Source organism: Diospyros lotus, chromosome 13 (assembly GCF_014633365.1).
Source record: "Diospyros lotus cultivar Yz01 chromosome 13, ASM1463336v1, whole genome shotgun sequence".
NCBI lineage: Eukaryota > Viridiplantae > Streptophyta > Magnoliopsida > Ericales > Ebenaceae > Diospyros > Diospyros lotus.
In genome coordinates this window covers 33,453,420-33,509,407 of record NC_068350.1, presented here as the reverse complement: position 1 = coordinate 33,509,407, position 55,988 = coordinate 33,453,420, and the positions used below count along the sequence as shown (strand labels likewise).

The following is a 55,988-nucleotide window of genomic DNA, read 5'->3' as shown; positions in this document are numbered from 1 at the left end:
TTTTAAATTTTAAATTATCGTGAGTTAAATTTTTGATACTCAAAAATATTTAAAATTAATTAATTTATCTTATTAAATTACTTAAATATACATATACTTAAAATTAGTTATACAATCAACTAATTTAACAAGATATATTTTTTTAAAAAATAGTTGAATTTATTTAAAGATATATGTATCTTTTTAAAAATAATTTATTAAATAAATTCAACTAATTTATTTTTTAAAAAAATTAACTAATTTAATTTATTTAAAGATGGATGTATCTTTTTAAAATAATTAACTAATTTATTTATTAAATAAATTCAACTAATAAGATAAATGTATCTTTTTAAAAAAAAAATTATTTATTTATATTTTTTTATTTTTTATAATAAAAAAATTAATTAAAAAAAAACAAAACAAAAACAAAAACTTCCCCAAAAGCCAGCTTTTGGGAAACATTGGGTTCCCCGAAAGCTGGCTTTCGGGGGAACCTTTTAAAAGTCAAAAAAATATTTAAAAAAATTAGTTATTTTATTTTATTAAATTATTTAAAAATACATATACTTAAAATTAGTTATTCAATCAACTAATTTAATAAGATATATATATTTAAAAATTAATTAAATTTATTTAAAGATATATGTATTTTTTATTTTATTATATTATAATAAAAAAATAATTAAAATAAAATAAAAAAACTTCCCCGAAAGCTGGCTTTCGGGGAACCCAGCGTTCCCCGACCCCCAGCTTTCGGGGAACGCAGCGTTCCCCGAAAGCTAGCTTTCAGGGGACCCAACGTTCCCCGACCCGAAAGCTAGCTTTCAGGGGACCCAACGTTCCCCGACCCCAAGCTTTCGGGGAATGCTGGGTTCTCCGAAAGCTGGGGGTCGGGGAATATTGCGTTCCCCGACCCCTAGCTTTCGGGAAATACTGGGTTCCCCGAAAGCCGGAAGTCGGGGCACCCACGAAAGCTGGGGAATTTTTTTTTATTTTAATTACTTTTTTATTATAATAAAATAAAATAAAAAAATACAAATAAATAAATTCTTTTAAAAAAGATACATATATTTTATTAGTTAAATTTATTTAATAAATAAATTAGTTAATTCTTTTAGAAAGATACATCCATCTTTAAATAAATTAAATTAGTTAATTTTTTTAAAAATAAATTAGTTGAATTTATTTAATAAATTATTTCTAAAAAGATACATATATCTTTAAATAAATTCAACTATTTTTTAAAAATATATATTTTATTAAATTAGTTGACTGAATAACTAATTTTAAGTATATGTATTTTTAAATAATTTAATAAAATAAAATAACTAATTTTTTTAAATGTTTTTTTTGACTATTAAAAGGTTCTCGAAAGCCAGCTTTCAGGGAACCCAATGTTTCTCGAAAGCTGGCTTTTGGGGAAGTTTTTGTTTTTCTTTTAATTAATTTTTTTATTATAAAAAATAAAAAAATATAAATAAATAAATTCTTTTTAAAAAGATACATTTATCTTATTAGTTGAATTTATTTAATAAATAAATTAGTTAATTCTTTTAGAAAGATACATCCATCTTTAAATAAATTAAATTAGTTAATTTTTTTAAAAATAAATTAGTTGAATTTATTTAATAAATTATTTCTAAAAAGATACATATATCTTTAAATAAATTCAACTATTTTTTAAAAATATATATCTTATTAAATTAGTTGACTGAATAACTAATTTTAAGTATATGTATTTTTAAATAATTTAATAAAATAAAATAACTAATTTTTTTAAATGTTTTTTTTACTATTAAAAAGTTCTCCTGAAAGCCAGCTTTTGGGGAACCCAATGTTTCCCGAAAACTGGCTTTTGGGGAAGTTTTTGTTTTTTTTAATTAATTTTTTATTATAAAAAAATATAAATAAATAAATTCTTTTTAAAAAGATACATTTATCTTATTAGTTGAATTTATTTAATAAATAAATTAGTTAATTCTTTTAAAAACATACATCCATCTTTAAATAAATTAAATTAGTTAATTTTTTTAAAAAATAAATTAGTTGAATTTATTTGATAAATTATTTTTAAAAAGATACATATATCTTTAAATAAATTCAACTATTTTTTAAAAATATATATCTTATTAAATTAGTTAATTGAATAACTAATTTCAAGTATATGTATCTTTAAGTAATTTAATAAGATAAATTAATTAATTTTAAATATTTTTGAGTATCAAAAATTTAACTCACGATAATTTAAAATTTAAAATTAGTTAAAAAAATTATAATTAGTTAATTTATAATTTTTTAAAATACAGATATTAAAAAATAATTTATTTATTTATATTTTTTAATTTTATTTTATTATAATAAATTATCTCTGTGTGTGTTTGTATATATATATATATACATATTTGTGTATGCTGATTGGGAGAGAGAAATGGAGAGATGGGTGTGAGAGAGAGAAATTGATATAATGAGAGAGAAAGAGAAATGGAGTGACTATGAGTCTATGAGGAAGATGATATGGTGGAGTGATAGAATGGTAAAATAGGATTTATGAAAAATAAAGAAAATTTTTAATGGGAAAAGACTGTGAAGAGTAAAACCCTCGCTGTGAATAGAATTTCCCCATTCAATAAGCTCATCAGGCAACGTAGAATAATCGTTGACTTAAATTGCCTTATTACTTAACTGTTGTAAATTAACTATTTTTTGTGTTCATTTTTAAAATTTTTTCTTTCTATCTCTTTTTTCGTGTGTCAATGCTAAAATTGCGCATAATCATTGAAAATTAGTAAAAAAGAAATTCATTAATTATTGACATTAGAGAAGACAAAACCTACCAAAAAAAAATTGTAATAACCCCTCATGAGATTTTAAGAACCATTCCTCATGTTCAAAAATAGCAATAACTTCTCCTCATGTTAAATAAATGAATAAAATTATCATTTTACCCTTCATTCTTTTTCCTATCTTCTTTGATTTTATAAAACAAATAAAAAATAAAAAACAATGAACCCATCTGTGTTCATCATCCAAATTCAACTCAAACTCAAATTTAGATTCGAGATAAAAAAACAAACACAGATAGGGGTTCAAGATATTCATTATAACTCGAGATCTAAGATCAAAGATAAGAAAGATAAAGAGAAATATATGTGCTCTTATGTCGCCGATGTGATGTTATCGATGATTGAATGATCCTAGATTTATGTTTTCTAGTGAAAAAGGGAGAAAAAATGGGGCGAATCGAGGTTTTGGTGGGTTTTCACTGAAAATACCATTGAAATTAATAGGTTTCTGACGAAACCACACCCAAAATCAAATTGAACCCGGTTTGAACCCAGATCTAGGGAATAAACCCTTGATTTTGGTTTGATGAATCTAGGTTATGTTGAACCTATAATAGACATAAAGAGAGAATAGAGGAGAAACTTATTAACAAACCTTTATGTTACCTTTAAACAAAGGAAAGAACGACTTTGCTGATTGAGGTGATCCAAATATTCCATCATTCAGTCTTTCAAATTGTGATTTTGATTGAGATAAAGGAGATTGTTGGTGTAGAGTACTTTGCCTAGTGCCATTAATAATCCTTCACTTGTTATGATCATTGTTTGTCTCTACTAATATAATTTTGGAGATTACCATCTCTTATACTACCTTAGTTGACATAAGTCTTGTTGTGTTGTTTGCTATTACTACTTCTTCATTAGATGTTTACAAAGATTTTGACCTATCTCCTCAGCTCATCTAGCTATATGAGAAAAGCCAATAGATCTAAGCTTTGGGATGGTTAACGTGATGATGTTCTTTGTGGTGTGTTTTAAGATCGGATGAATAATCATCGTTCGTAAGTCATCAAATAGGTGGTTTACCATCTCACCAAATCAATAGAGAACCTTTGTTACCGCATATGGTGTTAAATTGATGACATAATGATTCGTCACCAATTGGATTCGCATGCTTTGAGCAAGACTTCAACCATGTGCACTATTGATTTGAATTGCAGAATGCTTGAATAGATAAAAAATAAAAATGACTGTCTTGGTGCTCGATTAGGATGATGTCACTATAATTTTTAAATTAGTAAATAATTCAATTGAGAGTAAAGAGTTATGAGAACTATATTGAATTATCATACCTTTGGCTCACCCATTAAGGTCTTTTTATACCTTTTGGAGTAAGGATGATGATAAAAATGAGGTAACCTCACCTACATCATAGAGGATTAGTTGATTCCCCCTTGTTTTGCAAGTTCAAGATTGAGTTGAATTGGAACTACTAGATGAGTGTGAATTATCTTGATGTGATTTATGGAGGTTAAGACACATGGCATCAAGAAGACTAAGAATATCCATCTCCATGGTAGGTTTGAATTTATTTGTCCCCTAAATCTTTAGTGTTACCCCAAGTTGAGGGCTTAGTGGATGAGGTTTGAGATCTTTTTTTACTTGAACTATGTTTTGTTAGATTTAGATCTGATCATGTGCATCAGAATAAAAATTAATTTTTTAGGTATCACATTTTTCAAATTTTACGATTTATAAAATGAAGAATAAAACGGAAGAATATATGTTGACGAAATCCGATTTCACCGTTAAATCACCTGTCGTAAAATCCTCCACGTATAGGATGCTAAGTTGGTCCACCCGAAACTACCTTTAATTCAAGATCGTCTCGAGAAAAGAAATAGAATTTTTTCTAACTAATTTCTTGTTATTGATTCGGGGTTTATGGTCATATTTATAAGAATCCATATGGAAACCCGAAGCATTATTGGACCAAGCTTAATGTGCTAGCAATATACCCAGTTTAATTATGAATAATCTTAATAATTTTATTTATAATAAAATTATTTAATTATTCTTATTTATCTAATAAATAAATATGCCAAAATTATTAATTTATCATTCTTCTTTTTAAAGTGATTTCTTATTGGGTGGGAGTTTCAGAGTTCACAATTAAATTGACAATGAGAATAATCTATTATTAATTCTCGCAAATCATGAGTTACATCTAGTAATATGTCTTGACTACCCAATTTAATGTGAAGCAGGTATAGTGAACCTTTTACCACAATTTTGTGAAATACGATACCTCTATCATCTTATATCTCGACAAAATACGAGATCATGAACAACAGGTCAAATCTCTTAATCTCGTTCTATGACCAAATTCAAAATCATTATTGACTAATATGACACAACTTATGGAATATACATTCCATCGTCATATTACCTCGACCAAGGATTTATCGTCAAGTGATTATCGAATCGAATAAGATATCCACCTCACAAATTTCGAGATGATAGATTTCATATCTAAAGCACACATACCTCATGCACCACTGAATTAGGCACATAGATACATATAATTGTTCTTGATTAAAATAACCATATAATATCGCTAATATTTTAAGCCAACAATGCACAGATATCTATGTCATCTCAAGTCTAAGGACTAATTACACATTCACAGTTAACATTGAATCATTGACTTATGAGAAAAAATCCATGTGATTCAATATTAACAGTCTCATTCATGAACTCGTTCTTGAAATGAGCACTCATTCATCTTCATTTCATATCTCATATAGAATTAGGGGCGGACCTAGGATTTTTTACTTGGGGGGGCTTCAATTTTTTTTTTCTAACTGTGAGCTTTATCAATAGAAAAAAAATAAAAAGATAAAAATGAGAATTTAATGAATTTTATATGCATATTTAACATGATTCATCTATTTATGGAAGAGCTAAGGGGTTATTGACAACCATCTATAGTATTTTAAGATTGACTAGGATTTGTATTTTTATGGATAAGACTTATCCTTTGGGTGATTCGTGAAGGGATTTTAGGACATGCCTGTTTACATTTTTGGTTTTGGGAATACTAAAGACTTTATGACTCTCCCAGAGCTCATTTTATGGCAATCTATCAAGACTCTTCGAGGACTCCCTCTGCTAAGGTCTTTCGGGGCCTTTTCGTGCAAGACCTTATCTTTATGCTTTATTTTCATCTTTTGAGTTTGTTCTTTGTGGGCCTTGTGATTGGGTTAGTATGTATTCATCGGGCATATCATTTTCCCCCAAGTTTTTTTCCTTTAAGATCTCTTAGGGTTTTCCTCAAGATTTATCTCTAGGTCTCCCATTGGGTTTATTTGACTAGGCCTTGGTTCACATACACATCAAGTACCAATCTCATAGTCTTGACTTTAGGAATTGAAACTTACACCCAAACTCCCCAATTCAACCCTAATTTCTCTTATTTCTTTGCTCAAAACCTTTGAACCTTAACCCATTATATTTATACTTGAAGTATTCATCTAAATCTCTCAAAATTTTCTATATTCAAAGCTTTATTGTTGGCAAGGAGAACACAGGTGTTGATGGTTATGGTTGACCTCAATTGCCAGCAATATGACCAATTGCATAATGGGTGTTGTTAACTTATTCTTAAGCTCTTGAAAGCTCCATTTGCATTTCTTCTTCTATTCATATTTTACTCTTTCTGCATTAATTGGGTTAATGGGGTAGTTATCTTTTATGATGCACGAAAACTTTTCGGGAGTGTCGTTTCATCATTTTTTAAACATTTCCATTTCTGAAACTCTAAAAAAGGTTTTCGGTCTATTTTTGCAATTTTAAAAATTTTTTGAAACCATTTCATAATATTAGAAAAGTATCGAAAACGCACTTCCAATTTGAAAACACATTTCCATCCACAAAGAGGTTAAAGAGGGAATTTTTAAGTCTCTTACACAATTTTTAATTTTTTCTAAAATTTATTTGATTGCATTATAGAATTTATATTTATTTTTAGATTTGAATAACTATTTTTTATAATTTTTATTTTTATACAAAAAGCCCATATATTTTTTTTATTTCTGAATGTCCCTCATGTTTCCATTTCTTACTCTCTTTTTTTTTAAAATGTCATTTTCCCATTTTTCATTTCGTATCGCATTATATCTGTTTTCCATTTCTATATAACTTATCTTAGAGAACTTTTTTAAAAATCTTCTACAACAACCTACTAATCCAAAGAAACTATGAACTTTGGTAACTATTTTTGGTTGTTTTTAGTTCCAAACTACCTCAATCCAAGAAAAAAGGAATATCTCCCCAATTAACAAGATTATTTGAGTCATATAAGGGATGAAGGAACATAAACTCACATTCTTCTGTCATTTTCATTTTTTATCTTACATAATGGCCAGGCCCGGCCCTGGACCAGGGCGGTCGGTGCGACTGCCCTAGGCCCATTATTCAAGGGTCCCAAATTGTTTTTAATAAATATTATATTATATTATTATAATTATTTATTAATTTAATATTTTTTTAAAGAAAAAATCCTCAACGCCCAGCAATGCTGGGCGGACTTCAAATCCGCTTCCTTCAGCGGACTTGAAGCCTGCTTAGACTAAAAATTTATTTTTATATTATAAAAGAAATTATTTTTACTTTAGATATTCAATATATAGAGAATTTTTTTTTTTTGGATTGGATGAAAAAGAACATATTGAATTGTTATAAGTATTCATTTTGTTTATATATTGTAGCATTTTATTGTAAATTTTAATATATTAAAATTTGAATCGATACAATTTATTTGATTTGAATGTAGGGGTGGCAATACGGGTTGGCGGGTCGTAATCGTATCGTGTTGAGACGCACGAATAATACGTATCAGACTAAACTAAACACAACTCATTTAATAATCGTGTCAAATTTCTTAAAGCCGAACACGATACGTTTATTAAACATGTAACATGACACGACCTATTTAACCCATTTAATTAAACATGTCGTGTCACTTGTTAACCTGTTTAACCCGTTTAATTTAAATGGGTCATGCTGTGTCACTTGTTAAACGTGTTATTTGGTGTATAATCGTGTTAACGTGTTCAGATCAACCTACTAACCCTTTTAATTAAACGTGTCATTTTGTATATAATCGTGTTAACATGTTCGAGTCAACCCGTTAACACATTTAATTAAATGGGTCATTACATGTATAAAGGGGTTAAACGGGTTGACCCATCTAAGATACGAAAATAATTGTGTCATAAATGGGTTGACCCATTTTTAACCCGAACCCGATTAACCCTAACCCTAACCCGCTTAACTCCGTGTCATGTCGTGTCGTGTAATCGGGTTGTGTGTAAAATTGTCAACTCTACTTGAATGTTAAATTTTTAGTTAATTTAAACATATTAGATCTTGATTAAAAAATAAGAATAAATTATCACTAAATTTAAATATATATATATATATATATGAGGGCCTAAATTTTACTTTTGCCCCGAGCCTTAAAAACTTGAGGACCGGCACTGATAATGGCGATAACGTTTAGTTGCAAAATGTGAGTTCGATAGCTAAACCTTGTCGTTATCATAATAGGGTTTATTGTACCTTGTCATTCTTTCTTTTGTTTGTTAGGTGCTTGAACTTGTGGGAGGTTGCTAAATAAATTGAGAAGTTAGTCCTTAAGAAAACCTTAAACCTTTCTTATTTCCATTTTTATATTATTCTAGCATTGAAAATGATTCAAAGGTTTTTGTGTTGTTGATATAGTCTTTAATTTTAATTTGTTTAGTTTCTTACATAACAGAAATGTTATTTATGATAGTTTCCTCAATTAGTTTTGGGTAAAGATAAAAGATCTTCAAAATCCATGGATCTTGATTTGGTAGAGTAGACAAGTTTCTTATTTAAAACCTGGATAGCCAACCATCACTAGGTTGGAAGATGAGAAAGAGAGTAAAAAAAAAAAAAAAAGAGAAACAAACCCTTACAATGTCCACGATTAGTCTGTGTATTACAACTTCGAAAAACATTCTTTTCAATATTGTACTCTATACTTTACCAATCGATAGGTAGACGGAACACCATGTTGACTCACAAAAGAAAAGGTAAGTATTTGATAATTTAGTTATTTTTATTGAGTGTCCATTCTTCATGTCTTATTTCATTTGTAATGCTTTATAAAAAAATATAACTACTGAGGAATGATAGGGGATGAGGAAGAAAGAAAAAAAGAATAAGGGCAGCTTTCATATTTTTAAAAAACTAATTGTGGGTAGCTAATAATGAAGGCAAGTTGGTATCAGTTTTCAAAAATTGAGGGAGAATTATGTTATTTTCAAAAACATAAATAAATGCATGCGTCTGTAATTTCATTAAATCTCAGGGAGTTAGTTGTAATTATGTCCATATATGTATATATATATATATTCTAGTAATTAGGCCAAAATATTTTTGGCAAAGCATTAGTTACCCCAAATCACTGGCTTCTTCGAACTTCGGCGATGACAAGAATCACTAGTGCCGAAGCTCGTCGCCACAAACCAGTCCCACGATGCCGATTAATTTGCATTTGACGAGGTTTTACTTGTGTGCTCGATCAACAGCGGCTAGAATCACCGGTGGCCGAAACGTTGCGAACACAACTCTTCAATGATCAGTCGCAATTAGCGTTGCTAGAGTGCCCGATCAGCCGTACAACGCATAACTCTCTATCCGCCATTTATTTTGATATTCGTATACTTTTTGCTTTGAATCGTTGAGGGCAATTTCATTTCATTTCATTTTTGTTTGTTACTACAGAGTTTTTCTTTTGCCCCCCATTTTGTTAGAATGAGTAATAAATCAAAAACAGGAGCCCCGACAAATTTTTAAGAAAGTTGTGTAGCTAGTTGCTAGAATATTCTCCACGGTTGTGATGTGAACCAATGAGAGGGGGGCCTATATAAGGCCAGATGTAGGAAGACGAGAGTTATCACGTTTAATGAGAACTATTTTCCTCTTGAATTCTCTCATTTCTCTCCAAAACTCTCTTCTATCTTTCTCTCAATTCTTTTAATTCTCTATAAATTCAAATCTCAACCAAGAGACTTGACATTTGGTATTAGAGCTAGTCATCCTTGGCTGTGATTCCAGCGTCCTTCCACAATTCCAGTTGCCACCAGAATTTCCTCCCAAATCAGTACTCAATCAGGGAATGGTGGAACAAGGAATTCTTCATAAACCCCAAAGATTAATAGAAACGGGAAATTCATTATATGAAGAGACATAAGATCAGGTAAGGGAATTCAATTCTCCTAGATCTAATCAAACCTATATGCCGAGATTGGAGATACCTCTATTTGAAGGATCCAAACCTAGCTAGATGGTGGATCCGTATGTGTGAGAGGTTCTGTTAGTTCTACATTATAACTAAAAATCAACGAATCGACCTTGCTATAGCCTATCTGAATGATATGGTTGATGCATGGTTCTAAGGGTGGTATAGATCAAGAGGGATGGATGCAAGGTGGATTGAATGTGCAGAAGAATTGTGTAAATGCTTTGGGGAGAGTAATATGGAAGACGTGATCGAAGAATTTAACAAACCAAAGCAGGAAGAATAGGTAACTGATTACCAAAAGAAGTTTGAGGAGTTAGGAGCATTAATTTGGAATGCTCAACCAACCCTTACCAATCGATACTTTGTATCTAGTTTCCTTAGTGGCCTTAAGAATGAATTAAGATCTATGGTGAAAACAATGATGTCTATTATAGTTAGGCAAGCATCAAAGAATGCTAGATTACAAGAGTTGATGCTAAAGGCTATTTTTAAGAAGAACAGAGTTATGCCAAGGCCAATTCCACCTAACAAGCACCCTATAAAAGGGAATTCCCAAGCCTTAATGGCTGGGGTGGCTTCAAGGGGACCTAAGGCTAACTCCACTCCTCTCAGATCTACTACTATGGAGCAAAAGAGATTGATGGGATTGTGCTACAAATGTGGGGAAAAGTATAGCCTCGAACACCAGTGCAGGAGATAGCTACTGAACATGGAAAGGGAGGAAAAAGACAGGGTTGCAGAATTGGTGAAAGGGGAAGAGGAGGAGAAGTAAGATGTGGCATACCATATCCTGTCATGAGCCTTGAGCAGCCACTATCCATGAACCACTTAGCCCTCGAGTTGTGAGCTTTTAGACAAATAGACTGCAAACAAAAGGAACTGAAATTGATACCCAAAAGACACTAGGTCCATTAGATTAGAGTTCTAGTCTCCTACCAATTTACCTTTCTTTACAACCCAAATCTTTTTAGTGACATTTTTCAATTCATTTCTTGGAACAAAAACCTTTTTTAATTTTGTATGGAATTCCCATCATAACAGGACAAAATAAATTCCTATATCCATTGTTATTACATTTGCTACATTTTAATCCTAATTTATGTTTAGTCTTTGTTGTGACTGATTTACCTAATCCTTTATTATTATTTTCCTTATAACCTAAACCTACTTTATCATAAAAACATTTTTGAGACTCTAATATTTTATCTAAGATGTTATTGCTTGTTGTAAATTTAGAGAGAACAAATTTGGAATCTTTTTGTTGATTTTCTAAACCTATGACCTATTTTTTAAGAGCAACATTTTTTTTTTCAAGGATTTTGTATTTTTCTTTTGACTTCTCTAGATCAATGAGCAATTTTTTCACATAACATCCTAAAAGTTGAATTATTTTCATATTCATCATCACTAGAATCAAAAGAGAGATTTGAGTCACTTACCTCTTAGTCTTTTTTTGCCATGAGGCAAAGGTTGGCAACTTTTTGGACTTAATCCTCAGATGAGGATGATAAGTCTTCATCACTCCAAGCTACTAACACTTTCTTTTTCTTCTTCTTCTTATTCTTCTTTTCTTCATTCTTGGCTTTTGCTCATTCTAGCTAAATGTGCCTACTCTTCCCTCATCCATAACACTTGATCTCTAGTTTTGATTCTCTCTTATCTATCTTTTCAGACCTGTGCCTACAAAAATGTCTAGAAGATTTCTTTTTGAATATTCTCAAGGACCTTTTAGCAAGTAAGACAACATCTTCTAAATCAGTAGATTTAGATTCATATTCTTCATTATTAGAGGCTTTTAAGGCTATTGTTGAGTTTCATGTTTTGGATGTTTTGATGATGATTGCTTTATGTCAAAACTTTAATGTCTTCATAAGTTTGTTTTGATAGCTTCAATATATGTGCAATTTTTTTATCCCCCATTTTGCTTAGGGGTATGTTATGTTTATCTTAATAAAATATATGTTGAAGTTGTCTTGAGAATATTTAAGGTCAATGAACCTTGATAGGTTTATCTTTTAGTATGATTTATCTATTAATATTCTCATATGTCCTAAGATTGTTTTAGCCATATATTTTATTGATATGTCTTTTAATATACTTCTCTTTGGGGTCATTCTAAAGATAATGCACGAGTGTTTTGTGTAAATCATGATATGCTAAGTGTTTTATGTGACAACATTACTCAAAGTTTAAGAGTAATGTGTTCTATATCTAATGTTTAAGCAAGTGATCGTACACTCAAGTGATGGTACTTGAGTTTTGATTCATAGGATTTATATTGTTTTATCCTTCATGTTGAGGTTATGCTAATAACCTTACTATGTTTTGTTTGTGGTTAATCTTGCTCTTGTTTATATGTTTGTTATGCCAATAGGTTGCTTTAGAATCTCAAGAGATATCCTAAGTATCTTAATGCATTAGTGTCATGGATAAATGTCATATATTCTCATGACACTTAGAGTAAACTTAAGATTGGGAAATATCTTAAGTTCTCAAAATATGTGTAAGCTTTTCTGAAATCAAAGAGAAATGTGCTTTAGTTTATGCTTAAGTATCAATCACCTAAACTCTTGAGTGATTGTATATATGCTTAGACAAGTGATCCTAAATTCTATTTCATAGAGCTAAAATTCCTAAAGTTCTCAAGTCCTTAGATTTAAGAAGGATCTCTTAAAGTACTTATTAAGTTGAATGTATGTTGTTTTATAAGCAAAATCATTCAAGTTGTTGAAACAATTTTAACGTTGTATGTTTTTCCAAGCAATGTTTCCTAGTGTTGCTCATATTTAGGTTCAATGCATTTGAGTAATAGAATTTTAAAGTTTCTATTTTTCAAGAATTACTCAAAATATACATTAGTAGTATTTGTGTATGATGACTTAGAGCTTATAGTATAGAAATCATATATGCCTTTGTTCAGCTTATATGTGTTCTTGTTTTGATTGAATAATTATGATGCTCAAGTTAAAATATCCATGTATTAAATGATGTACTTTGTTGTTGAGTATCATATTTTGTGCTCAATATATTTGCAATACTTTATATGTTTCATTCAAATAAATATAAGTTACTTGACTTATGAATATTTCATGTGAATATGTTTCATAAAGTTAGTATAATGCATTTTTATGTGACATGCTATGTAATAATGTATGAGCCTAGTAAGATGATTCTCATTTGAATCTAGAAAAGAGAAGTTTTTAGTTGAGTAACATATTTTGTTCTCAACTTGTTGTCAAAGTTATGTGCCTTAAAAATATCTCATTTATCTTTTAAGGTTTTCTATCTAATCAAGTGAATGTGATTGAAAAGTTAGTTTTAACCAACTTTCACAAACACCACTTGTGATTGCATTGTTTAAGGTTAAGGTTTAGATATTGATGAGAAAATTGAGTTTTATAGTTAAGATCAATGTTTAAGATATCTTAAATTTGTTTTGATGATATTCAAAACATTATATATGTTGATTGAATGATAGTCAAGTGAGTGAAAGAATAAATCGAGTATGTTTGAATATTATTTGAGTAAATACTCTTAGTAATTGAGTATTTATTGCAAGTTTTGACCATGTCAAATGTAATCGAGTGATCAAAATTATAGTCGAATGTTATATCTTTTTAATAGATAATCGAGTGAAATCTAATATTAGTCGAGTATTTTGATTCAACAGTCAAGTGATTATGCTTAAACAAAGATTATAGGGTTTTATTCTTTTTTAATCAAGTATTTCTTATGAGCAATTGAGTAAAAGTTGATGTATAATCGACTATCTTTGAGAAATAATCGAGTACCTTTTGCATCTCTTTGTTGGCTATGAATTGAACAAGTATAATCAAGTATCTGCTAAGTATACTCAAGTGCAGTCAAAACTTACTCGACTAATGAAATCTGATAGTCAACTAATGAGCTATTTACTCAAGTAAAAACCTATATTAGTCAATTATTTTTGTGTTGAAACTGAAAAATATAGTCGTTGAACTAGCCATTGCAAGTACTTTTAATGTACTGTTTTGATTTTTAAGCCTCCAAATAGGCTCTAAATTTTCCCTCAATCATTTATCGTTATTTAAATATTCTAATGATTATTTTGAGGAAAGATAAAGCTATTTCTTACATATATTACTCTCATTTCAGCAACTATAAAAAAAGAAGAAGATGAAGATTTCTAATACTTTCTATTATTGCTTGAGCCAAAGAGATTCTCCAGAATTTCATCTTCAACTAAAAAAAGAAAGAATGAGTGTTTATTCTCTTTACATTATTTCCATCTCTCTCTTTTCTTTAAGAGAAGCTAATATTGTTATTTGTTCTCTATCTTGTAATAATTTCTCAAATTGCCTGATTTATATTCATCATTATTTTATTGGGTTAGTACTTGAGCCTGTAAAAAGCAAAGTATAAGAGGTTCCAACTACTTCTTGTAAAAGCAGTTTAAAATTGGTTATTGCTAAGGCGGTAAAAAGCAGAGGTTACAGTTGCACCTGTGAAAATCTGAGATTATAGCTGAACTTGTAAAAGTTATAGTAGATTGTTGAAATCCTTGGTGAGGAACCAAGCGAGTGGAGTAGGCTGGTTGATTTGAACCACTATAAAATCCTTCTGTGCTGCATTGATTCATTTCTTTTTGTTTTAGCAAGTTTAAATTCTTCTTTAAGTAAGTGTTTTTTTTTAACAAAATTGTTATCAGTTTTAACACTCTTAACAACAAATTTCTAAAACTTTAAAGGAACAATCTTTTTGTGTTGAATTTATTTTATACATATCATTTTCTATCAAATTTATATTTAAAAGCATTAGCATTCATAGTTTGAAGAATGCAAAACTATTTCATTCAAAGTCTCCTTAAAATCAAGATTTTTTTTTTTAAACTCAATTCACCCCCTCATAGGTGTATCATTTCTTACAACTATTCATTTATTTTTATTATTTAAAATTCCTCTTGCTTTCTCATGCTAAGTTCATGAATCATTAGTGATCCTAGTAGTTCATCTAGGGACATTTTTTTCTAAATCTTGTACTTCTTGTATTGCAATAACTTTAGGATATTATTTATGAGGTAAGTATTGCAAAATTTTCTCAACAATATCTTCATTTGAAATTAGTTTTCCTAAGTTCTCTAGAGTAGATACTATATTATTTAACTTAGTATACATGTCTTTTATTGTTTCATCGGGTTGCATTAAAAATAGCTTATAATCTTGCTTTAGCATACGTATTTTGAACATCTTTATCTTAGAGGTATCTTCATGTGCTACCTCAAACTTGTCCCAAATTTCAGCATGTTCTTTGCTGCTCCATTCAGGTTGATCATCCTCATGTCATGATCATTTCAACCCTCTTCAGGTTTTGGAATGATGGTGTTTCCAATAGCTACTGTTGGCATTTGAAACCCTAAGACAACGATCCTCCATGCCTCCACATCTCTTGAAAGAATGAAAGTCTTCATTTAATTCTTCTAGTAGGCATAGTTGCTTCTATCAAAGAATGGTGGCCTGTTGCAAGATTGACTCTCATAGAATTAGCTGCTTGATGTGTTGGCCATTTGATCTTTCCTCTAGATTATTAAACCTGTAAATGAGACCTGCTCCAATACCACTTGTAAAACACAATTCGCTTAAGAGGGGGTTTGAATTAAACTTTCACCCTTTTTAAAAAAATTCAAGCAATTTAAAATCTAAGAGTAAACAAAAAATAAAAAATTGCAGCACACCAGAATTTTATAGTAGTTTAGCAACCTGCTTACTCTACCTTGGCTCTCAATTAAGGATTTAGTCAATCCAAACTTACTTTTGGATAGATTTTGCAATAGGCTCAACTACAAACATTTACAACATATAACTTTTACAACTAGATCAGCTACAACCAATGCCTTTTAAAAAGATTAGACTTAACCTTTACAATTTCACAATAAAATAATAGTAAAAGATATAATAGAAATTTTTAGGATATACAAGAAAGTTGAATGCTTCTATTGGGTGTATAGGAGATAAACATATAAGAATGGAACCACACTCTCTTTTTCTTTTTCTTTCAAAAGATCACAGGCAATGAGACAGTTGAAGGTTTTAGAGAATCGTGTGGATCAGTTTTTGTATTTCTATTTTTCTATAGACTTCATTCCATTATATAATCTTCCTGTCTTTTGTCTTTAATGTATCTTTTGAAATATCTTGAATAAGAGAATGTTCTTTGTGTCTAACTGTCATTTTTTTGTCTCTACAACATCTCACAATTCAGTTAGAATATCAATTTTCAAACACAAATTGTCTGAAAAGTATCCATCAACATTTAATGTTTTGAAAAGTGAAAATTGTGTATTGAATGCCATATAACGACTTTAAATTCAAAACTGTCAAATATTACTCGATTACAAATAACAATTTAATCGACTAAGTTGTATGTTTACTCGAGTATAAGAATTTTGTATTCGACTATTTTTCTGATTAAAAATTTACTTATACTCGATTAAAAATTTTGGGATAGAAAATTGTAAAGCTTTATTTAGTTGAGTATAAACAATTACTCAATTACATCAAAGTATTTGAGACTTAACAACTTTTTGGAGGATATATACTCATTTACAAATGAGATTTACTCAAGTATATTTAGATGATTACTCGATTACAAATTATAAGTACTCAATTAATTTTGCCCAACCAGAAACTTACATTATCTACTTGAGTACAAGAATATATTTAGTCAAGTATAAACTTAAACTTACTCAAATACAAATAAACCTTGCTTGATTAAAAAGATAGGTCTTATTTGCTTTGGCTTTTAGGCTTATTTTATTGTTTTCATTACTCAAGTATACAACATTTTTACTCAAATAAAAGATTGAATACAATGAATTACTCGGTTGCATAGAACTTTATACTTGATTGAAAGAATAAACTTTCTTACATGATATGTTTAATTGATGATTTACTCGAGTAACATGAGATTGTATTCAATTAAGAAAACTAATATACTCAATTGATTTATAGGCATTACTCGATTATTTTTACTGACATCTACTATCTCTAGTACATTGTTTTGATCATCAACAAATATTATATTATTTTCTCATCAATTCAAAAACTTAACAAATTATTCAACATATGGGTAATCACATTTATGATTGAGTAATGCATAGATGAAAGGGTTTTAAGCATATTGTAAGAGAAAGCTATAAAGAGATCAAGTTTAAAACAAAATGACCTTAATAAGACATCAAGATGAGGCTATGATAATATTTGAATAGTTGAAGTTGATGTCTCAGCATGGCAAGTGGATGTTCTATTTATGAATTTGTGTGTAAAGTAGAATTGATGACTCAAATTATATATTAAGTCTATTTGAACTATCACTTATACATTATTTATTTTATAGCAAGCATATGCTCTACAGGAAAAAAAGGTAAATACCAACACATGTTTCATACCATGTGTGGAATATTTCACTAAAATAGAGTAACAAAATATATAAATATCTTCTTTTATTTATATGAGACCCCCGAGGTCACAAGAATCTCGTAATAATACTCTTGAACCTTTAATTGTTTCTTAAATTTATAATTCAATGGTGATATCTTAGAATGCTACCTAAGATCATGTGCAATTCGATTAGATGAAGTATATCTAAAAAAATAATTAAATTATGATAGAAAGATTTTAGAAGAAAGGGAAGTCCATTTGAGTGTCACATTTCATTGTATTCATAGGTTAATCGATTATATTTTATGCGTTAAATTATAATTGTGAATACAAAGTATGTTAAACAAATGATTAAATGAATAGAGATCTAAATGTACTTAAATGTGACTTAATGGATTTAAAATATAGCATACAAATTCTATTTAAATGTTGGAGCTATTATACATACCTAACAATTATATAGCAATTAGCTCTCGAAAAAAATAAGTATGTTGGTCGTTCCACCCATCTACTTGTATAAACTTTGTAGAGAAACAAAAGTATATAATAATAGGTATAATAGGTATACGAGCACAATGATCAACTCATTATGTACAAATGAGAGATATAAAACATATAAACTTGAATCTAGGTCATGGATTTGGATCGAATATGCCCATGAAGAGCTCTTGGGTCAAAGAAAGTAACCGCCAAACGATTACTCCCTATTTCTCTATACGTGAAGAGAAGTGAAGAAGTAGTAGAGAAATTAGAGATGATATATACATATATATGTATATATATAAAGAAAAAAATGAAGAGAAGGTGACTATAAAAAAATAATTCTCTCTGCAAATTCTCTTTGAATATTTTATCTGTATACAGATTAAGTTAAAAAGTTTTTAACCTGTGAATTCAAAATGTTTTGTATATGATAATTTTGTTTGTGACTAGTTATTCAAACTGTTAAAAAAATCTAATTTACTTTCACTGAAAAACCCATAAATAAATATTATTTATTATTTTTCCTTTATTTATTTCAACAGGCGATGTATAAGGAGCTAGTGAGTTAAGAGGCCCGCAACAGACACTCATAAATTGGATGAAGCCAAGGCTGAATTGAGTGCGGTGAAAGTGGTCCAACAAAGATAGCCATTTGGTTGGGTTTGGGCCACATCAAAGTTGAACTAGAATCCAACACAGGCAGGTGTCAGGTTGAAGGATACGTGTCGTGGCTTCACCCTTTGGCTGTTGGGTTATCCCAATCAAGACAGCGACACCACTTGTCCATCGAATGGAAAAGCTACTTTTAGCATTGGTGGATGAATAATGTTATTTGTAGAAATAGAGTTTTTATAGATGGGTTTATAGGAGTTTGAATGATCATTTTGTCTATTTTCTTTTTCAATGATTATTTTGTCCATTTCTCTCCTCTCTCTCTCCTTCCCCCTCCAACAAGTGTCTCTCTCACCATTTTCGTCTCACTATCATCGCCTCGCTATTGCATCGGGTTTTATTCGTGGATGAAACCCGATAAAAATCTCATCTGGATGAAACTCGATGGTTCACCTATAAGCCCACATGAAGCAAGAACCCCCTGTCCAAAAATTGGAGCTTCATCTCCCATTGCTGCCGACAACAAGGGGAAGGATGCGACAAGAGGCAAGGAAGCGAGAGGCGAAGAACGGCAGCAAGAGGGTCGGTTGCTAGAGCAAAGGAATGAGAAAGAGAAAGAAGGGGGTGAATAAGAAATTGCCATTTATCACTCTATACACTCATCTATCAAACTCGCCCTCGTACAAATAACATAACGCTTGGTGGTTTGTCCAAAGACAGAATTGGTTGTATAATTGAAAAAAGAATTAGGAAGATGGCCCAATTACAACCATGTCCCAACGACATCAATGGGTGCAAAGGGCATATTCTAATCTCTACCCTTTTTAGTATAAATAAATACATAACTACGAGATAAAACAAAAATCATTAACGTACTAGATTGGTTATTGAAAAGGTTTTTTTTTTTGTCTTTTTTTTTTATAAACCGGGATAAATTCTCAAATGCAAAATTTATTTATAGAAAGTAGAGCGATGTAAGACACAAGGTCCACCATTGTGCATGCTAATAATAGAGCTAAGGTGACGAGCTCGTACTATTGACAATAACTATAATTCAAATATTAAACACATTAATAACAAAACAAAAAAATATATATATTATGATAATGCCTATAAATTATTTAGTGCTAAACACCCTTTTTAACTAAATCTTAGCTAGGCGTGAAAGTTACATTTTAATCATGTTTTCACTAGTACTGTGGGTGGAATTAAGCTTAAGAACTTACTTTGGGATGTTGAATGAATAAATGAATGGAGAGGGCTTTCTATATGCATGTATGTATGTATGAAAATGTTGTTTTAATAGTTAGTTATGATATTTCTACAATATTTATGTATTTTATTTTTTTTGTTATATTAATACAAATGTATAATATAATATATTAATACAAAAATATTATTAATAATTAAAATTATTATAACAAAGCTTTTTAAGTGTTAAAATATTTGAACATTTTGTAGACATACATACATATATATATATATATATAAGTCAGCGTCCTAGGAACCTTTACCTTAGAGTAGAGATGGCAAATGGGCGGGTCCAACTGGCTGACCTGGCCCGCCTCCCGCTTGGCCCACTCATTTAGTGGCCTGGGTCAAATTTGGCCCACAAGGGAGGCGGGCCGGGCCGAGTAATAGGAATTAGTGCCTGGCACGGCACTATGACCCTTAATAAATGGGCCAAGACAGGTCGGGTCAGGCCAACCCATGGGCCATTGATTTTTAATTTTTTAAACATTTTTTTCTCAAATGCAACAAATATTTTTAAAAATATGTTTATAAATAATTACAAACGATTGTCGATTTTATATTTTTCAATGTCCTTCTCTTTGAAGGGCGCCCAACTCCTTCATATGTTAAAAATACCTACAAAAAACCACCATCGAGGTTGCCCCCGAGAGCAGTCCAACGCTTAAGTTAGTATAATTTCAATAACAAACTTATATTAAAATGCAAATGAATAGTAGGTTATTAAATAACATTAAAAAAATAAACTGATATTTAAGTGTTGCCCAATCTCCTTGATTCCTTCAAACGGTACAAGTACTTGCAAAGAATTGTCCTTGAGATTGCTCCTGAGGGTACTCCGATGCTTAAGTTAATATGGTTTGAAGAAAAAAATAATAAAATCTAAAGTACGAGAAAATAATTGACAATTAAAATACATAAAAAAGCTCAAACCAATAATTGCGAGGCGTATTACCTTTAAGAGGAAATATCACTATGTTGTGGATGGCCCTACACTCATTATGTTTTGATTCACTAGATTTATCGTACAAATCTATCCTTTATTCGTCAAATTCAGCATCCAACCAATCCTTGAAGCATATACACATTTCTAATGTCGTATGTTGTAATCTCAGTCTCTTTGGGTTGAGCACCCTATTTCCTGCAAAAAAAACCCCGACTCCAATGGCATTGTGGACGCCGGGGGGGTTAGTAGATCTCGAGCCATGGCGACCAACACTGGATACATGTGTTGATTTTGACGCCACCATGATAAAATATCAAATGTATTAATTTGATCATTAGAAAATGAAGATCTCATATTTAAATAAAATTCAAATTCGTTAAACCCACTAGATATTTATGGACCGCCCTTTCGTTTTTTTGATTTGAGATATGTGGACCACCCTCATTTTAAGAATCCCTTAGACTTCCTTAGTGAAGAAGAATTTTCACTACTTGATTTATTATCAAAACGGGACTCATAAATTATACATTTCAAAAATTAAATTTCAAACTTTTGTTTTTATTTCTTCTGTGTCAACCCCCATAGTCGTTTCGTAAAACTCCAAAAAGTATTCAACACATTCCCACTTTTGTGTGAAATCTAATATAACTGCTATAAGATATAATAACAATATATTACTCCAATATTTTAAAAAAAAAATCATCGGGGCTATAAATTGTCCATATATATTTGAATCCCTATGTTCTGCAAAAACAACGAACAATAAGAAATATTTTACGAATAAAAATATGTGTGGTAAGATATTTACAACCAGAAAATATTTTTGTTACACTATAAAATGTTTCTAATATATATATATATATATATAATAACATCTACTTGTTCCTAATCACTATCCCTTAGTTGATATGCTTCTACCATTTCTCTATTATAAAATAATTCAAGTTGTTGTTTATATGGTTTAGTTTTTTGTAACAACAAATAAGTTGAATTCCACCTAATTTGAACATCAATTGAAAATCTTCTATATGGTAAGTCAAATCCATTAATAAGTTATTTCCACTCTCAGGAACGAGATTCACTACTTCGAATTAAAGTTAAAACACCCCTTATTTTAGCTAATGCCACATTATATATTTGTAAATCATTCTGTACACATAAGTTTAAAATATGGCATGCACATCTATTGTGAAATAATTGTCCATCTAAAATTAAGAAAAGTTTGCATTTTAGTCGTTCAATGGCAGAGCCATTGTTACTCGCATTATCAGATAAGATTGTCATTATTTTATCAATAATATTATAATTATAACTGGTCTCTTGAATTTTACTTGCAATTAAATTACTTCTATATTGCTCTACTAATTCTATAAATCCAATTATTCTTTTTTGAATTTTTCATTCTTCGTCAATCCAATGTATAATGACGCACATATAGTAGTTATTTATCATAACATCATACCAAATCTCTGACGTTGATGACATCCTTCCATTAAATGCATTAAATTTATTTCTCAATTGTTCTAAATATTCAAGATATAATCTCATCGCTTCATTTTTTAGTCTTTCCTGAAAAACCCCTAGCTGCAAGTTGTAATAAATTTTTACAATACCATTTAAACATTACATACTCCCCAAACAAAACAAAAAAAGTTCAACTTTAATTATTAGTTTTGCTAAGCTAGATTTATCTAATTCTTTATTATATCGAAAAATCAAACCCTTATCTTATTGCAATTGTGTCTGCGTTGCGTCCAGAACGCCATCATCATATTTCAAGGCATGTCTCATCAAGTGTCCAGTCTCACCCCTGGTTGGCATGAGTAGTCTTTTTTGTAAGATCTCGATAATTCGAGAATAATTAATAATTATTAATTTGATCGAGAACAGTTGATAATTATTAATTTAAATTGGGAGCGGTTGGTAGTTAATAATTATTGTATTTATGGTGACTATCGATTATTTGTGAGTTTAAAGAAAATATTAAATTATTTGAAATTTGGGAAAGAGGCAATTAATTATTAAAAATCTTGGGGGTATTTATGTAAATGAAGAAAGATTAAAATAAAAATGATTTGGGTGATAATTCTGAAAAATTCGAGGTCTAGGTGTAATTTTCGGAAATGCCGTGAGGTCTCTTTAAGATTAATGGGGTGTGTATATTATAATGAAGGAGTTGGTAAATGGGATGGCATGCGCGCGCGAGAGTCACCCCAAGTCGCGAGTTCGATTCGCTGGGGGCTCCGTGTGCTGGGGGAAGAAGGAAATTATTTTGGCAGCATGGGCGGGCCAAAACGGCGCTGTTTCGGGGCGTCAGTGCAAGCCATTTGTGCGGCCACGTGGCGCGTGCTAGTGCGCGCATGCCACTGCTCCCATGCGTCTTTTGATTTCCCAATTTTTGAGGCCAAATTGGCCATGCGTTTTGGCCGAATTTCTTTGCTATTTAATGCTTCAATTGAAGCTAAAACAAAGAACAAAATTGGAAAAGAAGCAGACGCTCAGACAGCGTGAAGAAAGGAGAAAATATAGGGGAAATTCAGAAAAAAAAAATTGATTTTGTTCCGTGCAATTGAAGATCTGTAGGGCGAGATAGGTTAATCAGCTTGTATTAAACATTTTCTATGAATTAAATCTTATTTTTAAGTTGTATTTTGGAGGTATTATTATTTTTGTAGTGCATGGGCATTTAGGGCCAAAAATCTACGAAATAAGGCAAGCCCTCTTCACTTTCTAATTTTTAGTGACTTCTTATACCCGTAATAGCCTCGATTTTATATCGATTTAACTAGATTATTGGATATACGCGTATAGGCCTTGTATCGAAGCTTAGTGTAATTAGTAAAATTTACTAATTTGTGCAGTAACAAAGTAAGGAGGTGAGAATCTGCTATTAAAAGGCAAGTTCTAAACCCTACACCCTTTGTGTAAGTTCTCGTTGTTTCTTGTATTTTACCCTCTCCCTTACTCCAATTCGACATCTAGCATTACTTATTGAGTTATTATTCATTTGGTATGATTTAAATTAAATTCGGGACTTTTAGAATTTTAGTTGTTGAAAGCATACGAGGGTTTGTACCGCCCCCATTCCTTTCGGAATGATGCTGAACCCAACTTGGAGATTAGGTTCCTAGATGTGCGGGTTTGATTATGGATTTCTTGGGTGTGAGTACGCTAGAGCTGTCAAGCAGCGAGGCAAGGGTCGGCTGTTTGGTGACGTTGGAGTAGACTATTGTACGGTCCTGAAGTGGACCATCAGGCGGACACTCCTAGTCACTGACCGTTGACCGGTATCAGACACTGCTGACTAGCTCTGCCATTATGTGATTTACTGCATGATTCGATATGTTGTATTACCGTTCATGATTTGATATGCACATGGGCACAAGATGCATGTTGGGGTATTCACTTATTGAGTATGCTTGGACACGGACATTCTAGCGTGGTTAGATTGCATCTAGCACAGGCATATGCATCGCGTGTGGCTTACTATGTGGGTGGAGTATGGCCTGATGCCTGGATATATGGGCGCCGGTGTATCACGTTGATGTTCACTACGCTATTGCATTTTTATGTGCATTGCATGGTTACCAACAATTCATAGGTCTTGGACGGGAGGACCGTTCCGAGAGAGCATATGGCTCGACTATTCTATAACTCGGGTGTCGGAATGACCGTTCTGATGGAGCATACGACTTGGCTATTCTACAACTCGGGTATCGGGAGGACCGATACGAGCATTCAGGTGACGAGAGCACCGACCCGGGACGACACGCATAGGTTTGTTGGAGGTATATGTTGTCTTTTAGGGCAGCGGCAGATTGGTATGGGACTTGGGTGTCGTGTGTCTTGTGTAGGCCCCAAAGACTGATACGTGCTTTTATTTACGCTTTTATATTGTGTTGGGCGTCTCATGGCTTATGTGTGTCTGTTGATGTTCTGGGGAGAGTTTACTGGATATGATCAGCCTGCAGCCTTCCTTTATTTATGTTTGCTAAATCTCTCGACTCACTTTGCTTTTCATCATTCTAGGTAATGGCAGCGTGGGTCAAGGGCAAGGGAGATAGCATCTAGCAGCAAAGTCGATATGGTGTACAGGCAGTTCCGTCAGTCCCCGCCATTCCCTCGTCAGCCCTAGTTGACTCTAATAATTGAGAGGGATTTTCTCTATTATTTTTTACTGTGTCAGGTCATTCATCGTGTCTCTTGTATGTTGGCACAGGAGCCTGTATGCCTTTATTTATCATGTGACCGCTGTGCTAGTGGAGCACCCGTAGTGCATGCATGTGTATAGCTTAGCTTCATCTATTTTTAATTCTTGTGTATGCATGCCAGGGTAGTTCTTGTCTTGTGTTTCATTCTTTCACCTTCCGTAGGCGCTTCTGTTCAGGTAGTCCGGGTGGTTGGGATATTCGAGCGGGGGTGCTTACATCTTTGACCCTTCCTAACTACATTAATGATCCCGAACACTTGCTAGACATTACTACTTCTTTGTCGCTTGGAGTTGCGTTATGAGCTGGACGGCTCCTCATTTGGTTGTTTTGAAGAGGTCTGACCCTCAATTGGTGAGGGTTGCTCAATTGGTAGAGGTGGGTGGTTACAAACATTTGCATATCAGGATTTTGTGATTCGAGAGGTTGTGTTTCTAATTCAGTAAATGATGGATGTGATCATGCCCATTGACTATCACTCCAATCGTTAAAAAAATCATGGGGGAGTGGTCCCATTAAGGATGAAATATAAGGACGTTGGGGGTTTGCAGAAGACGTACTGGCTCGAACGGGCTTCATGGAAGAAGCACTACGATGATCATTTCTGCAAGTAGTAAGGGATTGGCGAAGAAAAGACATGATTGTAAATGCAGAGTAATGAAACCAATCAAAGATATTGAGACACTAGAAAGTATAGTAATTAGCAAAATAGTAACAGCTTATAAAATAGTGTATTAGCAAGAGATGAAGATAGTGAAAGCAATTTTTATGATTGAACAACTTCAACAATCGTTTATTTATAGACGCAAACATTTGAATGTTCCCACGAGTTGCAATGAAAATTCAAATTTTGAATTTCAAAGTGATCAAAATCATGAGAGTCTAGAAAAGTATTAAAAATTTGATGCCATGGTTCCCTAAATCCCTACCATATTCCTTGCCATCAACAATCATGGGAATTTAGAAAACTTTAGACAATTGACCACATTCTATGAAAATTAAAACACTGAATTTAAAAAAGAATCATTGCAAAAGCCGATGATTCCCTACGCACAACAATTCTTTTCAACTTAAATTATATTCCTTAACATTTTTAACAATTTAGATAGTTAATAAAAATATTTTATTATTATGAGCCAAAAAAATAAGAAAATATTTTTTTTATATTTAGAAAGTTTCTTAACCACTTATTAATTACAGATATCTCTAATTCTAAGATGGTTGAAGTAGTTATTTAATTTTTTTTCTATGTATAAAAAAATCACTTAATAGTGACAACTGTCACCTTAATAAAAAAATAAAACTACTCAACCGTATGATAAAAAAAATTGACATTTTTTTCTAGAAAGTTCCTAAACAACATTACCATTTTAGTTACAATTTATTAATATGGGAAAATGTTATTTAAAAATTAATCCATATTCCCTACCAAAACCCATGGTTCCCTGCCATATTCACTGCCATCAAATGCAAGTGGGGTTGAATTATGAGAGTCTAGAAATTGCTATGAAAATTTAAACTTTAAATTTCAAAGTGATCAGAATCATGGCAGCCTAGAAAACTATTGAAAATTTGATGCCATGTTTCTTCGAATTCCTACCATATTCTCTGCCATCAACAATCATAGGAGCCTAGAAAACTATTGACAATTGATCACATGTTATGAAAATTCAAATTTTGAATTTCAAAGAGAATCACTGCAAAAACTCATGATTCCCTGCATATAACAATTATTTTCAACTTAAATTAGTGATGAGAGAAAAATTCTGAAGATCATAACTACCTTGATGCCACCGCGAATTAACCAACGGATGAAAGACACGTGTTCGCCAAGGGACAATTGAGAGAATTACCGCTTGGCTTAAGCTGGGAAAGGCACGTGTCCAGGTCGACCCAGAGATACCTAGAAACCCAAATCCAAGTCCAGCGAGCATATCTCGATATCCTCGGTCTCTATGATTCCCCCAAAGCTTCTAAAAGTGATTGTTGTCCCGAGATTCTCGAGGATGATGGGTATATCTATTCCTCTCCAGATCGTGGTTTCTAAATTGAGGGGATCATTATCCCAAAATGCTCGGAGAAAAATTTCTCCTTCAGTCGTGGAAACAAACTCAATAACAATCCCTTCGCAATATCGGGGAGATTTTCTCCAACGGAAAAAGAGGAAACTCCTGTCTCCATGGGGTCATTCGCGTTCCTCATAAATACAGGTAAACCCACACTGGTGAGGATCTTTTCTTCTGTTTTCTATAAAAATCTCCAATTTTGATAACTTTTTGAAACTAACTTGAGCATTAAAGGGATCACGGGGGAGCGAGTCCTCGACTCTTTTTACAGGTACTTGGTATGAGACAAGGGCAGTGATCGTCCCCGCATGATCATTTAAGTTGAAAATAATTGTTGTACCTAAGAAATCATGAGTTTTTGCAATGATTCTCTTTGAAATTCAAAATTTGAATTTTCATACCATGTGATCGATTGTCAATAGTTTTCTAGGTTCCCATGATTATTGATGATAGAGAATATGGCAGGGATTCAATGAATCATGGCATCAAATTTTCAATAGTTTTCTAAGCTCCCACGACTCTGATCGTTTTGAAATTTAAAGTTTGAATTTTTATAGTAATTTCTAAACTCTCATAATTCAACTCCACTTGCATTTGATGACAGAGAATATGACAAGGAACCATGGGCTTTGGCAAAAATATAGATTAATTTTTAAATAACATTTTCTCATATTGATAAATTGTAACTAAAAAAGCAATGTTGTTTAGGAACTTTCCCAAAAAAAATGTCAATTTTTCTTATCATATGATGCAGTTGAGTAGTTTTATTTTTTTATTAAACTAACAATTGTTACTATTAAGTGATTGTTTTATACATAGAAAAAAAATAACAACTAAATAACTATCTCAACCACTTTCTTAGACTTAGAGATATTCGTAATTAATAAGTGGTTGAAAAACTTTCTAAATAAAAAAAAAAAATCTTATTTTTTTTGGCTCATAATAATAAAATATTTTTATTAACCATCTAAATTGTTAAAAAAACTAATGAACATAATTTAAGTTGAAAAGAATTGTTGTGCACAGGGAATTATGGGCTTTTACAGTGATTCTCTTTGAAATTCAATGTTTCAATTTTCATAGCATGTGATCAATTGTCAAAAGTTTTATAGGCTTCCATGATTGTTGATGGCAGAAAATATGGCAGGGATTTAGGGAATCATGGCATCAAATTTTCAATACTTTTCTAAGCTCCCATGATTTTGATCACTTTGAAATTCAAAATTTGAATTTTCATTGCAACTCGTAAGAACGTTCAAATATTTGCGTCTATAAATAAGCGATTGTTGAAGTTGTTCAATCACAAAAATTGATTTCAATATCTTACTCTCATACTGATACACTATTTTATAAGTTGTTACTATCTTGCTAATTACTATACTTTCTAGTGTCTCAATATATTTGATTGGTTTCATTACTCTACATTTACAATCATGTCTTTCCTTCGTCGATCCCTCACTACTCGCAGAAATGATCCTCATAATGCTTCTTACATGAAGTCCCCTTGAGCCAGTACATCTTCTGCAAATCCCCTACGGCCTTCTATTCCATTCCTAATAGGACAACTCCCCTATGATTTTTTTAATGATTGGAGTGGCAGTCAATGGGCATGGTCACACCCATCATTTACTGAATCAGAAACACAACCTCCCGAATCACAATATCATGATATGCAAATGTTTGTAACCCCCCACCTCTGCTAACTGAGCAACCATCACCAAATGAGGGTCAAACCTCCTCAAAACAACCAAATGAAGAGTCGTCCAGTTCACAACGCAACTCTAAGCAACAAAAAACTAGTAATGTCTGGCAGGTATTCGAGATTATTAATATAGTCGCAAAGGGTCAAAGAGCTCTATGTAAATTTTACAAAAAAAACTACTCATGCCAACCAGGGGGTGAGACTGAACACTTGATGAGACATGCCTTGAAACATGATGATGGTGGCCTGGATATAACGCAAACGCAATTACAATAAGGTAAGGGTATGATTTTTTTATATCATAGAGAACTTAATAAATCTAGCTTAGCAAAACTAATAATTAAAATTGAACTCTCTTTTTTTTTTTGTGAAGATGCAATGTTTAAATGATATTATAAAAATACATTACAACTTGCAGCTAGGGATTTTTTACGAAAGACTATAAAAATAAAGCGATGAGGTTATATCTAGAATATTTAGAATAATTGAGAAATAAAATTAATGCGTTTAATGGAGGGGTGCTATTAACGTCAGAGATTTGGTATGGTGTCATGACAAATAACCACTATATGTGCGTCACTATATATTGGATTGATGAAGAATGAAAAATTCAAAAAAGAATAATTGGATTCATAGAATTAGTAGAACAATATAGAGGTAATTTAATTGCAAGTAAAATTTGAGAGACCAATTATAATTACAATATTAGCGATAAAATAATGACAATCTCATTTAATAATGCGAGTAATAATGGCTCTGCAATTGAACGACTAAGACGCGAACTTTCATTAATTTTAAACGGACAATTGTTTCATAATAGATGTGCATGTCATATTTTAAACTTATGTGTACAGGATAATCTACAAATATATAATGAGGCATTAGTTAAAATAAGGGGTGTTTTGACTTTAATTCGAAGTAGTGAATCTCATTCCCGAGAGTAGAAACAACTTATTAATGGATTTGACTTACCATATAGAAGATTTCCAACAGATGTTCAAATATATATGGACAATTTATTAAAAACATTTTATAGTGCAACAAAAACATTTTCTGGTTGTAAATATCCTACCGCACGTATTTTTATTCATGAAATATTTCTTATTGTTAGTTGTTTTGCAAAACATAGGGATTCGAATATATATGGACAATTTATAGCCCTCGTGAAAAAAAAATTAGAAAATATTGAACTAATATATCATTATTATATCTTATGGCAGTTGTATTAGATCCCACACAAAAGTGGGAAGGTGTTGAATATTTTTTGGAGTTTTACGAAACAACTATGGGGGTTGACACAAGAAAAAAAATAAAAGTTCAAAATTTAATTTTTGAAATGTATAATTTTTATAAATCTCGTTTTGGTAATAAATCAAGTAGTGAAAATTCTTCTTCACAAAGGAAGTCTAAGATATTCTTAAAATGGGGGTGGTCCACATACCTCAAATCGAAAAAATCAAAGGTAATCCACAAACATCTAGTGGGTTTAACGAATTTGAATCCTATTTAAATAGGAAATCTTCATTTTCTACTGACTAAATTAATACATTTGATATTTTGTCATGGCGGCGTCAAAATCAGCACACGTATCTGGTGTTGGCCGCCATGGCCTGAAATCTACTAACCCCCCCAATGTCCACAGTCCCATTAAAGTTAGCTTTTTCTACAAGGAATAAGGTGCTCAACCCAAAGAGACCAATGTTACAACATAAAACACTGAAAAGGTGTATATGCTTTAAGGATTGGTTGGATGCTGAATTTGACGAACAAAAGATAGATTTGTACAATAAATCTAGCGAATCAAAACATAATGACAGTACAGGGCCATCCATAGCACAATGATATTTCTTCTTAAAGGGAATGCGTCCCGCAATTATTGGTTTGAGCTTTTTTATGTATTTTAATAGTCAATTATTTTCTTGTACTTTAGATTTTATTATTTTATTCTTCAAACTATACTAACTTAAGTTTCAGAATGCCCTCGAGAGCAATCCCAAGGGCAATTCTTCGTAGATATTTATACAGTTTGAATGAATCAATGAGGTTGGTCAACACTTAAATATCAGTTTATTTTTTTAATGTCATTTAATAACCTATTATTCATTTGCAACTTAATATGTTTATTATTGAAACCATACTAACTTAAGCATTGCAATGCCCTCGGGGGTAACCCCAATGGTAATTTTTTGCAGGTATTTTTAACATATGAAGGAGTTAAGCGCCCTTTAAGGAAAGGAATATTGAAAAATACAAAATCGACAATCACTTGTAATTACTTATAAACATATTTTAAAAAATATTTGTTACATTTGAAAAAAAATAAAAAAAAATATTTAAAAAATTAAAAATCAATGGCTCACGGATTGACCCAGACAGCTAGGCCCACGAGTTGGCCCGATAAACCCACAACCTGGACCGACCCGCCTTAGCCTATTTATTAAGGGCCATAGAGCTATGACAGGCCCCAATTCCTATTACCCGGCCCGACCCAACCCAATCTACCTACCTCGCGAGCCAAATTCAGTCCGGCCCACCAAATGAGTGGGCCAAGCAGGAGGTAGGCCGGGCCAGCCCACCCATTTGCCATCTCTACCTAGAGGTGATATTACGTTTACAACCTAAAAAAGGCATGCAGCTACCCTATGAAAGCAAAGCAAAGGGTGGCATCAAAATGGGGTGTGGGGATTTTGTAGGATTCCAATAAATTCTTCGATTCCTTCCGGAATCCCCTGCTTCACGTTTCATGAATAGTCTGCATATTGAAGAATATATCCAGAAAAATATTTCGATAATCAGTTTCATTCTATTTCTGTTTATTCCGTTCAAAAAAAAAAAAAGGATCCAAGGAATTGATCTTTTTTTGAGTTGTTAATCTCTCTTTGATTGATCACACACCCCTTTATTATACCAAAAAACAAGTCCGGAAGAAATGAAAGCACAGTGTGATTGGTAGAAGCATCCCCTTGTTTTGGCATCCCTTTCTTTCTGGTTTCTTCTGTGACCAATGGTGGATTGGATGGATGCCTTTGTTATTTTTTTAAATGATTAAATACTTTAAACTAACAACTTGTTCACCTGTTGAATTTTACTTTTTTTCATCTTTTATTAAAGGATTAAATCTTTAATTATTATAAAAATATAAAACATTATTTTAAAATTTTTAATTCTAATTTTATATTATATTCAGTAGTTAAATCTTTACCAATAAAATAGAAAATAATTTTAATTTTCCAACTTTATAGTTTATTTATACTATAAATTTGAAAAAATCAAAATATATGTTTTCTACATTTTTTAGAAATATATGTTATTATTTTTTAAACATAAAATGTTGGAATATGTTTAGTGTAAAACTGGAGTTCAACATCCGATAATGTTTTCCACAACTCAATTTTTTTTTTCTTTTTTTAAATAAATGCTAAAGTGTTAATGAATATTTAGTTATAAAATATTTTCTCCAACTGAGTAGTAAGTTTTCTAACTTTTTAGTTATATAGTTTTCAAGATAGTTACTAGGAGGTTCTCTCCATTTGGGAGCTGCAATCCTTTTGGTTCTGTAGATTGCAAAGAGTGCAATTAGGATCCCTAAAACGGGATGGGGATGGGGATGGGGATCCCAAATAGTGCACAAAAGCAGTAAAAATAAATTTAAACTAGCAAAGAAATTTGAAGTTGATATAAGAAAGAAAATTTACCCACCTCACTCACTTGTATTCATTTTATTATTACATTTTAAATTATATTCAAATCTCTATTTCTGTTGCATTGCATAGGATTCTTCAAGTGTTTAATAACATTTAGTTGAAAAAAAAATATTTTTTAATTTGCATAAAAAATAAAAATTACCTCTTCATAGAAAAAATGTCGAATGATGTTTTAATGGTTGTACCATGAAAATTAATTCTATGAAAAATGTAATGTGTCAAATAACAAAGATGAAATCTAATTCTTTAGATGGGACATTTTCTATAAAAATTTTATACTATCAAACGCACCCTAAGTATAACTTGTACCACCACATAGAAGAGAATTCAAGCCTTAAAATTTGGGTCCTGCACCTAATCAACATCTCTACGAAGAATATGAAGAATTATATGATCAACAAATTGAACCCAAAAACATTAAAGGAGAAGAAAGAAAAAGAAAAGGAAAGGAGAGTCTTTTGTTCTTATATATCTTTATTATTATTTTCCAAGTACAAGTACAAAATTTATGGGTAAAATCATAAATTCGCATAAATATGGGAGTGGGAGCCGGAGCGTGAGTATTTGGTGAACTATGTATTACTTACTTGTAAATCTTGAATAAGCTGCTGCTCTAAAACCAGGAGACCCCTTCAGTCCATTGGCATCTTCTCCTCATCAGATGGTTCATATCCATGCATAAATAATAAAGAATTTCTCAAGTGAGTCTAGTAACTACTCTCCATTGGTAAGTAAGAAAATGATGTGCAAACTTCCAAGAGGCAAAAGCAAAAGCAAGGATGCTCAATGAAATATGTCTTTAACATTGCAAAGACTGCTTCCACACCCAAATCATTGACGAGAGAGAGAAGTACAACGCCTGAATTTGTACCCCCCCCCCCCCCCCCCCAAAAAAAAAATATATATTAATTTATCAAGTGAAAACGGTTATGCTTACAATAATAGCACAGTGGTAGATCATGGATGCAATATTTCTATATCAAGACAAGATAGATCTCAGGAGTACAAAGTTAACAAAAGCACCTTTGCAACAAGTGTGGATCAAATAAGAGATGCTCGCTCTCGGTCCGTCTCCTACATGATGCAATTGCATTACCAACCAAATGCTCTTATTTTATGGTCGGTCAGCCAAATGCATTACTTTCCCTCAGCAGCAGCAGCAGCCATCCTTTTCTTTATCTCATGAGCGGTGTTGAATATGCCCATAGTGGGCTGGTTGCACACGAAGCATTTTTTGTTCTTGGCGTGATGCTGTCAACCACCAGACAAAAAATGAGAGTCAAATCACAATTACAGTTCGAAGCAAGTTGTTCAACATGGCAAGTGATACCCCAATCAACTTGAGATATTTTGGAAGCATGCTCAGCAATGAAATAAACAGAAGGATAAGTAGTTAATGACAAAAGGGGGGGGGGAGAGAGGAGAAATGCAACGCAGTGTAGCAAAAAGTTGTGCACGTCAGATGGCTTTTGATGTCCTCACTTTTAAAACATATTCTGCTGCAATGGAGCATTTTAACAGTCAGAAATGAAACAATTCCAGCCCCACCCTCTTCACTGAATGGGGCAGGGTAGGTATAAAATCATTGCACAAAAACTATACACTACTGGAACTTCACTACCAGTAATCCTACATCGACCGAAAAAAAAAAAAAAAGCTTGTTTAGAAGATAGCAGCAGGATGACATCATAGCCTACCCAATTTATCATCCAGCAGTTGTACGGTAGTCTACAAAGAATAAGGCATAATTCCATCAAACCCCTTTTCTATTTTGTGGTTGTTAAAGCCAAGAAACATCAGTAAGTACTCTAATATTTTTCAATTTATCGAATATTTTATACAGAAAGACAATACACTTAGTTAGTTATTTATTAAAAGGGGCTTTACTTCAAGTTGTCCAATATATCAAAGATCACTCTTATCCACCCGCTACAATATTTAATAAAAATTGCAATGATAATCCCCTCGTTTTTAATTTGATAATTCAAAAGAGATGAATCTAGAGTGGTAGTACCAAAAGCATAGTTACCAGGAACATGGTCAAATTAGTATGCCAATTGGTTCACTATTTTGCATCGTGGTATGTTTTACTGTTGTACTCGGCTCAAAATTAGTTGGATTGATACTTTGCTATTACAAAAGCTGGTCTGTTCTGTTTTGTTTAGATTCTTTTTTATGCCCTAATACTTCTTGTGCATTGAAGAATTCTATGCAAATGAAATCAGGTTTGAATATAATTCAAAATGCAATAGAATATACAAGAAATTGGGGTAGGCATGCTTTCTTTTCTCTAATTTTCTTTGAAAAATATCTAATCAAGGTAGTCAGTGACGAAAGGTGCCTTGAGGTGCTAGGACACTCCATTGCCTAAGTCGCCTAGCGCTCGCCTGACTTTCAGAGCTGATAGCCTTTCATTTTCATTTTGCTTTTTCCCCTATTTTCTTCATTCCAGCCTAGGCAAGCTCCGATGGTGCTCAATGCCTCATTAGAGGCACTCACCTATGTGGCACCTGAGTAAAGGAGCCTTACCTGGTACTATGCAAGGCACTTCCATGGCACCTTGCACCACCCTAGTACCTTTCTCACCTTTGACTACACTGATTCTGATTTTAAGCTTATTACCTGATTTTAAATTGTTTTTAACTTATATCATGCACCGTTTGGGATCCCCATTCTTGGGGATATGGATCAGGTTCCTTGTGATCTCGAGATGCAAAAGAACCACAATCTGGAACAGGCAATGTGGATTGTGATTCTGTTGAATTTTGAGCTGATTCCTTGCCATTTGGTCTACCATTTATTAGATACAGTTGGATCTAAATTAGTGTCTTGGAATTTGAAGGGTCATAATATATGTAGCAGTAGTTTGTTATAGTTGGATGTTTTAATGTCTTTGGAGTCTTCCTTGCAGTCTTTAAATTTCTTCTTTGATGTATAAACTCATGTGAGATAAAAAATCAGAAATAGAAAATTAGTTTCATTGCTCCTCATTTTCTTGCATAACTTCAATTATCCAACACAAAGGAAATGTGTGGTTTCCAGTACAAGTTTTGGTGTCCATAGTTTGACATGGTAACAGAGCCTGGTTAGGAAGAGGGGCTGCTGTGTTCTTTTGGAAGATATAGTTTTGTTCTTGGCAGTTTCAGTATTTAGCCAACGAATGGATAACAGGGGAGGGTTGGCTTAGTTTGAGGTGGAGAAATGAACCATTCTAATTACCAATATTGGAATTTGGAACCTTTGTGTGCAAGCTTATCTTCAAGGTCAAGATCTTTGGGAGATTGTTGGTGATGGCATAACAGAAATTCCAACTGATACTCCAGAAAATGAATAAGCAAGAAAAGACTGGAATAAGAAGTGTGGACAGGCTTTGTTCCTTTTAAGGAGTTCTATCCACAAGGATTTAATGGAACACAATGGAACATTGACACTGGTATGTGAGAGACTTGAAAAAACTCTTTACCAAGAAAAACACATCCAGACTCAAATGCTAGAGAATGAGCTTGTAAACATCACACAAGACAAAATCATTATTCCTCAGTATTTTTCACAAGGTTACAAGCATATGTTCTGAAATTTCAGAACTAGATCCAGAAGAACCTGTCAGCGAAGCTCATTCTCAGCACTGTTTATTTAGAGAAATAAAAGAGCATATGCCTTTCTTAACATCCACGCAAGGTTGGCCAAATCAACCTAATATTGTTGAACTGGAGAATTTGTAGTCAAACCAGGAGGCTTTAGCCACACAGGTCACAAGTTTCCATTTCTGGAAAAAGTGAAGCTCTATTTTCCAAAAAACAAAAGAAAGTCTTCAATAAAAATTTGAAACTGAAGAAACGTGCTGAACAAGACAAAAGCAGTCAAGAAGAGCATTCACAAAGTGAAGCATGATGACACGAGAAAATAAAATGTCACAGGTGTGGAAATTTTGGCCATATGAAAAAATTTCCAGAACAAAAATTGTTGAAGAGAATGCAAGCAGATTTAAAGCTATAGCAAAGAATGATAATCATGTTCATCAGTGTGACTATTGCCTTTCTGCCATAGTAGTAGATATAGAACAACCTGAGGTTCCAGCACTGACTATGTCACAGCCCAAGGGCACCACTGTAATTAGTAGCATAGGGCATTATTGTAATTAGTAACCTAAGCTGCACATGGGCACTTGGGTTTACTAACAGAAAGATAGAGTTAGTTACTTAGAACCCTCTAGATTGTAAACAGCCTATAAATAAAGCTACTCAAGGAGGATCGGTATCATCTGAGCATTACACACAACTGATCTCCCCCCCCCCCCTTCTCTCTCTCGATTCTTCTCCCTCTCCCGCCATTCTTCTTTCTCTTTCTTCCATAGTACTAGAAGAGTCCCCTTGTCAAATCCCCAGAACTGACAATTGGTATCAGAGTTGGCGATCTATTTAGAGCATTGAGCAGCGATTGAAGCAGGACGAGCGGCCAGAATTCAAATTCATTGTTGGGCAAAGATGGCTGAGGGCACGAGGGTGAAGCAATTGGAATCCTGATTGGATGCCATTGAAGTGGGGATTCAGGAGAACCAAGAGTAGGTGGACGACCGCCTGGAGACGTTGGAGATGAGAATTTGGCAGACTCAATAAGATATCAGTCGGGGCTGAACAAAAAATGTGGCTAATCTAGATAGGGCGATGAATGGAATTGGGAAGAGTTCGCCAAATTGAGCGAGCAGTTGAGTGATGCCTTGAGCATGTTCGCTCGGCAACCCAACACCAACCTTCCAACGAATTTCCCTCCTAGAGCTTCATCGAGGCCAATCCTATTGGCACCAAGGAGCAGACAGAGGGCACCTGATCAGGTGGAAACAGAGGATCGGGTGGAGGCAGAGGAAGGGAAGTCAGGTAGAGGAGTTGGAGGGAACCATCCACACCCCCAGCACCGAGGATGGACATCCCAGCATTTGAAAGAGATCAGCCTAGATGGTGGATCAAGAGGTGTGAGAGGGTCTTCTACCAATATTGGGTGGCAAAAAGGGAGAAGGTGAATATGGTTGCAGCCCACTTAGGCGACATAGCTGACGCTTGGTTCCAAAATTGGTGTAGAGGGAGGGTTGAATGGAGCTGGCCAGAATTTGTGAGCGACCTGTGTGCTTTGGAGAAAGGACCAAAACCGATGTCATAGAAGAGTTTAATAAGATGAAGCAGAAGGGGAAGATAGAGGAGAACCAGGTGAGGTTTGAAGAGCTCAGATCTCTCCTATCCTTATCCCACCCCTCATTGGATGAAGCCTACTTCATGTCTAGTTTCATTAGTGGGTAAGATTATCAAATCCGCCCCACTATCAAGACATTATACCCAACATTAGTCGAGCAAGCAGCAGAGCAGGCTCACTTGCACAAGATAGCCCCTAGAGGCATTTGAAAGGAAGCACTGGTTATCACCTAAGGGGTACAGAGAAGAGAATTCTCATGGCAGTGGAGAAGTGATTAATAAGGGAAATAATCCATTATGGTAGAAGAATGGTCGGACAGTGAGGAGCTTACCCGCTCCCCCTCCAGCAAAGGCCCTAACCATGGATCAGAAAAAGGCAACTCAGACTTTGTTTTCGTTGCAAAGAAAAGTTTGGTCCATGGCACCAATGTAAAAGGTTGCAACTCACTATGGAGGGTGAAGGAGAAGAGGAAGACGTGGGAATTGAGGAAGCAGGGGACTAGGAAGGGCAAGTTGCCAGAGAGGAGGACGGGGAGATATCTATGCATGCCTTATAGGGTCGTGCCTCAGGCAAGGTCCTGAAGGTAAGGGGAACTGTGGGGAAGAGGAGGATGGTGGTGCTCATCGATAGTGGAAGCACCAACAGTTTTTTAGATGAAGAGACAACCATGGCCATGTAGTGTGAAATGCAAGAGACTCCCCCACTATCAATTTTGATTGCTAATGGGAGTAAGATGTTAAGTCGATACAAGGGCAAAGGGTTCAAGTCGGTGATGAGTGGCTAAGAATTCTCAGCCAATTTGAGGATCCTCATATTAGGGGGGTGCCACATTGTGTTAGGGGTGGATTGGATGTGGACCGTAAACCCTCTAGTGTTTGACTTCAACACTTTGGAAGTCACTTTCAATGTGGATGGACAAGGTTACTCTTACTGGTTGTGTGGAGGCAGGGGAGTGTAAGATGATGGCAGGGAAGAAACTGCAAAAACTCCTTGACCAAGGAGGGACATCTATTCAGCAGTTGCACTCCATATATGCAGTAGAGATAGGAGTGGAGCAAGGAGTAAGGGATCAGGCTGCAAGCATCAGTCAGTTGGAAGGATGGCAGGCCACAAACATCAGTGTCGGTTACAACTAAGGTACACACTTGTGACCCCATTCACTCATTGTTGATGGAATTTGAGGATGTCTTTGCCGAACCCTCAACCTTACCCCCACATAGATTCCTTGACCATTCCATTCACCTAAAACCTAACAATGAGCCTGTCAACCTTCGAGCCTACTGTTGCTCACCTATGCAAAAGGTTGAAATAGAAAATTTGGTTAAGGACATGGTGGTGTGCGAACTAGGCACATGAGGATGCATGGAAGGTACGAAAAAATTGGGGGTAAAAAGGAAAAGGGGAAAAAATTGGGAAAATGAAGAAAAAATTTATAAGCCAGTTTATGGAAATTTTGAAATTCTTAGAAATGATTTTGGTGTCCAAGATTTGGGCCAAAAAGGGGCATCCTAAGCATGAGGTTCAAGACTCAATCCTTTTAACGAGGCAATTTGTCATGTACCTGCACTTGTAGCTGTGTTACATGTGTGCGAGGGGTAGTTATAGGCTGCTAATATATGTCGTACCTAGGGAATGCTTTAATAGTGGTACAAAGGTGGTTAGGCCTTTGGACGGGAAAAGCTCACCATGTGATACGAGGTTCAATATAAATAAGCTGATCCTAACTCTTGGAGGCATCCAAAGAAAATTCATTTCAATTCACTTCGATATTTCTCCCTCCAATTATCTCTCTACTTCTCTCTCTCTTTCCCTCTCTATTTCTCGATAATTCTCCCTTCTACTTTCTATTCTCATGATTTCCTACCGTTCAAAGGGAATCCATTGCCAGATCTCTCAATATCTGAAAACTTTGGTATTAGAGCTCGTCCTTGACCAAAGGGGTTTGTCGCAAATTCTATTGATGGCGGACGGAACTAGGATGAAGAATTTTGAGTCTCAACTGCAACAATTCGGTTCGACAGTAGCCGATTTGCCAGCTCGGGTGGACCAATTGGAATTAGGCTCCAACAGGAACCAAGAGGCCATCATATCGATCGATAGGAAATTAAACGGAGCTGTTACTCAAATCCGGGAGGAGGTGGCAATTCAAATTAGAGAGCAAGTCCAAGGCTTCATAGTGATGTTTCCCAAATAGAATTCAGTAAGAATTCCTCTCGATTTTCCTCCTAGAGAGAGATTTGGCCCGATTCTACCCGATCATGGGATGAATCAAAGGGCTACCGAAACTTCTGAATTTGGAGAAGATCTGGTGGAGACCCAAGAGAATGTGTTGGGACGTAGACAAGTGCCGGTGGTGCAAAATCCACACAGTTTTCCTATGCCGAGGTTGGATATTCCTCTGTTTGATGGGTTGAGCCCCCGATGGTGAGTACGGAGGTGTGAACGAATGTTTGAGTGGTATGGTGTGCTGGAGAGACAGAAGGTGGCCTTGGTTGCAGCCTCCCTCAATGATGCGAGAGATGCTTGGTACCAAGGGTGGTCCAAGGTGAGGGAGGACTGCCAGTGGACCGAATTTGCAAAGGAATTGTGTGAGAGGTTTGGAGATTAAGGTCTGGCCGATATAGTGGAGGAATTCAATAAGATCAAGCAAGCGTCGGGTCTTAGAGATCTAACAAGGAATCCTCAAGAATTCCATAGAGAATTTTGGAGAATTAGAGAAGAATTGGTAGGCAGAGACGAGAGAATTGAGAGACGAGAGAAAGAGAGAGAGAATAGGAGAATTGGAGAGAGAATTCTAGAATGAAATGATTCATAGCATGCCCTTCATCGGGTGAGATCAATTCATATTTATACTAATCTCACTAATTCAAGTGGGAACGTTTTCGGCCAAAATTACATAACCGCCTAACCACCTCACGCCAAACATGTGCACTCGACTAATACAACTCCCCTTATTTCCCGCCTACAATTTCATTCAATAAGTACATGACAACAAGAAGGATCGATGTTAGATTATCAGCTCAAGCTCAAATTCGAGGAGCTAAAGGCACTCATGTTGAACCATAACCCATATTTGACATAAGCATACTTTGTCTCAAGCTTCATAAGTAGCTTGAACGAAGAACTGGGGCCAATGGTGAAGGTGTTACAACCTAAGACCCTTAAGCATGCGGCAGACAATGCGAGGTTACACAAATTGACGATAGAGGCATTAATGAAAAAGCAAAGGATGATAGCCAAAGGAGAAAGTCATAGTGTGCCACCCCAGGGAAGTAAGGGTTTCGTCAAGGAGATAAGCAAAAGGTCTAGGGCTCGGAGTTTGCCATTACTAGCCCCTACCATCCAAGGTGGTAAGATGATTGAACAGGGGAGACAAGCCGAACTCAACTTCCGATGCGAGGATAATCACTTCCCGGGCCATCAGTGTAAGAAGCAACTACTCCTATTGGAAGGGGAAGAAGGAGAAACAACAAGGGAAAAAGAGACATCTAATTCACACGAAAGGGAAGAGGAAGACAATGGTGAGATCTCCCTACATGCCCTGAGGGGGTTGACTAATAGCAAAATAATTAAGGTGGAACAGAAGGTGGAGGATTGTAAGTTGATGATTCTAATTGATAGTGGGAATACCCACAATTTTTTGGATGAAGGTACAACACAGAGATGGAAGTGCTCACTAGTCAATACTCAACCTCTAACAATAACGGTGGCCAATGCTAATAAGGTTATGAGTCGATCAGCACGTGCAAGGTTCTGCTGGGAGATGCAGGGGGAGGAAATTGAGGCTGATCTAAGACTACGCAAATTAGGGGGATGTGATGTGGTGCTAGGAATAGATTGGATGAAGCATGTAAGCCCTATCTGCTTCGATTTCAATAAAATGGAGTTGACATTTGAGGAGGAGGGTAGGAAAATGACCATCACAAGTAGTCAGGAGGTAGGGATATGTAAGATGATCATGAGGAAGTGACTGCAAAAGATATTCAAGCATAAGATGATCCAAGTGGCTCAGCTATTTTCCATTCAAGCCATAGACCGAATGGAGGAGGACCTAGAACCAGGAGGAGATTTCGCACTAATGGTCAACAACCTACCCCAATCTGATATAAAGGTACTAAAACTTGACCTTCTTAATATACTCTTACCTGAATTTGAGGATCTTTTCATAAAGCCTAACTCCCTATCCCTCGATTGACACCTTGACCACACTATCAACCTTAAACCCAACACAGAGCCCGTTAATATCCGAACCTATTGTTATCCTCCTAACTAAAAGACAGAAATAGAAAAAATGGTCAAGGAAATGCTTCAAAAATCTCTTATTAGACCAAGCCAGAGCCCTTTTGCATTACTCGTGTTGTTGGTTAAAAAGAAAGATGGCTCATGGCATTTTTGCGTGGACTACCACCAATTAAACGCCATGACAGTCAAAGACATTCCTTATTCCCCTTATTGAAGACTTATTGGATGAGCCGAAACATGCCACCATTTTTTCTAAACTTGACCTTAGATCAAGCTATCACCAAATCCGAATGAAACCCCAGGACATACCAAAGACAGCAGTCAAAACCCATCACGGCCACTATGAATTCCTTGTAATGTCCTTTGACCTTACCAATGCACTAGCTACATTTCAATCCCTGATGAATAAGATTTTTGAGCCCTAACTTAGGAACTTTATCCTTGTATTCTTTGACGACATACTTATATATAGCCATACCTTTGACCAATACCTTGAAAACCTAAGGACTACGTTTGAGATCCTCAAAATCAACCAATTGTATATCAAAAGATCAAAATGTGCCTTCACACAAGGGCAAGTGGAATATCTAGGGTACATTATCTCCAGCAAAGGAGTAAGTAATTGTCAAGACCCTACGATAGCTAGATGGTTAGTAGGGATGGTTGTAACAGTATATAGCAGGATTAATAGTGAGATAGTTGTAACAAATAACAAATAGGTGGTTAGCTATAGTTGGACAGTTGTAACAAAGTAACAATAGGTTGTAGCTGGGAGGTTAAACGGTTGGGGGATGGTTGAAATAACTATTGTTTGTTAAGAGCAACTGCTAATGAGGATGGGCCTATATAAGGGGCTTTCCCTCTCAATAAAGGGTACCGATGAATATTTTGACAATCTGTTAGTCCTCCCTATCTCTCAATTCTCTCCCAAAACCCCTTTGTTTTATTCTTCTCCCGTTTATCTCTCTCTTTCTCCCTCATTCTATCCTTCTCTCTTTCTTCCTACCCTAATTCACCTCACTCGAGGAGAATTCTCTACTATCAAGATTGAGAGCCTAACAATACTGACTCGAGGAAGAGAGCAGCCATGACAAATTGACCACGGCCTACTACTATTAAGGCCTTGAGGGGATTCTTGGGGTTAACCAACTATTATAGAAGGTTTGTGAGAGATTATGGGGTGATAAGCAAACCTTTGACAGAGTTGTTGAAGAACGAAGCATTTAAATGGGGCCCCAAGGCTGAGGCAACCTTTGAGCAGTTAAAGAAAGGAATGAGTGAGGCCCCGGTGTTAGGCTTACCAAATTTCAGCAAGCCTTTTGTCTTAGAGACAAACGCATGTGGCACGGGTATTGGGGTTGTCTTAATGCAGGAAGACCCTTGGCGTTTATAAGCCAAGCATTAGCACCCAATCATGCAGGCTTAAGTATTGACAAAAACTTCACTCTCATTTACAAAATAAGGGAATGACTAAGTTGAAGGATTAGACTATGTCATACAGTACAAGAAGGGAAAGGAGAACATTGCAGCTGATGCCCTGTCCAGATGCCAAGAGGAAGGGACCTTAGCAACCATCACTATTCTAATTCCAGATTCGTACCAAGAGGTGGCAGCGAGTTATGAAATGGATGAACAAACCAAAGCTTTGTTAGAACAATTGATTCTAGACCCATCAAGTAGGAGGGGGTATACTCTAGTGAATGGCTTGATCAAATATCAGGGGAGGTTGGCAATTGGAAACTGTGAAGCACTCAAGGAGAAGATACTGTAGACTTTACACAAGTCTCCCCCAGAGGGACACTCAGGAATACAAAACACCTATCATAAGGTCATGCAACTCTTCTATTGGCCTAAGCTCAAGGAGTTGGTGATCAAGTTTGTTATGGTTTGTGATGTTTGTAAGAGATGTAAGCATGACACAGTGGCCTCACCCGAATTGTTGCAACCATTGGCCATCCCAGGGCAGGCATAGGAAAGTGTCTTGTCACTGCCCTTGGCAGAAACAATAAACTTCCCTTGACTCGGTGAGATTCAAGGGACTAACAGGGAGAATTAGAAAGGGAGAATAGAAAGAACAGTGAGACGAGAGAGAGAGAGTTGAGGAAGAGAATAGGATAATTCTGTATTCTGTTTTTGTATGCCTTTTCCTAAGGAATGGGATGAGTACATATAGTCGCTTGGCATGGGCGTGGATGCAACAAATCATCCCCTCTCCAACGGTTACAACAAACTCTTTTGTCCTATTCTCTGGTCTTACACATGGCCCCCTTGCTATAACAAAATAGCCAACTGGAAATACAACAATTACAATAAAGAAAATACAATCTAGCATAGCAAGGAAACCATAAAAGACTGAACAGCAAAAAATTTAAAATAGCCAAATAGCCCGGGCCGTGACATGTCTCAATGGACTTTATAGAGGGGCTACCAAGATCTAAAAGTAGGGATTGCATATTGGTAGTGGTGGATCAGTTTACAAAGTTTGCACACTTCCTAAGCCTATCCCATCCATACACAACTCAAGAAGTGGCCAGAATCTTTCTTAACTAGGTGGTTAAATTACATGAGATTTCCAAGACTATAGTGCCAGATAGAGACAAAGTGTTCACCAACTTACTGTGGCAATCATTGTTAAAGTCCTTGGGGACTAAACTGAACACATCTTCAGCCTACCATCCCCAAATTGACAGGCAGACTGAAATGGTCAATCAATGTCTAAAGACCTACCTCCGATGCCTATGTTTCCTACACCCTAAGGGCTGGCACAAATGGCTATCTCTAGCCCAATGATGGTATAACTCTAGCCACCATAGCTCCATCCGAATGTCCCCCTTTGAAGCATTGTTCGGGTACAAACCGCCCCTCTTATCGGCCCACCAAGAAACAACTACTGTGGCAGTAATGGATGCACACCTTCAACAGAGACAATAGGTCCTACAACAACTAAAAAGAGAACTAGCTAATGCTCAGAATCGTATGAAGCAATTTGCGAATAAGAGGAGAAGTGAAAGGGAATTCACAGTGGGGGAGGAAGTCTACCGTAAGTTGAGGGCATCCCACCTCAAAACGTTGGCAACAGGCACAATTTCTAAACTGAGCCCCCAGTACTATTATCCCCTTCCTATTGTAGCAAAGCTTGGGAGTGTAGCCTATAAACTCCAATTACCAAAGGGGTCTCAAATTCATCCAGTGTTCCACATATCATTACTTAAGAAGTCTGCAAGAGTGTAACCAATGAGCCCTACTCTACCACCGGAAACCATTAACACCAGCCCCCTTTTGGAGCAAACTGCCATAATAAACAAACAAGTCATCTACAAACATGGAGCTCCAATAACCCAGGTGCTAGTGAAGTGGTCCAACCTACACTTGAACAACAATACATGGGAGTACCTACTGGATTTGCTCAACCAATTCCCAAGGGTAGCCATACTTAGCATTTCTTAAGGACAAGAAATGTGTCAAGAGGAGAGTAATTGTCATGCACCTGCGCTTGTAGTCATGTTACATGTGTAAGAAAGGTAGTTATAGGCTATTGATATATGTTGTACATAGGGAATGCTTTAACAATTGTATGAAGGCAATTAGGTCTTTGAGTGGCAAAAGCCCCCCATGTGATAAGAGGATCAGTATAAATAAGCTGATCCTAACACTTGGAGGCATCCAGAGAAAATTCATTTCAATTCACTTCAGAATTTCTCCCTCCAATTCTCTCTCTACTTCTCTTTCTCTCATTCCCTCTCTCTTTCTCAATAATTCTCCCTTCCACTTATGTTCTCGTGATTTCCTACCATTCGAAAGGAATCCATTGTCAGATCTCTCAAGATCTAACACAATTTTATGAAAATCTTAAGGTGGGTGGTTCGCCCTAAAAATACTATGTTTTTCCATATATGTTGAGCATATGCAAATGATTCATGCCACATAGGAAGCATCTACATGGCATATTATTACCTGTGGTGCATATAGTGTATTCTTTATCTATTATACTACACTACATGTTGTTTAGTGACAAGGATTGAGATATTAGGAGTGATAGGCGTAAATCTCCCATAATCCTTTCACAAGTGTATTTTATCCTTGCATCACTAAACACAAGGAAAATAAAGGACATCATTTTTTGCATCCACACACATGAAAATCATTTTGAACCCTCACTAAATGATGAAACATTTAATTCAGCATATTCAAACGTGTCATGCGACACAAGTAAAGGAAAAGAAAAAATGTGTGGTTGACCCCTCCTATTAAAAGGGCATTTTTGTAATTTTGAACTCAATTTCCATCATAATTACATTCTCATGGAACTTCATGATGTAATAATTTTTACCCCGTCATGATTTTTTATAAAAAATAATGAACATCCCCTTTGATGTCATGTAATAAATGTTGAATACCTTCATTTGTTATATTTATTGTTTAGGTTCGACCTATGCCATTTCCGTACTTAAAACCCAGTTAGGGAAAATTTGGTGTCAGAAAAATAGAATCCTAGTTTCCCAAGGTCGTGACATTCCTTAGAAATGGGGTGTTACACAAGATGTAATTCTTTATTCAGTTCTTGATATTGAATACATTGGTATTGAACTAGTCTTTCTCTTCCCTTCTTCTCTCTTGCTCTTCTCAAGCTTCTTCTTCTTCTTCTTCTTCTTCTTAATCTCCTCTTTCTTTCCTACTTTCTGCAATTTTTTCTGCATCAGCTTCAAATCCAGTGTTTCATGCTAGAATAAAGCATACAGAAGTACATCACCGTTTTACTTAAGGGTGTTAGCAGAAGAAATTGATCTTGTTAAGGTTGAAACAGACAAAAAAGTTGCTAATTTTTGCACAAAAACTTTGGCAAAATGAAGTTTGGGCAATTAAGAGCCAAACTTGGTCTGGTTCCATAAGCTAGCACAAAGGGAGAGTGTTAAACTTTGTGCTAGTTCATCACTATTTGGACTATTCTTTATCTGGTACGGTTGGATCTAAATTAGTGACTTGGAATTTAAAGAGTCATATGACATGCAGTAGTAGTTTGTTAGTAGTTTGATGTTTTAATATCTCTAGAGTCTCCCTTGCAATCTTTAAATTTGTTGTTTGATGTAGAAAATTCAGTGAGAGCAAAAACTAGAAATAGAAAATTAGTTCCATTGCTCAGTTTCTTGCCTAACTTCAGTGATTCAAAACAAAGGGAAGCATGTGATTCGTCCTGTACTAGTTTTGGTGTCCATAGTTTGACAAGTTCCAGGGGAAGGAGCAAACCTACTAACTACGACCAAAAGTATAATCAAACAATAACATTTTTTAGGAAGCTATTGGTGCTATTTATCTGCGTTTGAAGTTGTTGAAGCGAGATCCATTCTGCTTACAACCATCCAACAATGTTTTACACATCATTTTCTTCCTTCAGTTTTTACCTCCCTAGATACAACTGACCTAACTTTTAGAATATGAAATTCCATAGAAGTGTTTCACTATCAGATAAGAAAGGCAATAATAATAATAAAACAGGGGTATAATATGATCACAAAGTAAATGACAACAACAAAGACTTACCTTTAATGCACAATGCTCACAAAAGTAGTGTTTGCATCTGGTTACAACAGGATCTACAAAAGGCTGCCTACATATGAAACATGCAAAGGGCGATGAATCATCGTCATCTTCATCACTTTGACCTGCACCCACCTCCTCCATGTCATCACCTCCCAAAGCCAAATTTCTCTTTCTTGCTTTTTCAGCTTCCTCCCACTCCTTTTCTAACTGCCACCCTGACTTATAATCCCCCCTGTCATGCATAAACTTACAAGCATCTCCATACCCACAGTAACCAGTCTCTTTATAATCCTTACAAATATCTGGCTGGTAGTCAAACCTAGCTGAGACCCGTATATGAGCAGAAGCCCTAAGAGGTCCATGTGCACCGCCAGCTTTCTCTGCAGATACTGTTTGCTCTCTTCTGAAGCCAGCTTTATAATCAGTATACCCATGAATTCCTTTATACAGCTTTTCATCCCCTGGATTCTTGCTTTTCCCCTTTAAAGCCTCCCCCGCTTGCTTAAGAACTCTCTCTCGTATTGCCCGAGCATCTTTTGAGAACTCAGTTTCAGTTTCCAGAGTCGCAGTTGCCCTATTATCGTTTTGAACTTGGATTTCTTTTGAGGATTCAAACTCAAAGATTGGAGCACCTGGCTCAGCATTCAACTCTGAGGAAATCGAGCACTTGGATGATCCAGTAGAGAAATGTAGCTTATTGTCAGGCCTTGGGGGCTTTTTCTTATTTTGTAGCAGTGAACTTCCAATTCCAGAGTCTTCATCTTCATTGTTATCTTCATCAAATGTACGTTTTCTGATGTTTCTGTTCTTCGCTGGCTTTCTGAAGAAATTGCAGACTGCAATATACAGATGACAAGCAAACAATAGTTTATACCTGAAGCAATAAACACATGGGTAAAAAATTTTTGCATGTTAAACATTGCACAAAACCTGATTCAGACTGTTGTGGAGGTTCAGTTGAGTCTGCCATTGAAAACTGGACATAAGATTCAAACATCTAGGCATGGAGAACCAACAGAGGCATCAGATCTGGGACTTGTTTACTTTCCACCTGATAATTTCCAGTAAAATTGAACAGTTTTATTACATATATCATAAAAAATCAACAAAAACAGGAAGAGTGCATAAGGGTTTGTTTTATTATGCTCCAAAGAACTATTTTTTGAATCTGAAAATAAAGCTTGAAAGAACCTGATGTTTGGTGAACTGTTTCAAAAGTTTTGGGGCAAAATACTATAGTTTTACAACGAGACAAAAGGAAAAATTACAAATACCCACCCCTCAACCACAATCTGTATTACTTAATTTCTCAAACTATAAAATAATAGATAACCTTCTCTTATTTTCATTTAAATATAAAATTGTAATAGCCATGCAAAGTTGATAGGACAATGTGTTTATCATGTCTTTAGGGGGAGTGATGATTGAATTTTTGTTAATGGGTCAGTTTCATTTTAACAAATTCATAATCTAAATAATTTCATATCAATTTTTTTGGCAACTAATTAATTCCACTCATTCATTAGAAGAAAAATACAAGCAATCAAAGGAAAAATATCAAGAAGAAACAGATGACTACAGTACAAACTAACAAACTCCAGTACAATTACAGCTACTGCCCTTTGGGTCATGACACAATGGTATTTGATTAATGATGGTACAAGATCATGTCATCATGATATGGGAATTTGACACTAAATCCTGTTATTGAAGTGAAGTATGAATTATGAAATATGAGACTTACTACTCTCAACGAGATCCACAACCCACTACAGGGCAGTGCTGGTCATGGCCCTGAAAATTCGGTCGTGACAACACTGGTGTCTTTACTAAAGCATGCTGCCTAGGCAATTCATCTCCCTAGGAACCCTTGTAAACACTAACCAGTAGATGTCAAGCAATCATATAAAGGTAATCCAATTATGATTTATTGGCCATTGAAATGTATATTGAGAACAGGACATAGTTTGGATATTGAATAACATCACTGAGTGACTCATAGGTTAGCAGAGCTAAAATAGACATGCCTAACAAACTTGGCAACTGGAAAATTAAGTGCCTCAGCCACCACTTTGTCTCCAAGGTATAGATTGGCATTGGACCACAAACATAAACATCACAGGTGGCACCTGCTTGTTAACCGTGCATTATAGGATTCCATAAACACACTTTGATTTGACAATAAACAATATGTATGACTCTGCCATCAAACCAGTTCATATAAGTAAGATAGTTGAGACAAACATTTGAATAATCAGATTCCCATCTAAATCCTCCAAGTCGTGGGTAAAATTAATAAATAGTCACTGAACTTTAAAGTTGTAATTATTTGCTCACTCAACTTTAAATTGTAACCATTTACTCATTCAACTTTACTCATTGTTAACCATCCATTACTCGTTATAACTCCGTTAAATATTATAAACGAAAAATACTAATAGAATCTGACGTGGCTAACGGAATCTAACGTAGCAAAAATAAATTTAACAAACACTCATTGAACTTTAAAAATGTAACTAATTACTCACTGAACTTTGCTCAACGTTAACCATCAATTACCACGTTACATCACCGTTTGATATTGAAAAACACCCATTACATCATCGTTTTATCTTGAAACATATTAAAAACTTTTTATATGTTTTTAAGATCACTTACTTTTCAAACCAAAAGTTAAAAATTAAATTAATAATTTAAATTAAAAAAATTACTGATGCAAATCAAAAGTAAACAAAAAATCTATTTAAATTTTTTTATCTCCATTACGAACAACGAAATTCACAAAAAAAAATATTCAATAATGAGACCAATAGCCAAAAACTAATTACAAAAATCGTATTTCTAAGAAAATGATATCATATGCATTTTTTTGTATAGAAGAAATACGATTTTTGTAATTAGTTTTTGACTTTTGGTCTCATTATTGAATACTTTTTTTTTGTGAATTTCATTATTCGTAATGAAGGTAAAAAAATTTAAATAGATTTTTTTTTTACTTTTGATTTGCATCAATAATTTTTTTAATTTAAATTATTAGTTTAGTTTTTGACTTTTTGTTTGAAAAGTAAGTGATCTTAAATGTATATAAAAAAATTTTAATATGTTTCAAGATAAAACGGTGATGTAACAGGTGTTTTTCAAGAGCAAACGGTGATGTAACGGGTGATAGATGGTTAACGTTGAGCAAAATTCAGTGAGTAATTAGTTACATTTTTAAAGTTCAGTGAGTGTTTGTTAAATTTACTTTTGTCACGTCAGATTCTGTTAGTCACGTTAGATTCCGTTAGTATTTTCCGTTTATAATATTTAACGGAGTTATAACGAGTGATGGATGGTTAACGATAAATAAAGTTGAGTGAGTAAATGGTTACAATTTAAAGTTGAGTGAGTAAATAATTACAACTTTAAAGTTCAGTGACTATTTATTAATTTTACCCCCAAGTCGTCATCCTAGTTACCATTGTCAATAATTAGAAATTAGATAAATTACACTGCTAGTCCCTAAACTTTACAATTGATAACAAACTGGTCACTGTACTTTAATTTTTGTCACCATGGCCACTAAACTTTATTTGTTGTTAAAATTGAGTCTCTTCTGATTTTTTATCAAATTCTGTTAACAGAAGATGGCATGGCATGGCATACATTAACATCAACTGATTAAAACAACTATACATTATCTTGTGGGGGTCTAAAGTAGAGAGAGAGTGGTGGTGGTGGTGGTGAAAGCATCAGGATGAATGTTTCATCGCCGCAGAAAGTATGATGGCAGTTGGAATAAGTTCAAAAATAACGGCAGATTTGATGTTGTGATAAGTCTAGGTTAGCATTTCAATGCTAGAATGCAACCAATGCCTTTCAGTGAACCCATCACCAAGCCTACATATGATAGAATTGATGTAGAAGAGATTGCGAAAGTCACAGTGTAAGTGGTCATACAAAGACAAGGACCATCTTCCTTCTCTTAAAACTATCACCACTATCTCCTGCTCAAACTTTTTACTTTTTGCCATCGTATCTGCTTTCACAACAAGGAATATGGAAAAACAAAAAATATGAAAGAAAGAGAAGAAGAACAACATTTTAAAAAGTATAAAACCAATGAAATGAGAAACTAAAAGCTGTATCAATGAGAATGAAGAAATAAAAATTTTATTGGAAACGTAAAAAGGACCATCTGCAAGAGACTGATGAAATAGATGCAATCAATATGTTGTCATGCATCAAGAGAGCCACCATTTTTCTCGTAATCAGCATGCCTAAGCCAATTCCCCAGAAAAATCCTCCACATTGTCATTCTAGTTGCCATTGTCAATAGTTAGAAACTAGCACACATGCATTATCTTGGGGGAAAATAAGACAATTAGTATAATAAATAAATAACTAACTGCACTGATGTACTCAACAGGGAATGTTGACTAATCTGATTTCAGAGTTCTCCTTTCATAAAAATGTAAAAAATCAAAACCATCGGTAGATGAAAATTGACAATTAACCAAGTTCCCTCATTTTCGTATAAAAGTGTAGAGTAAATGCATGAAGAGGGGGAAATAAGAATCAAGATAATTGGTAAAATAAACAACTAACTGCACTGAGTTAATAAACAGGGAATGATTAGTACTTTGATTTTAGGCCACATTTGGATAAAGAAATTTTGAATGATGTCATTTGAAATATTTGCATTTCAAATTCTGCCATCCTTCTATATTTGGACACAAATCAAAATGATCAAACAATTATGTAAGCAGGAATCGAATTTGGAATTCTAAATTCCAAATGACAGGGTCAAATGACCCAATCCAATCACAACCTTTAAAGTTTTTCTTCCATGAAAATGTAAAAAATCGAACCTCATTAATGTATGTGAGTGTAAAGTACATGCATGAAGGAAATATGTAAAGAAAGGAGGGGGGGGGGGTGAGGGAGGGGGAGAGAGAGAGAGGGAGAATAGTGAAAGGATCAGAATGAATGTTTGATCACTGCAGGAAATATGATGGCAGTCAGGATAAGTTCAAATGATGGGGGATTTGATGTTGGGAGAAGTCTAGGTTAGCATTCAATGCTAGAATGCAACCCATTCCTTTTTCTGTCAACCCATCACCAAGCCTACATGAAGTAGAATTGATGTAGGAGGTTGAGAAAGTCACAGTGTAAATGCTTATACAGGGACAGGGGCCCTCTTCCTTCTCCCCACATTTGTCTTACGGCTATCACCACTATATCCTGCTCAAACCTTTTACTTTTAGCCATCATATCCATTTTCACCATGGGTAGCTGAAAATATAAAACTAAGTGCCAAGCTCCCTGGTTTTTGTGTATAAATGTGTGCATGCATTAATGCATTATCTGAAGAAGAGGGAGAAGGAGGACGGTAAAGGAGGGACAGAGAGAATAATGAAAGGATCAGGATTAATGTTTGACCACTGCAGAAAGCATGAAGGCAGTCGGGATAAGTTCAAATGATGGGGGATTTGATGTTGGGAGAAATCTAGGTTAGCATTCAATTCTAGAATGCAACCCACGCCTTTTTTGTCAACCCATTACCAAGCCTACATGTGGTATAATTGATGTAGAAGAGGTTGCGAAAGTCACATTGTAAATGCTCATACATGGACAGGGGCCCTCTTCCTTCTCCCCACATTTGTCCTACAACTATCGCCGCTATATCCTGCTCAAACCTTTTACTTGTTGCCATCATCTCCATATTACCATAAGGAATATAAAAAAACAAATAAAAAAATAAACAAAAGAGAATAACAGCTTTACAGAAAGCATAAGACCAGTGAAATGGCAAATTGAAAGTCCTATCGATGAGAACACAACCTGCCACTATCAAATAATGAGAACATAGAAATTTTACGGAAAGCAAAAAGGGAGCATCTGTTAACATATGATGAAATAGCTGTTATCATGCCCAAGCAGAAACTTTCACCATTATATACTTCCAGTGGCAGCCAAGTCAAATGGCCAATAGCTTGCAAGTGTACATCGGGATAATAATAAATCTGTCCAAACAGAACATGCATCTACATGAGACAATTCCATTATCTGAAACGCAAATGTTTAGCTTATTTATGTTGTTTAGGACCAAGTCATCTTTAGATAATCAAAACCAGAGCAGAACTTTCATCCAAAAAGTCAATTTTATAACTAAAAATGCACAATATTATTGGTATACAATTGGCATATGAAATTACAGAGTAAATCATCAATATGGGGTTCATGATATAACAAGGAATGCTTCAAATCAACAATTTAACAATGAAAGATGAGAACATCTATTCTTGCGACCAATAAGAAAAAATCTTCAGCTTTGTATCTGTATGCAACATAATCCACCTCAAAAACTTCCCATAACCGGATTTGAAAACATCATGAAATTCCTTCATTCATCAATTACTTGCAGTAGAGAACAAAATTAACTAATATTCTGCATTTTGAAACCTACTCAAATCTCAATCCAAGCATTACTTACCAGGGAATCGAACAAACCAGCAACTAACATTGTGAAACAAGAGGCAAAATAGAATGGTTTTTTTTTTTTTGTTTTTTGCTACCTAAAGCGTTAAAATGGTTTTCAAAGTTCTGAAATAAAGACTGAATTTAAACGTAAAAAGCCAGGTAAAAGGGTCTATATACTTCAGGTCATCACAACCCCCTAGTTAAAAAAATTGTTAAGAAATCAGCGTAAATTTATAAAACTTTAGGGATAGCACATATAATATAAATCTAAACTAATGGGATAATCTGATATAACTTTTGAATAGTATGGGTACTTAAAAAGTGAGAAGTATTAGGGTTGCAATCGAGCCTAAGCTCGGCTCGGCTCGGCAAATCTGAGCTCAGGCTCAAGCTCGAGTTCGAAGCAACAGAAGATTTCACGGTAAGACATTTCAGCTTTCTTAGGGTTTCTAAGGAACAAAACATGATCAAATTCTGTGTTGAATCAAACACACACTGTCCAAAAAGATTGAGGAACACTTGCACAAATGACGAGCAGTTAATTACACATAATAAATTGAAGATTAATGGAAGAGAAGTGTTACCAATGTGCAGAGTGGACGGATTGAAGAAGAAGAAGAAACCTCTCTCTCTCTCAGAGACGGCGAGGCGGCGGTGAGACGGCGAGGCAGCAAGAGGGGCGACGCAGCGGCGGGTCGGCGAGGCGGCGAGTACGACGGGGATAACTGCCTTCAGCCGAGAGACCAACGGCGCTTCACTGGAAAGCACGGTCGGCGGAGTGGGGGAGGAACCCTAGGTTTCCTTCCTTATATATGTCTGGGCCTTGACCTGCCCACTGGTTCACTGGGTCGAATTGGCCCTTAATAATGTGATTTCTTAATAATGTAAATTAATAACGGCAATTGAAAAGTTTTAAAATTAAATATATTATAATATAATTTTTATTTTATTTTGATGATCATGCAAATAGATCTTTTTAATTGTGCAACTATTGAATAATAAAGTAAAACTTTATAAATAAATATAGAATTGTTATTAAATTAATAGAGGGTGTATTAGAAATAATTTAATTTATTCTTAATATATCAAGTAAAACAGGGTAGTAGAATTTAATTTGTATTGGTAAATGTATTAATGTTAAATAATATATTTATAAAATATATCTAATATATTATACATACATATATTATTATATCTAATTGCAAATTTTTAATTGAGCATGTTCACTAACTTCTAATCGAACCAGCTCACGAGCCAATAAGCCAAAAAAATTTATTCAGCTCAAACTTGTCGTGTACCTATGTGAGGAACTACTATAATAAGTATAATTGTTAGTAGTATAAGCATAATGGATAAAAGTGTAAATTTGAATACGGGAAGTGATAATCATTATTGGCTTCAACTTTCCGCAAGGATCGAGTATATAAGCTCACCCCAAATTCAATGTGAAGCATCGAATAAAATTTGAATTGCTTCTCATTCAAATTCCCTATCTGATTCTTTCTCCCTCTCATTTCATTCTCAATTCTCCTCCCTCAATTCTCTAATTTTCCTCTTCCTTCCATCTCAATTCCTACCTAATTCTCTTTACAAATAAAAGAGAACTCTGTTGAATTTAAAAGATTCAACAATTGGTATCAAAGCACCTTCCTAGTCTAAGCATTTCGATTGACTCACTACAATGGCGGACAACACTCATATGAAACAGATGAAATTGCAACTACAACAAGTGATGGCCATGGTGATGGATATCCAATCACGAGTGGGATCTATGGAGGGCGCAATTGGTACATGGTAGACAATAAATTAGAGGCCTCAAATCGTTTGCATAGGGACATGCATAACCAAATTCGAGATGAGATGAGAGAATAGAGTAACATGTTGCATAATCAAATGTAGCAATTTATACTCATGTTCTCGAGCCATGCACAGGTGATGATGTCTTCGAACTTTCCCTTGCCAAAAAGATTGGATTCGATATTGCCGAGAATCAGCACAAGCTAGAGGGTGGTTGGCTAGTCGTAGGTTGATATGGCAACGATGAAGAACAATGGAGTGAAAAGGAGACTGGAGA

General features: G+C 34.5%; 1 protein-coding gene across 7 annotated transcripts; it reads right to left on the bottom strand.

The window, feature by feature from the left end:
* Positions 1 to 28,845: 28,845 nt before the first annotated feature.
* Positions 28,846 to 54,744, bottom strand: LOC127788646 (zinc finger CCCH domain-containing protein 1-like). 7 transcript variants are annotated; one of them, XM_052317196.1, is made up of 7 exons: positions 50,888 to 51,410; positions 49,197 to 49,725; positions 48,383 to 48,503; positions 47,453 to 48,288; positions 33,512 to 33,739; positions 33,076 to 33,347; positions 28,846 to 29,030 (listed from the first exon to the last, which is right to left on the bottom strand). In XM_052317196.1, exons 3-5 carry the CDS (start codon positions 48,447 to 48,449, stop codon positions 33,626 to 33,628), a joined length of 1,017 nt encoding a protein of 338 aa, XP_052173156.1. In that variant the 5' UTR covers positions 48,450 to 48,503; positions 49,197 to 49,725; positions 50,888 to 51,410; the 3' UTR covers positions 28,846 to 29,030; positions 33,076 to 33,347; positions 33,512 to 33,625. The 7 variants fall into 7 exon arrangements, with proteins under 7 accessions (XP_052173156.1, XP_052173154.1, XP_052173155.1 ...); XM_052317194.1 differs by lacking the exons at positions 28,846 to 29,030; positions 50,888 to 51,410 and adding an exon at positions 54,499 to 54,744 and having other exon boundaries at positions 32,927 to 33,347; positions 49,197 to 49,331; XM_052317195.1 differs by lacking the exons at positions 28,846 to 29,030; positions 50,888 to 51,410 and adding an exon at positions 54,499 to 54,744 and having other exon boundaries at positions 32,927 to 33,347; positions 49,197 to 49,321.
* Positions 54,745 to 55,988: the final 1,244 nt, after the last annotated feature.

Excerpts from the sequence above, each read along its gene's own strand:
- LOC127788646 (XM_052317194.1), bottom strand. The coding sequence starts at position 48,449 with ATGTTTGAATCTTATGTCCAGTTTTCAATGGCAGACTCAACTGAACCT. Across the intron at positions 48,289-48,382 it reads TCCACAACAGTCTGAATCAG|TCTGCAATTTCTTCAGAAAG; the intron begins GTTTTGTGCAAT and ends TGTATATTGCAG. Across the intron at positions 33,740-47,452 it reads GTGAGCATTGTGCATTAAAG|CATCACGCCAAGAACAAAAA; the intron begins GTAAGTCTTTGT and ends GGTGGTTGACAG.